This window comes from Lotus japonicus, chromosome 5 (genome assembly GCF_012489685.1).
Source record: "Lotus japonicus ecotype B-129 chromosome 5, LjGifu_v1.2".
NCBI lineage: Eukaryota > Viridiplantae > Streptophyta > Magnoliopsida > Fabales > Fabaceae > Lotus > Lotus japonicus.
In genome coordinates, this window is record NC_080045.1 from 17,525,540 (window position 1) to 17,596,298 (window position 70,759).

Sequence of the window (70,759 nt, forward strand, 5' to 3'; positions counted from 1 at the left end):
CGTTTTTGCTAATGAGGGTTAAATGATTTTTTAATACAACTGATTCACTTCAATTAAGAGACCAAGTCGAAACTCAACATACATGCAAAGTCTCGAAGGATCATAAGGGAAAATAGAGCCTGAAGTTTGGATCAGGGTGGAAAGAATTTTGCACATCGAATGGAGTCCGTGAAGGAAATACATGTTCAAGCTTCAACATATAGAATCAAATATTGTTGATGTATCTATAGTCTATCAAGTGGTTTAGGATTTTGAGTAGCTTTTCCATTTGGTTTTGATTGTTTTAGGTTGGTTTTAATCCAATACGTACTCTATTAAACTATGCAATATAAATTTTAAATTATAAAGAAAATTTTATATTATGCTACATTTTTTTTATAAAAAAGCCAAAAAAAAAAAAATAACATTAACTAGAAGCACAAGGGGTGCTACATCCAACAATACAATGATGTCCTCATGCCGAATGGTTGTAAACTCAAGCAACACATTAACACTCATATACATTAATTTAATTCTTAAAAATTAATTTATGTAAGTTAAAAATTACGATTTAAGAGTTTGTCTTTTAATTCACTCTAAATTTATATCTTTCAAATTTCAAAAATATTAATTTTTTTGTTTCTCTTTTATGATTAATTTTAATAAAAATAATATTATTTTATCAAATTTGAACAACCAATTTGATACGTTCAAAAATCATCTACTTGAGATCTTGGATGTAGATAACATGAAAATTCATGTCATATCTATAACTATTAAAAAAAGTAACTTTTAGAATATTTGTTTAATCTTTAACAAAATCCATCTCGGTTGGAATCAATAAAAAAGTCAAAATTAAGATAACATTATTAAGGTTGGTTCATGTTTTCCTCAAACTCATTAGTTTTGCATATACTCATGTTTTAGTATGCCAATTGGGTGACTTATCTTACTTTGCTCTATATATTTTCTTAAGTTCAATTTAAATTGATTGTTAGTATAAGTTTATTGGTGAAGTAACCACAATTATTTTGGGTGGGAGAATTATTTTGTTTTTTTCTCACATATATAGATAATTTGCTGGGGTGCGCACATATGGGGCAATACACCATTTTTTGTTTCTCTTGACTGAAATGTTCCTTTGATTTTTTGTTTCACAAGGGTTCCACCCCAAGATTCACAAATACACTAAATACAATTCTTTCACACAGTCCTTTCAAATTGGTGAAGGAGGGTATTTTGTTCTTCAAGACTTCATTTTGAGTTTCCATTTCAATCTTCTTCATGAATTGATTTTGTTCTTCAACTAATTGTAAGATGTCATTTGCTTCAAGGATTCCTGCTTTTCTCTTCTTAATCAAAAGCAAAAGGATTGAGGAAAAGAAAATCTTCTAGGGTGCAGAATATTCACTAATTGGAAAAAAAAATAACACGTGTCATTCTCAGATTAATTCTCATAAAAAAATACATTTTAAAATTTTAGAGTTGATTAGGATTTATGTTGTTTATTTCTTGATTTTATCTTAATTTATTTTTGATTTATTTTTAGAGTAAAAAAAATACATTTTTAAATTTTAGATTTGATTAGGATTTAGGTGGTTTATTTCTTGATTTTATCTTAATTTATTTATTATTTATTTTTAGAGTATTAATTAATATATCCCAAACTTTTTTTTAAAAAGAGTGAGTTTGAAAGCTATAGCTTAAGTTAATTTGGTAATATATTCCCAAATAATAATAATAATAATAATAATAATAATAATAATAATATGTGTGTGCGGATATGGGCTGGTTGGGTACTATAGTGCCGATACCCGCACCCATACCCGCACCCATACCCTCTATTTTTTGCGGGTAATTATCTATACTCAACCTCATACCCATTTAGCGGTTTTTTACCCTACCTATAGTGGGTATGGAGACGGGTACATGTAATTTTTAAAAACACGGATATTTTTTTATAATATAATTAACAAAAATTACGTCCACACTAACACTTTGTTTGGTAAAGGGAGGTTTGGATAGAGAGAGATGGAGAAGAGAGAGTTAGGGGGAAGTATGTGTGTTTGGTAGGTGAGAGGAGGGAAATAGAGGGGAGAAAAAGTGGTGGGTCCCACCACTTTTTTGGTCTATCTTCTCTATCTCTCTTCTCTTTAAATCTACTATATTTCTCACCTATTTCTCTCTACTCAACTTCTCTCTTCTCTACTCTCTCTTCTCTATCTCTCTCTTCTCTACCAAACAGAGTGTAACATTCATATAGTTTTTTGAGAAAATATATTCAAATAGTTAATTTTATTTATTACTATCAATTCTATATCTATAAAATTATAAATTTATTTTGCAATTAAATAAATTTGAGACAATTAAATTTGCAATTTAAAACAACATAATTATATTGCTCCAATTGAGATTTATACTCCAAATTATGGTAGCATTAGATAATTGACTTCCAAAATTTAAAAATCAAAATAAATGCACAATTATTTGTAAGAGATTGTCTTTCAATTCACTCTAAAAATAGAGCAGTGTTATTTGGTATGAAGGTCTAAAGCACGAGAGTGCACAAGGAGCAATTAGTGGCGGTTTGCGGTGCCAGGAAAAAATTCAAATTTAATGCATTTCTGGCGGTTTAAAACCGCCACTAAAATGCGGTGCTTTAATAACCGTATACGTTACACATTTCTGGCGGTTTGAAACCGCCAGAAACTGCCTCGTGCTTGGTGCACGAGACCCCACCTCATGCCCCACAACATTTTCCCTAAAATAATCTACTTTTTATGAAATCATGGACTTTTTTTGGAAATCATGCATATTGATACGTTGATTCTAGATTAAATATTTTTTTTGGATTTATTAAATAATTAGTAATTAATAATGAAAAAGGTATAAAATTTGAGAAATTTATATTTGGAAATTTTAAAAACGACTCGAATATAATAAACCTTTAGAATGTCATTTATATTTGATGGACTAAATTAAAATTTAGTTTTGGAAGTGGTGTGGAGAAGAGCTATGTCCCATAACGTGGGGTTTGAATGAGTTGCTTGATGATATATCAGTGTTTTGGGTCTGATTTGTATTGTTTACAACAACTTTATTTTCTTTAGGTTTGCAGAAGTGGTTTCCTTTGAGTTGTGTACTCTTTTTCCTTGTTTGATTTTTTCCCACTGAATTTTCCTAGCAAGGTTTTTAATGAGGCACTCTTTTAGGTTCTGTTTTGCCACTTTTGCGTAGTTTTCTTTGGAGACCTTGAGGATACAATTTGTATGGTGCTTTTCATGAGAGTTTTATCTCATGTTTTGGTTCTTTAATAATACTATTTTCTTTTCAAAAAAAAAACTTCAAATTTCAAACATAAGCATTAATTATAAAATTTTACCCCTCCAAAATTTAATAAAAAAAATTAAATTTAGAATTAATTTAATAAAGAACTATATTTCAGAAAATATTAATAAATAACTCATCATCAATATAATAAAAAGAAGCTTCGAATCATCATCAATATAATAAAAATAAGTTTTGAATCATCATCAATATTTTGGCACCTTCACATGTTGCTCCTCCTCCGACGATGGTGTTGTCGCAGTTAAATAGGGATGAGTTCGCAGATGTTGGAACGAAAGAAGGAAAGGTATTCATCGTGGTCGGAAGTCGTTGACTGCTAAAGTCCTTACGGTTGAGCGAGTTGGGGATCCACCACCGGGTCGGTACCATGTTCCTCCACAACACCTTGGTGCTGGATATACCTCATATGATATTTCATTCGGACAATCGTCTGGTACGTCGGGGTACCAGAACTTTGTACAAGCGACTAGCACCTAGGACTTTGTGCAGCTGACTAGCACCCATGACTTTGTGCAGCTCACTAGCACTCATCAGGCTGATCCCATAGGGTTGCAAGACTATGGTGTGCAGTCGACTCCGTCCATCTTAGAGATGGAAGATTTTGTCTCACAGCAGCAGCTGACGGAGCCCTCACAACAGACCTTTGGTCAGGGCATGTTTTACACGCCGAATTTGCCTATAGGCTAGATGCAGACGACCACTAGGACACCTGTTCGTCAAGGTGGCGAGTTGGATTCTTACCATGACTGGGCTATGGTTGGTGGTGCTAATCTATTTGCTGATTTTGGCGAGGGATCCAGCACTCACACACAGACTGCCACTGAGGTAGACTTGAATATGACATTGGCTTCAGGTGGAGATGATAACCCTGTGACGGAGACCTCCAGGAGGTATGACACTAGGCAGTCACGACAGTACCAGTAGCGTGGATTGATGTTGGAATGATTTGATGTTGTTGTGAATATATGTTGAAATGATGTGATGCTATAATTTAGAACTGTTTTAATGGAAAAGCAACTAAGATTGCATGTTTTCAAATTGAGGTCTTATTACAATTACAAATATGACCTTCAAAGAATACCACATCCTTAGAATAGTCAATTTTGCATCCCTTACAAAGTAATCAAAGCAATAAGTCGCCCCTTCCATCAACATCTTATCAACAATTTAATAAGAAATTCATAATAAATTGTTCAAATTTTAAATTTAACTACCCTATTTTCTTGGAAAGATAAAAAAAATACTAAATCTGATTTAAAACAAATTCTTTATTTATTAAAAAAATATATTAACAATATTTAGGTAGACCTTTGACCTTCATCACACCCTGGTCGGAATTGCGAGAATAATTTAACATAAAAAAAAATTTCTAACAAACATTTATATTTTTGTGCAATGAAAAATTATAAAAAGCTTTTTTGAACGAACAAACAAAAAACTATAAAAAATTACAAACATAAATTTTAGATATTAGGGTATATAATAACGGTCACCCGTGCATTGCACGAGTTATTCAACTAGTTATTTCCTTAAATAATGGTATAAATTGATACAAATCCATAATAATTGATCTATAATTTTACTTATAGAAAATTAATAAAAAAGTTAACCATCATATTAGTCCCTGTCTTTGTGTCGCCGTCTGATTTAGGTCCTTCCCCAGAAAAATTATTGTAAATGGTCCTTATGTTTGAAAATGATTTCGAACAGATCCTTGCCGGAGCTCCGAGCTCCGAGCTCCGGCGTGTGATGATTTGGATCGCTGATTGTGTTAATTATGTTTACGTGAATTTTAAAAAAATACACATCATAAAATTAAATTAACAAAAGTTAAATTAAATTGAAAGCCCAAATTAACCCCAATTCTAAATCCATAATTCATCTTCATAAACATGAATCTTCTTCAACATCATGAGTGTTCTTGATCGAAATTTTTTCACATTAATCTCATCTTCATTTTCTTATTCATCATCTTCATAAAATTAAGAACAATAAACAAATTGTCAAAAAAAAAAGAACAATAAACAAAATAAAATACCAAAACACCAAATTTAATTTCCCCTGGTCTTCACTTTCAAAAAAAAAAACCCTGATCTTCATCATCATAACAGAAACACATAATCAATTTCCAGAAAACTAAAAACCCCAATCCCCATCATGGAATCCTCCATCCAACTCCTACACCACAACCCGTTTGACGCCATGGAATCATCCATCCAACTCCACGACATCACCCCAAACCTCCTCACCCTAAACCTCCTCACCTCAAACCTCCTCACCCAAATTCTCCTCCACCTCCAACCAGAGCTCTATGAGCCCCAACCCCACCCCCACATGCAACCAGATCTGTGAATCGAAGGGCAGAGACTAAGAGTTTGTGTTTGGAACCACGTTATGATGAAGAGGAAGAATAAGAAGATGAAATCTCCTTCTCAAACCCTCTAACCCATGGCGACATAACCGAGAAAGGCATCAACTTCAACCTCAGAAACAACTTGAAGAAAAAGTACTTATCTTCAATCTCACCAAAATACCACAACCCCAAAAGCTGAGTCAATGCATCCCTCACAGCCCACCTCACCAGAATAAACCTTGAAAGCCTCTTGAGACCTAATTTTGAACCATCCCAAACTAACCCAGTAACCTCCCTACGAGAAAAGGGCGGCGAGAAGGGTGTCATTCCCCCAAATTGGTTTTCTTCTCGTTCTTCATCTCCTTGTTTTCTCGCTCCACCTTGTCATCGTCGCCGGAGAAAAAGTCATCATCTAAGGTTCTGACGCAGGTGAGAGGAATAGGAATGTGAGGAGGTTGGAGGAGAATGAAGAGGTGGCTTGTATGAGGAGGTGTGAAGTTGAACGCAGGTTGATGATGATTCTGGAGTTTTGATGATGATTCTAGATTATTCTTTTTTGGTTCAATTGTGGCAATGTTTATGAGTTAGGGATTTGGGTTAATTGAGGGCGAATTGAGATGTGTTTGGTGGGGAATTAATTTAGTTGATTAGATTAGGGTTATAATTAGGAAGAGGTTAATTTAGTTTAATAATCTAGCTTGTAATTTTTTTTATTCCACGTCACCTTACTAAACACAGTTAACATGTCGCTCCATATGACTTTCAAACATGAGGATTATTTACAATAATTTTTTTGGGAAGAGACCTAGATCAGACGGCGACACAAAGACTGGGACTAATATGATGGTTAACCCTTAATAAAATTTCATCCAAAATCTAGTGATTATTATTATTAACTTTAATATAAATGAAATTTAAAAAAGTCAAAGTATTTATGTATTGAACTGAGGAGTTTGCTCAATGTTAAACGAATCGTAATTTTTTCATTCAGTGGAGCATTTGTTCTAGGTTGGAATTTTTCAATCAAATTCAAGTTCCTGACAAAAAAAAAGTCAAACTTTTAAATTATAAACACTCATTTTACTAGTGTAAACATCTAATAGGTTTTCCTTTAGTTTTCGTTTCTTTGTTTCTTTCTTTTTCCAAAAAAAACCTAACCTTATGGCTTCTTTCTGTGAAAACATCAAAAGAATTAGACCTGGAAAAGATGTGAAACTATGATCTATTCCAAGTTTTAAAGTGTTTAGAATTCAAGTATGGAGTTAGAGTCCCACATTGGTTAAGTTTGGGTGTAGAGAAGACTTTATAAGGAGATGGACCCATAAACCTAATGCCTTAAGGTTTTAGGTTAAGATGTGGCGTCAAGATCTCTTGGTGTCTTGCTCATCGGCCCATGGGCTCCCATGTCTCCCCAACAAGTGGTATCAGAGCCGATGGTTGGTGTAGCCATGGTTACGGCTCCTTGTGTCGAAAGTCTTCCTAGCGGTGTGGCTAGGCGGCGGGTTCCGTTGACGCGGTGAAGCGAACGGCGGTGCAAGAGTGGATAAGCTTCAGCGGAGAGGTGCCATGACAATGTAGTGGTTACTCGCACTTGAGGGGGAGATTGTTGAGAATTCAAGTGCGGAGTTGGAGTCCCACATTGGTTAAGTGTGGGTGAGGAGAATAGTTTATAAGAGATGTGACTCATAAACCTAATGCCTTAAGGTTTTGGGTTCAGATGTGGTGTCCAAGATCTCTTGGTGTCTTGCTCCTCGGCCTATGAGCTCCCCTGTCTCCCCTAACAAGTGGTATTAGAGCCGATGGTTGGTGTAGCCATGGTTACGGCTCCTTGTGTCGAAAGTCTTCCTAGCTGTGTGGCTAGACGACGGGTTCCGTTGACGCGGTGAAGCTAACGGCGGTGCAAGAGTGGATAAGCTTCGGCGAAGAGGGGCCATGATAATGTGGAGGTGACTCGCACTTGAGGGAAATATTGTTGAGAATTCAAGTGCGGAGTTAGAGTCCCACATTGGTTAAGTTTGGGTGTAGAGAAGACTTTATAAGGAGATTGACCCATAAACCTAATGCCTTAAGGTTTTAGGTTAAGATGTGGCGTCGAAATCTCTTGGTGTCTTGCTCATCGGCCCATGGGCTCCCATGTCTCCCCAACAAGTGGTATCAGAGCCGATGATTGGTGTAGCCATGGTTACGACTCCTTGTGTCGAAAGTCTTCCTAGCGGTGTGGCTAGGCGGCGGGTTCCATTGACGCGGTGAAGCGAACGACGGTGCAAGGGTGGATATGCTTCCGCGGAGGGGGGTCATGATAATGTGGTGGTGACTCGCACTTGAGGGGAGATTGTTGAGAATTCAAGTGCGGAGTTGGAGTCCCACATTGGTTAAGTTTGGGTGTAGAGAAGACTTTATAAGGAGATTGACCCATAAACCTAATGCCTTAAGGTTTTAGGTTAAGATGTGGCGTCGAAATCTCTTGGTGTCTTGCTCATCGGCCCATGGGCTCCCATGTCTCCCCAACATAAAGATCTCAATGCCCAACATATTATGGAGATAGTTCTACTTGATGCAAAATTATTTCAAAAATTATTTACTTATTAAAACCACAAAATTAAATAATAATAATAATAATTATATCATTATAATACAAAATCTAATGGTTATCATTTTATCATTATTATTATTATTTTCAAAACTATCATTATTATAACATTATATTAAGTGTAGTATTAAGTTATTTAGTTTTAGTTACTTTGAAATCATATCATACATATTTTTTCCCCTCCTCTTGGGAAATATCATATCATTAACATAATACAATTTATATCATAATTTACATAATTAATATATTTTGATCTTATTTATTTTAAGGCTTAATATATCAGAAGGCCCCTGAAATTGTAAAGGGAATCAGTTCCAGGGCCTGTAAAATTTTCGCATCAAATTGGGTCCCTAAGAATTTTTTTTTAATTCAATTAAGGACAAAGTGTATCTGATGCTGAAGTGGCTTCAATTTTATCCTACTCAGCTTTTCCACGTGGCATTTGGAATTTTTTTTAATTAAAAAATTCTAAAACATAAATGGAGAATTAAAAAAATTAAAAAATTGAAATAATTTTAAATCTTTCATCATCAACATTTTCATCTTCCACTTTCATCCATCAAGAAGAAACCCAGCAACTCAACCCCTAAAAAACCCAGAACTCAACTCATGAAAAATCCACCACCACCACCCCCAATTCCCCTTCTTCCTTCTCCATCACCAACAAAACATCCCACACCATAACAAATTGGGGCAAGACATGAAGACCCATTGAAGCACCCTCTTTTTTTTATCAAACATTTAATCCATAGCATCAGTTCATAGAAAGTCATGTACCATCATCAAACTAATTCCATACACAAATCGAGCAGATCCGAATTCTTGATATATTAAAAAGGGCTGGAGTTAAAAACCCATACTGAAGATACAAATCCAGGAAGGAAAGAAAACTAACAAGCTATAAAGCAATGGAAATTGAAAATACTAAAGACTGATAAAGAAACAAAACAGCAAGAAGAGAAATAAAACGAAGACAAGCATTCCCAACGACAGCACCGCATAGAATGCAACACAAATTTAAAATTCCCAGATCCAAATTCTTCACTTACAACTTCCAAAGAAAAATCTAAAAATCTCAGATCTAACATAGTTCTTAACGCCTAATGCAGATACCTAGATCAACCAACGAAATTCAACACACGCACACACCAGAAAGCAAGAAATCCACAGGATTGTTGTTCGCAGGGGCAACTTCTGCTATGTTCCTCCTCGACATCAAAGGTCGCGTCCTCATCTGACGTGACTACCGCGGCGACGTCTCCGCCCTCGACGCCGAACGCTTCTTCACCAAGCTCATCGAAAAACAGGTTCCACTCCTTCATCTTCTTCACTTCCATCCATTCATTCCGATCCCGTTTTTCACAGAATCTAACTTTCGATTTTCCCTTTCTCATTGCACAGGCTGATGCGCAATCTCAAGATCCGGTTGTGCACGATGTATCAGCTACATTTTCGTGCAGCACAACAATGTTTACCTCATGATAGCCACCAGATAGAACTGGGTTTTGTGGATCAGAGTGTGGTGTTGTTGAATTTGTGGGTTGTTAGATGAGGATGAGTTTCTAGGTCAAGAGATCAGTTTTTTTTTTTAACTCAAGAGATTAGTTAATTAGGACTGAGATTAGTTAATAAGATTAATTGAGTTTAATTTTGATTTTCAATTAATTATATGAGTTGGAATTAGTTGGTATTAAAAAAAAAAGATAAAAGCCACGTGGAAATGCCATCTGTGTTAAAATTAAGCCACATTAGACCCAGACACACTTTGACCTTAATTAGATTAAAAAATATTTTTTAGGGACCCAATTTGATGCGAAAATTTTCTAGGCCCTGGATTTGATTCCCTTTATAATTACAGGGGCCTTCTGATGTATTAAGCCTTATTTTAATTATTTGAATTTGTATGTAGCACTTTTAAGAGTTACAAGCAAATAAGGGTTAAATATTATTGTCATTGATGTTGAATAAAATGCATGTTCAACAAGAATAATGTTACCTACAAAGAGAGGTGTGTAGAGGTGGAAGGAAGAGAGAGATAGGAAGAAAAGAAAAAGTAAGAGAGAGAAAGTATGAGATGTGATAGATGATAAGAGGAGAGAGATAGAAATAAAAATAGGTGGAAATGAAGTGTTTAAAAAGGGAGGTGTGTATATATCATTACTCGTTCAACAACAACAAATATTCTTTATAAGATGTTTTTAATAAGATTTCACTAACACATAATAATTTTTTATGACGTACATGTGTGTTCATTTTAGCTTTTTATTATAAATATTATACATTTGAATCTTTGATTATACCATTCATGCATGACACGAGTATAATAGTAGTATTGATTATAAGAAACAACATGAGAACACCCTTCTCAAGTAGGAATAAATAGTTAACCTGAACCTACTAATACTCATAGGTGATCCCCATATTTCATCCCTATTTTGCCAAATTGTCAGCTAAAAAATTAGAATCCCTATAGATATCAACAGCATCAATGCAATCTACCTCTACCAAGAGAAAATCAATAAAGCTCAAATCGTTAAGAAACTTCCAAGGTCTATTCACCAACTAACTCAACCTACCGCAAGTGAAGAATCACATTCAATCACTAATCACTATATGCCTCAAATGAAACTGTTGACAAAATAATAGAGCGTTCAATATCGCCTTCATTTTCGTTTCAAAATCCCACATCTCACCAATGCTTTAGAAAAGAAAGCAATAACTTGTCTCCTACAATTTCTTACTACCCTTCCAATACCACTCGAGCACAAATTCCCTTGAGAGGACCCAACCACAATAAATCCAACACCTCCGCAGACGGATGACTCCATACACTTGTCTAACATCGCATAAAAGAATTGTTCACTTGATGTCCACAAATTTTTGAGAAAATGCATAAACACTACATGGGCATTCCCTCTAACCACGAAAATATTCGTATGCAAATTCCTCACCATTTCAAAGAAACTTAGTGTTTTGAAATACCACAACATTACAAGCAATAGACAATGGCCAATAAACAAAATAAGGGATTAACTCCCAAAGTTCCTGATTTGAGTAAGCCTAAACAGAAGGCCACCTCAACAACAAGCCTTGCAATTGATTCGGACAACACCATAAGAGTACTTCTCGCGAGAAATGGAAAACAAGAATCAAATGTTTGTTTGATTACAATTTTTGAAAACTGTTTTCTATTTTTAAAAATTTCTTTGTTATAATTTTTTAAAACAATTCACATTTTTAATTTTTAAAACTAAAATATGAGGACTCATCAGAAGTGTTTTTTGTTTATGTTTTTAGTTTTCAAATTGCAACTTCTTAATGTTGGGAAACATCTCATACAAACAATTTTTTTCTTATTTTATTTTGAAAAAAAATGTTTCTGAAAAACGTTTTCAAAACAGAAAACTAAAATTGTAATCAAACATGCCTTTCAAATAGTATCATCCTACCTTATGGGAGGATGTAAATTATGTCCATGATAACCACAAGTCGGTTGACTAGCTAGAGTCCTTGAAGTAGGAAAAGGGGATCAATCGTCACCCTAGCTGCATGAAATTTCTTCATTAGTTGCTTCAATAGTCCTACAATTTGATCTTTGAAACTATGCTAGGTTGTCAGTGTTTCATAAATGCTTTTTCTCCTTGATAATCTTGTTTGAGGAATTCATGCCGTAGGTGCAAATCAAGAATTTCCTTGTCCAGTGTTGTGCTTCGGGTGTAAATCCTAGTCTTTCCGAGGGTGTAAGCATTAGCCCAAGCAACCAAAGTACATTGTTTCAATTAGAGGATGCTAATCTCAATTTGGATCTGCGCTAGCTCTCCATTCAGTTGTTTCAAGCGAGTGGCCACCTACTCCTACTCTCGGAGGTCAGCAAGTTGTTTATTTTCAATACCCTCAATTTCAAGTTTCAGGGTATCCTGGTAAGGTGTTAGGCCGATCCCGAAGGTTTTTTGAGAAATTAGGGTGGGAAAGCGAGAGATGGTGATCACCCTTCGTCATGAACTTCCTAAGATGTTATGAGAAACCAATAACGAGCTTCAAAAGAGAGCCTAGGAGAAACTGTCGGTTGCCTTGTTTGTAATGAGTCAGGGTAGTAGAATGTTGAAAGGAAGAAGTGGCACCCTTTCAGGATCTCGGTTGCTTTCTTGCTCGGCCGCATGAGTTTCTGCGACATTCCTTGAAGTTGTGGGACCACTAGGTTGGCAAAATGATGAGAGATCATAGGAGGAGTCGCCATAAGAGTGATCGCAGTCTGGGAGTCATTGTTGTCTAACATGACGATTGGAACGAAGAGCAAGAGAAAGGTCCAAGGAAGTAGGTTTCTACGGCGGATTGTTACCGAAAAGAAAAAAGTTGCTCGAGAAGGGTTGCGACAATAAGGGCAATAAACTGATAAGAGATTCGAAATCCTGGGGTAACATAAATTTAAAAGTGACTATTGAATCCGTTTTTACATTCTGATTCACCAGGTAACCACTAAATTGAGAATGCATAGGGGTAATGTATTGGCTCCTAAAAAATTGCAACAACTACTTTGACAATAAAAAAGACATACTAGCCACAGTATAGGAACTATTCATTAAACGAATAGCTGAGGGCCGCTAGATTGGTCGTTGATACGCACAACGGGTTGAGATTGCTGAATGAATAATCATGTACATGGACAAGACTTGTGGAAAAATTTAGAAGTTTGGTCATAACGGAAAAGATATTTCAGAGCTTCTATAATATTTTCACGTGCATAATAGCAACATGTTAAGTTCCTTAATAATAAGAAGAATGATTTTCCTACTATTGAACCAACCGATATAAGGAAGATTGATTTATAATAGACTTACATGGTGAATGGGAGAAATAAAACACTAACACGGTAGGATTTATGATGATTTGCAAGAGGCTGGACGTGGGTTTGTGGTTGGTTGTTGATCAATCGCTATAGTTAGCCGATCATTACTCCTTTTAAATAAGGGAATGGTCATTTGTAAACACACAATACAAACAATCAATACAATCTACAAGTTTTCCGTATTTTCTTTAGTCATTTACGTTTCTCCCTTTACTTTTCCAGAACTTTACCTTATTTTAGCCTTTTACTTTCAGCCTTTATTTACAACCCTTAAGTCTTTTATTTATCCATTTTAATCGTTTTCTTAGTGGCATAGACTTACTTCCTCTTTTCAACCTCTCAATAGCAATCACTAAGAACTATTTCAAGTGTCTTAGAAACCTGCATTAAGGAACAAAGTCTCTTATTCAAACAATCACTTGATTAGGTACGTTGATTTCTCAACCGACTCACATCCCTAAACCCAAATCTATTTGAAACAAACAGATCTACCGATTTGTGATGGCACGTCCGAAAGCTGTACCGAACAAGCACTGGAGTTCAAATAGAGACCGAAATAATATTTATCAAGTAGAAGACAAGAACAAAAATATTCTAAATACTAAAGTAATAATAGTAATGAAACTGGTCAACCAATTATGATTCAACCCACACAAACATGGCAGGCACTTCATTCAAACATGTAACTACAACATGGTTTTATAAATTATAAGTGGCTTGCACGTAAAAATGGCGTCGCGTGCTACCAAACACCTACATTTTGCTGTATATATATTAGTTCATTGACAAGCTTGTTACAGTTCCTAGTATTCCAACCAGCTTGAAAAATAAACACACAGACTAGTGTACCTTAAGCATGTCTTCTCCCTATGGCAAAGTTGATGAACACGAGCAAATATTGTTAGAAGCCAAGAGGAAAACCAGGAAGAGAATCACAATCATAAGCTTGTCCTCAATAGTCTTGGTTGGTGTTGTGTTTGCTTCTGTTTTTGGAACACTTAACAACAACTCCAAAAGTGGCAATAATGCTAATTCTTCTGAATCAGTAACGAGTTCGGTGAAGGCGGTGTGTGATGTGACGCTGTACAAGGACTCGTGCTATAGAAGCCTTGGCTCTGCTGTGGATTCAGGGGATGTTCAGCCTGAGGAGCTGTTCAAGGTGTCCATTGAAGTGGCCTTAGCTGAAGTGTCTAGAGCTGTTGGGCATTTCAATGAAGATGGGGGTGTTTTCAAAGGGTTGAATGATGCAAAGATCAAAGAAGCTGTGAGGATTTGCAGGGATGTTTTGGATCTTGCTGTTGATCATTTGAATAGCTCTTTGAGTACTTCAGGGGAAAGTTCTTCCCTTCTTAAGGTTTTTGAGGATCTTCAAACATGGTTAAGTGCTGCAGGTACTACTAAATTTGCATGTCCCTTTCCTTCTGTTCTAATGAAATAGACATCATTAAAAAGACACTTTTCTGGAAGAAAGGAAAAAAACTTAATTCCTTCTAAGCCAATTTTCTTTTTCTAACATTCTTTCCATCAGTAAAACATAGGAGAATAATTTATAAACATCTTCATAGTGATGACACTCAATGTAAAAAGGAAAAAGTGATAAGAGAAATAGTTGATGTGTTATATAATGTATGTGATTAGAAGTAGACATAGAAATAAAAATGGGATGCCTTTCGATCACTATTTGATCGGAGTGTTGCAAAGTGTAGCTAGCTTGCTAAGGAAAATGATTCGTAGAAATTCTTCTAGTGCATACATCTAAAAGACACTTGGAAAGAGAAAGGAAAGAGAAGAGAGAAAAGTAATGAATGTGATATATGATAAAAGAGAGATAGAGAAAAAATGAAATGTGTATTGTATGTCTGCACCATTTGTATGTTTTAGTATTATTATTGACTAGCTAATTTGTTTGCGACTCAAACATGCAAACACTGCAGACATGTAAACAGACACCTCATTTTACTCTGTTTCTTTCTCTTCTACTATATATCACATCCATTATTTCTCTCTTTTCTATTTCTTTCTAACTTCAGGTGTCTATATGATGTTATTGCACTGTGTGGAACTCTACAAATCAATCAATTAGAATTCTTACTTGCATGTGCCCTACAATGGGGAACTTTTGTGAGCCTTTTGCTTCATAACGACATAATACTTTTTTGGCCTACTTTTTTCCTTGTCTGCTGAAACAGGTACATACCAGCAGACATGCATTGAAGGCTTTGAAGATGCAAAAGAACCATTGAAGGAAAAGGCAGAAACCTATCTCAAAAACGCTACAGAACTCACCAGCAACAGTCTTGCCATCATTACCTGGATCAACAAGGCCGCAAGCACCGTGAACTTGAGGCGCTTACTGAGTTCACTACCTCATCAGAACGAAGCACCGAAATGGCTTCATTCAAATGACAGGAAGCTGCTTCAAACACAGGATTTGAGATCAAAAGCTCATATTGTTGTGGCCAAAGATGGAAGTGGGAAATACAAAACTATTTCTGCTGCACTTAAGCATGTCCCTGATAAGAGCACCAAGAGGACTGTGATCTATGTGAAGAAAGGGCTTTACTATGAAAATGTCAGGGTGGAGAAGACCAAATGGAATGTGATGATCATTGGAGATGGCATGACTGCTACAATTGTGTCTGGAAGGCTTAACGTTGTTGATGGCACACCAACATTTTCAAGTGCAACATTTGGTATGTGATTCTCTTCATTAACTTTGACTTAATAAGGTTTTAGTATGTTTTGCTTAATCACATTTTTTGTTCCTCTAGTTTCAGAAATGCATGATTTTGATCCCTAGAGTTTCAATTGCTCAAATTAAGTCCCTCTAATTTCAAAATTGACATGTATCACAACTTTTTTTTTCTTTAATTAATTGATGACTAGTTAAAATCAAGACCAAATTTGTTTGATTTTGAAATTATAGGGGCCTAATTCGAGCAATTGAAATAATAAGAACCAAAATCACGCATTTCTGAAATCATACAGACAAAAAGTGTAATTAACCCAATATGTTTTCAGTCCCAATTATTGGAAATATTTATTTTAATCCTTCTTTGTTTTTGTTTGACTTTAGTCCCTGCATTTTCTAAATTGTCATGTTTCAGATACTCAAGGGACTAATAAGTCTTCGAAATTGTCTTTTTCTTTTGATATTTGTCATCTCAGGACTAAAACATGGCTAGTTAAAAAATACAGGAATGTAGTCAATAAATAAAAAAACAAAGTGACTAAAACGGTAATTTCCAATAATGCATGAACCAAGAACATATTTAAGGCTTCTAATAAAATGCAGTGTATCTTTTCAGTTTTCATAAACACAAATGGGATGATAGAGTAACATTTTGTTTTTGTTTTCTTGGGATGCAAATAGCTGTGTTTGGAAGGAATTTCATAGCTAGAGACATGGGTTTTCGCAATACAGCTGGTCCTCAAAAGCACCAAGCAGTAGCACTGATGACAAGTGCTGATCAAGCAGTTTTCTACAAGTGTCACATTGATGCATATCAGGACACACTCTATGTTCATGCCAATCGTCAATTCTATAGAGAATGCTACATTTATGGCACAGTGGACTTCATTTTTGGAAATTCAGCAGCAGTGATCCAAAACTGCAACATTTTGCCAAAGGTACCAATGCATGGGCAGCAGATCACAATCACAGCACAAGGCAAAACTGACCCTAACATGAACACAGGAATCTCAATTCAGTATTGCAATATTGCACCCTTTGGGAACTTGAGTTCTGTCCAAACTTACCTAGGAAGACCCTGGAAGAATTACTCAACCACAGTTTACGTAAGGTCCAGAATGGACAGCTTTGTTAACCCAAAGGGATGGTTACCATGGGTAGGGAACTCAGCACCAGACACCATCTTTTATTCAGAATTTCGGAATGTTGGACCAGGTGCTTCAACAAAGAATAGAGTGAAGTGGAAGGGTTTGAGAACCATTACTAGTAAACAAGCCAGCAAGTTTTCAATCAAGTCTTTTCTTCAAGGAGATAGATGGATTCCTTCATCAGGTGCCCCTTTTAAGTCTGATCTGTGAGTGCAGCCACAAGATGCAAATTCTCCCTTTTGTCATTACAGTAATGATATATAGATATCCAAACACTGCAGACATTCCACAGACACCTCATTTTCTCTATATATCTCTCTTATCACATTCATCATGTATCTATCTTCTCTCCATTTCTCACCCTGGGTGTCTGCATTATGCGGGTGTCTACGGATGATTATCCTTGTCAGAATTGTCTCCACTTCTGTTATTTTTTCCCTTTCCCATGATCTTCTTGATTTTGTATATTTTGAGACTGTAAGTTGATTCTTTTGATTAATATTTCTTTAAAACTCTATTGAACCAAAATAAAGGCTGCACTGAGATAGCAGAGTAATTGTGGATTAGTACGAATTGCTTTGCAATATATTCCATTACTTCAACATGGATCCTCTGCACTCATTTTCTCCACAGCTCTCTGCTGCAAATTCTTGGCTCTTAATTCTTTAATTAAATGACTCACAATGATTAGTAAAATGTTAAATTGGTCAAAAGTTTTAAACACTTGCCATTTTGCTGCTGCAGAGACTGCAGGGCAGAGAATCCAACTTCAGATTATTTCTGCAAACTTGTCCATGATTTTATTAAGACTTGAGTTTTCATCAGAACATCCATGATTCTTGCCATTTATGGATGCTCCTTCCTCTAAGACTAAAACCATTCAGTAACATCACATCTAACAAGTACTGAATCAAAATCTTAAAAGTATACAGTTTCAGCTATCTAATTTTGTAATCCTTCAGCATAGGGTATATCTGTATCAGGAAGCCATGTATTTCCCAAAGTAAAATTAAGCACTGTGAAGTTCCAAGCTTGAGTAGCATTCAACAGAGAGTAACCTGGCCATTGTACCCTATTGCTAGTCTTTGAACCAGGTCCATAGTTGTTGAACTCTCCATAAAAGAGGGTGTCCAACCCAACTGTGCCATTCCACTCTAACCACCCAGAAGGATGAATTAGATCTCCAATATATGACTGAAGATAAACAGTCCTTGAATAAACCTTCCATGGCCTTCCTAAGTAACTCAAGGTGGAATTCAACTCTGCAGCCAAGTCTGGTGCAGCATCAATTGTGCAGTTTTGGATTGAAATTCCAGTGTTCTGATTCGGATCGGTTCTGCCTTGTGCTGTGACAGCATTCTTCTGGAATGGCAGCGGTTTTCTGGCGTAGATGTTGCAGTTCTGGAAGACCACTGCAGCATTGCCAAAAATGAAGTCCACAGTGCCATAGATATCACATTCTCTGTAGAATTGCCTCAGAGAGTGGACATAGAGTGTGTCTTGATACCCTTCGAAGCTGCAACGGTAGAAAGTGGACAGGTCGGCGTTGTTCCTCACTGCTACTGCTTGGTGTTTTGCAGGACCTGCTGTGTTTCTGAATGTTACATCCACTGCTGTAAATCTTTCTCCAGAAACAGCTGCATTCAAAAGGAAATGTGGTACTGAATCAGAATTTTTCAAAAAAAAAATATAGCAATGATTAATATAAACTGACTAATTATACTCTTAATTCGTCCCTGAAAGATAAAGCGTTGGGCAGGAAAGTCCCAAACGATTGACACATTCAAGGATATTTTTTTTTAGATATTTCCTTCTTTCAAGGACGAACAAGTGTTTTATCTTTCCGGACAAATTTGAGGGTTCACTTGATAAATAAAGTTTTGTACAAGAAGTGTATATGCTAAAGTGATGATTTTTAGTCATATTTATCACATTGCAAAATAAATAGTTTAGCAGAGAATCTGCCATATAATGACTGATGCAGAAACTTTTGGTGTTAAGTGAAGTCTCAAGAATTGTTTAATATTGTTTTTGTGATTAAGACAAGTAAATTTTTTGTCAAGGAAAATGAGGAGAGTGTAGAATGAATGAAGTTATAAAGCACTTACCAAAGGTGGAAGAATTGAAAGTTGTCCATCCATCTATGACACTATGGTTCCCTGTGATTATAGTCTTGTTAATACCATCTCCAACTAGCAGAATATTCTTCTTTTCTTTGGGAACAATTACATATTCCTCATAGTATCCTTCTCTGACATAGATAAGGAAATATCCATCTTGTGGCTTAGTGTGATTTGGTGCAGCAGCAATAGCATCTCCAATAGAAGTGTAGTTGTCTGTCCCATTATAGGGACTCACAATCACAAAGTCGTTTAATAGAACTCCTTGGTTTTCACTTTCTTTCAGAATCCTTTCAGTTCTAGTGCAATTGAATGATTTCTTGCAACTGTACTTTGTGCGAAGAAGCTGCAACAAAGTAATGTTTCAAAATTGTAGCCTTTCAATAACACCAAAGCAAAATTCAGTCATGCATAAATGAATATTTAACAACATTTTCTTGTCTAATTACCAAGTACTATATATGGTGATATGACTAAAATATATGCCTGCTTTTGTGTATGTATGTAGTAAAATTGATAATTGTTTTGACAAAGTGAAAAGTCACTTTGATCCCAGAAATATATTGTGTAGATCAATTTCATGCCCCTACTAAAAAAAATAGAGGGTAAATGGTCCTAGAAGGCTAAGGTATGAATAACTCTCAACCGATTCTCACTATCCTATAAACTGCTCACAAACATTTTCAGTTTAGTCCTTCCAAGGACTAGAATGGATCACTTTTTCATCTATCAAGTATTATATTGATGTTGATTTCCATCTTTCAGAGACTAAGTGGATTGATCGACCACTTACTATTTTAAGAAAAATTAAAAGTGACTATTCACTCATTGTTAGGCACACGAAAATGAATATTTGAGCTGTTGCCGTTTCTTTCTTTGTCTCCATTCTTGAAAAATATTATTGAATATATCTGAGAATAATTTTGTTTTCAAGTCTATTATTCATGCACCTAGCTTAAGTAATGAAGGCAAAGACAAATTGAAAAGAACCCCACCCTTTTTATTACTCAAAAATTTGCAAGTATGATGTAACATTGTAACTATATATATGCACAATTTTTTTCTCATTTATAAAACTTAAATTAAGAACCTTTGCAAAGAATTGACCAAGATTTGGTTATTATATGGAAGTATAAAATGGCATGTAGTAAGAGAAATCATATATGTCGGTGACATACACAGGTAAGATCCCACGTGACATTCAACGTTTAAAACAGAGGAAAGCAGATCTTACTAGTTTGATCTGTGGAGGTGTGGGCAACCCATTCAACTGTGTTGACTTGACCAATTCATTGTTTTTAAAACTATAGTACATCTTGGAAGTTAAAATCAGCCATATCGGCAGATATTTGATGTATATAAAGAACCGTTCATAAAAAGATAAGTATATATCTGAAGTCCAATATGCCATGAGTGTTATTTTTAATATTGTTAGTTTTAAGATGGGATTGTCTATATATACCATGATAAACTAGACAACAAAGTCGTCTATTAAGATTTTGTCTTACGCTAGTTAAGAATAGGTAATAGGTATGTTTTGACTGAGGCTCATCAGAGCACGTGGACGTGTTAATTTAAAATGGGCAAAAGGATGTTTTGTTAAACGTCAAGTGACACATAAGAAGATTTGAAGAAATTATTGTTTACTATGAAAGTAGTAAAGAAACGATTATGATTCTGCATTAAATAAACATCGACATATTTTATGTGATTTGCTTTTTAAGTCAAATTAAGGAAATTACATTGATGAGTGACATCTTAGTTGATCAATCTAAACCGTAGGAACTAATTTATCTGATGTTTTACATATTCAAAGATTCAACGTATTAACTGCAAAAAATTTCAGATGCAAAGCTTGACCATTCACTTCATTTAAAAATAGTAATGCACACCAATAAAGTTGTTGGAAATTTAATGTTTGAGATGCAAAACAAAGTTATGATTATGGCTCTTGTACTTTGTTATTAAAATCCACCCCTCACTTCATCATATATAGACTAGGACCCAAATCATGAGTAGTAAACAACACTTCAATGCAGAAACTATAGCTGAATCAATCACACAGAACTTTCAATGTATATGGACTTGTTTAAATAACCTCACGGAAAACTTGGGTTAAATTACTCTAGTCTCAGGTAAACCAATGATATTTTAGATAAGTGAAATTTCTCACATATCATTGATCTACCTAGAATGAACTATAGTCACTTAACATGAGTTTTTTTTAGGGTCATTTAGACAACTCCTCAATGGACGGACGCATAAGTATTAGTTAATTACCTTGATAAGCTTCTCAAGTGGCTGCCTGACCTTAAACACCTTAGTAGGAAGCCCATGTTTCCTGGTCTTGCTCCTCTTCAGATTTTTATCAAGTGCCTGAGTGACCAACCCAAGTGAAATACTATACAACTGCGTCACATCCTTCAATGGAACAGCAAGAGCATTGGCAATGCCGCTCTTGGTCACCACCAAACCATCATAGCAAGTGTACTGGTTCGTCGACACCGCGCTTAAATAGCTCTCAATCTTCTCAACAAGCTCTAAGTCTGTTGCATTAGCTGTTGATGATTTGAGCTCCTCGGAGACGGAGCTCAAGTAGTCCACGTTGAGATGGTTCAGGTCACTGCAGTCGCCAAGTGCAGCGATCTCTGCGCGGTTGAGAGATGAAGAAGAAGAAGATTGGTGGCGTTTGAGGAAGTCATCGAAGACTTTGGATAGTTTTCTGGCTTGTTTGAGGCTTTGTTTGATGGAGAATTTGCCGAAATTGTATGGATCAGAGGGTGAGGAACGGATTGCTGAGAGGATTGATCGGCATAGTTTTGGATACAATGTGGATTTGCAGGCAGAGGCAGAAGAAGGAGAAGAAGAATTAGAAGATGGAGATTGAGCTAGGAGTGATGGTGCAAATAGGAAGAGGAAGAGGAAGAAGAGAGAAAAGGAAAGTGTTGGGGGTGACATTTTTATGTTTTTGTTAATTTGTGAATGTGATGTGTGTGTTGGACTTGGAGTGATGGAGATTTATAGGCTCTGATATAACACGGCTCGAGAAGAGAGATAAATGAGTGATATGATAGGTGATTGAATAAGAACTGCAAAGACAAATAGTGAGGAAAATAAGTAGAATGAAATGAAAGCAGAGAAACTGAAGTGCGAATGTATCAAAACTCGAGTGAATGCATGTGATATGTGTTGGAATGGTGGATGGAGATTTATAGAGTGAGAGTGAGAGAGGTGAATCAGTTGAGATGAAGCTAGCGTGAATGCGCGTACAGAATTATTAAAGGAGAATGAGGAATGGTACAAGTGTTTAGTATGGTGTGGGGTGTGTCGGTGTGAGTACAACACAGTGGGTGTACAATGAATGCATTGTTAGCAGAGCAGAGGAACGTGCAAGGGAAGACTTCAACTAAAGTTAATTGTTAGTTTGTTACTATTGAGATGACTAAAATTGATGAGTAGATGCTTTATGGGTGTAAACATTGTGAGAAATGAAAATTAGAGAGAAATAATAAATGTGAAATATGATATAAGAAGATAGAAATATAATGGAGAAGAAAATGGTGTATGTGGGGTGACTGTGTGCTGAAATTGGTGTTTATGTATCATAATTGTTTTGTTGAGTTGTGGTGATGAGTTACATGCTTTCTAGACTGGAGAATTGCAATTATGAGCTATTCGGTGTAACTAAACAATGAGTATCTTCCAACAACCTTTTTTTAGTTTCTTGAATTCTTTTTTTTTTTTCTCTTTCCTCTGTTCCTCTCTTGATTTTGTCTGTTTCAATAATGAATATTTAAAAAAGAGCATTTGAGTTTGGTTCTCACATAATACATGCAGATTAGTGTTAAGTGTGAACTATATGATTGTGGTTGTGGACATTACATAATAATGGTGCTTAATTAGCAGTAGGGGAAATTAAGAACCCATCTAACAGATTTAGCAGTTGCTTTCAAGATTTTCGCCAATTGGACTAAGATTCAATGATTAATGGATGGAGATAATGTATTACAGTTCAAGGGCCAGTAGAATGAAAAAGACAACCATTAGCTATTTTTTTCCTTTAGATGAAGTATTTACCGCCGAAAATACTAGCTAACTTTTTTTTTTATTATGAGTGCTCACACTAAGTAGTAAATAGTTAGTTATAATATGTGCTTCATTTCTCCTAAATAATAATTGAACTCCTAATATAATGATTAAAAGACAAGATAAGCAACCACGATACAACTTCATAAAGCAGCTAGAGCTAGTGGCACTATATACTGCCCACAATGCAATGCCATGCCAGCACAAATTCCATAAACTCCCAAACCAGTCAATGTGACAATGATAGAACAGTGGGCACTACGATGTAGAATTTAGTAGTAGCAAGAAGCTTCATTGTTCACATTACACATTCCCCAACGGCATAGTCCAAAATTAGGAACTCGTCCTCTCCATTTATTTTGCTACTGAAAAGAAGTTCAAATTCGATCTTACAGTCAAAACCAATTAGCTGCACTCCTGTATCTCCCAAGTCAACCTCATAACAAATAATTTTTATCAATGTCGAAGCAAGATAACCTCAACATGTCATGAACATTTGGTGTGAGAATTGACTTATATTTTTGTTAAAATAGAAGATATATTAATATTATGTTGTCATATTTAAGCTCAACATTCTATGCATAGATATGAACTGAATTATATTGAAGCAAAAGCTACTTGTTTTTATAGAACTGGTGCCCATGAAGCACTTGATGTGAACTATATATATGGTAATTAACTTCAGTTTAAGTCATCTACAATAATCAAATTTTTAATAATAAAAAGAGTGTCTCGCCATTTTTGTTAATTTGTTGCTTTGTGCACAATTTTGGTCCAACAACAAGACAATTTGGTGTATATTATTACATTATATATGTTTGCAGTTGCAAACTTATAGATTGAGAGATGAACCAAGCAAAGCCATGTGGGTTTAGGCTTACAAGTGACGTACTCAGGGCCACGAGAAAAGAGATAACCTACCCACTTGGCACCTAGGTTTGTTTTCAACCTTCTCAATTATATCAAATGCTCGTGGAGTGTCGTCAGCAATGGGCATCAAATCATCAATACTGGTTTAGGGAGGGAAAATCTACATTAATTCATGACATTATTTTTCTGACGACACTTATAATTTGTGGCGATTTTTAATTGTTACCGTCACCGCCACAAACTGTAGAGTTGATACAAGTTGTAGGTGTTGTCAGAAAAGCGTGGTAGTGGATTTTGTTTTTGGAAAATTTAAGCTATGCCCATATATCTAAAATTTAGATACAAGATTTAATTTGCATGGGATGAGTTCTGATGATATAGTTAAATATATAAGGGATTGATGTCAGAATAACTCACTGGTCTGACCAGCACTCTAATTTTTTTATGCATATGCTGTTTGGTCTTTCTTGTGTTCACTTTTAATAATTGCCATTGATTAAAACACGCTTAGCCGTATGCAGTTAGGTTGGCAAGTGAGTAAATAAAGGTGTGGAAATCGGTTGGAGAGCCTGAAGGTTGAGCAACAATAATGATCTACATTCAGAGTAAAGCATGTGATTCGCCTACAAGGGGTGATTTAAATTTTTTTCAATAGAATTTAAGATAAGTAATTACAAAATATTTTTTTATAGATAATTTTATTGATTGCTAGGATGAGGTTAAATCAACTTCATAATTGATTTAGACAAATCCTTTGTAGCCCGGATCAGTATTAATGAGTCAATTCCTATTTTATCAAAGCCATGTTACTATATGAATTTGGATTCTCTCAAGTAATTGACAATGTCAATCGAAATTTTGTATTTATCTCTCTATTTGTAAATATTCAAAGAGCCTACATATTTGAATTTTAAATCACATGAAAAGAGTGACAGACACAAAATTTTAACATGTTAAAACCTAGAATTTAGAAAGAAAGAAAAAAACATTGAAAGCAGAAATGGGATGATTATCAAAAATACACACCCATATAGACAAAATTTCTCAAGTAATACATCTTATAAGCTTCTAGATTTTTATATTACTTCTATCTATCTCTTTTTCCAGTAAAACCTCATTTTAGTCAAATTTAAAACATATGAAGGAGCAAGTTACCTGATAATTTAATTACATGACATTGCCCTTAACTTTAAAACAAACAACGCCCTTAGTAGCAAGTCAAATTTGAACTATCAAAAAGAGCTCAGTTTTCAAACGAGTTAAGCAAGAACTGAAAGGAATTTGACATCCTCCTAGTCTTGTTTTTCCTCTTTTTATCTCTCTACTTTTAATTTTTCCACAAAAAAGATCAACTGAGAGGAACGACAGGAAACTGAAATTATAAATGAATGAGTTCCACTCTTCATTTGAACTAATATGAATAAGAAAAAGCAAACGAATACTTCCTGACAAATACTTTATACTTACAATTTACCCGGTTTCCTAAAGAATAAGCTTATATAATACAACAATCTCTACAAAAGGTTGAACGCTAAAACCTTAAATTACACCATCTATTAATATTTTATAATACATCCTATATTTATCGATATAACAGCATTATCTTACAAACAATGGATGTTGAGGCTTTCCGTTTTGACCTCAATCGGGCTTTTAGATATTCCATTTTCTACACCAGATGAGCACTGCTTACAGTCCTCGTTTCCCCAACCTACATTTGAATCATGTGAGTCACTGCTTCAACTATTCATAAACAACAAATACTCATTTAATCATAAAAGAACATTAGGGTTGACTCAAAATATCAACTACCTTAATTTAAAGGATAGTGGCACTCACGCATGTCTTGATGGATCCTCATGCAACTGTCCTGGTCTCACATTAGGATCATCCTGCCACAGGGGAAGAAGCAATTACTACAAAAGTGTTCTTCAGAAAGAAAGAAGTTAAGAGTTTTATAACTATGAATTTGATCACCTAATATGTTTTATGCAGACATCCAATTAGGTTTCACCGTCTTGCCACATTCAAATAGTAACATAATCTAAAAGAGTTTAAATTACAACACTAACCCGAATTCCATAGGTGAAACTAGTGCGCAAAAAATCCAGCTGTGCCTGCAAGTTTCAACCGTGTCAGATTTATGAAACATTAAGAAGGACAGAATACTATCCTTAGCTTTTGTGAACTATACCAAACCAGGCATGTTCTGGTGTGCACCATAATAACCATCATGGCTGTTTGCTATGGAACTCATTGGTCCCTACATACATATAACACTCTATATTAATTATTTCACAGCCAAGACATATTTAACAAAATGTAATCACAATTTCTTCTACTCACCAGCCCCTGTAGAGTCTGTTGATTTCCGTAGTAATCATCACGTGTTGGCCCCATTAAGTTCAACTAAACAAACCATCAAATAAAATGTTCACTTACTGAACGTGACTAAGAAAATATTAGAACTAAGTGTATCATATCATACCATCCCCTGCACACTCTGTTGCGTCCCATAATAACCTTCAAGGGTTACTGCAGCTCTTGTACTGAATTTGTCCTACAAAAAAAATTCCTTTCAAACGAAATGAAGTTGAATTCAAGCAAGCAGACACATATCTATTTAACGACGTTGACATTCCCACTAAAATGTTCCATAACTTTTTTTCCTCTATGCTCACAAAAATTGAAAATCCCAACATGAACCCTGAGACTAGAATATCAAACACTCTTTGAACGGGGTTAACTAAAAGAAGGGGGCAAACCATTGGTTGCAAGTTGTCTAGTGCCCCAACAGTCATCACTTCTGCCTCAGAGTTCATCTGCAATTCAAAAGGGAGGTCATGATAGCAAAAACATAAAAATGTAGAAGTCAAGTTAATAGAAACAACAAACCTTTTTCTTTTTAGTTGGATTCTTCTTTTTGTTTGACTTGCCCACATTTCTACTCTGTGTATCTTCTTCAGTAGAAAGCTGACCATGAGCCCCTGACATACCAGCTTCTGCGGGACTCTTACTAGAATTGTTAAAACCCACACAAGCTTTGTGTGCTTCATTCAGCGCATGGAATGCAAGACTATAACTCTCTTGAGATAATGATCCCTCTTCACTCAGTTTTAGTGCTCGCTGACATAAATCATTGTATCGTTGCACCCTTGCCAGCATATGATCAGATTCTTCTCCCATTATATTCCTGACCTTTGCATCTTTTGTCCACCGTTTCAAAATATATTGAGATGGGAACACTGATTGGCCTGAGTATTGAAGAACCACCAATGCATGTCGACAAAGATAACCTTTATATTCAAATAAGCGACATATACAAGACACCTCTGATTTTACTTCATTCACCACAACAAAGAAGTCTTTATTTGTTTCCATATCATGAACCCTGTGAACAATGATTGTCTCATCCTGCCTGTCAATTTTAGGATGGCAAGCAACTGCACCAATAACCTCAGCTTGAATCTTTTTGAATATAGCATGTGTGCAAATACCAGCAACACTCTTCTCTAAAGGTGAAGGAGTTTTTAATGTCGCCACTTTATTCCAAGTATCAGAATCAGCTTTTGCTTCCTCTTCATACCTGTCTTGCAAGATTGCTTCATACAGTTTGACAAAATCTTGCACAGAGGTCTTCTTATGAACATATTTGTCAAAGAAGGAATTTACACTTTCAGATCGATGTGCAGTAGACATACCACCTAAGAAAACATCCCTCATGAATGTTGGTGCCCATAACTTACGATCTTCAAACAATGACTGCATGCATTCATCCTCTTGAAGTTCAAATCTATCAACAATTTTTCTCCATCTCTTTTCAAAGTCATCACCGGTCAATGACCTAAATATGCACTTTTCAAACTTTGCCATAAAATTATCTTGTTTTTTAATTACAGGAGCTAAATTTTCAGATACCTTCCCCAATACATGCCATAAGCAAACACAATGGCAAGCATTAGGAAAGATCTCTGAAATAACTGACTTTAAAGTCTGGTCATGGTCAGTAATTATCACTTTCGGAGCTTGACCACCAACTCCTTTCAGCCACGTCCGGAACAGCCAGGAAAAAGTTGTGGCACTTTCATCTGATATCAAGGCACACCCAAGTAATATAAATTGGTAGTGCTGGTTCACTCCAACAAAAAGACCAAGAGGCATCTTATACTTGTTCCTAATATAGGTGGTATCAAACGACACTACATCGCAAAAGTTGGTATAGTCATGCCTACTTTTAGCATCGATCCATACAAAACTTTTCAGACGCTGATCCTCACCAAGATCTACTGCATAAAAGAAGTTAGAATTCATATTTTGCATCTGTATAAAAAAATCGAGCATAAGTTTAGCCTCTCCCAACTCCAGGCCCAAATTGCGACCTTTATCAAATGGATTCTTCTCATTCTTGAGACCAACCACAGTTTTGTATTCAGCAAACTGCCTAGCCATCGCAGCATACATTCTTCTTGTTTGTTCACTGACTGCTTGGGCTGGTAAGAGCTCATGATTATGCTCCTTCACGAAGCTATGTATAACCCATTTTCCATCTGGTTTTCTTTTTACATGCATGCTGGCTTTACAATCAGTCTTAGAACAGGATCTTCGACCAGTTGAATTTTCAGAATCTTGCTTGTTCTGTCGTGCACGTGGTCGATTGAATGATTTGTCATACTCCCGTTTTGTTCCATATCTGGAACAAGCGAACTTTGCATCTATAAATTCTCTTGATGTTTTTGAACGGCGACTATTTTGTATTGCAGTGTTGAATCCCATTGACCGTGCATATTCTTGGTAGAAAGAATATGCCTCCCCATGAGACTCAAATTCCATGCCAGAAAGTGGCTCAAGATTTGTATCTTCCTTAAACATTACCATATCAACTGAGGGTGAATTCAAATCTCCACCATTTAGAGCATGTACCTCAATACCAGCATCAACCATATTTCTGCTGTCTATGCCTCCATTATGCAACTTTTCTTCGCCCTCCAACATGTTATCAATTGTAGTTGTTTCTTCATCCTCTTTATCATGTTCACCAGAGGGTAACCTGAGATCTATATCCATGATGAGAACAGCTTTCTGCTTGATGATTTTAAGGGTACTGAAAATGATAAACAGAAAATATGAGGAGTCATTAAGTAGATCAGTTACATCTAATTAATGTATATATTGCAGCCCTATGTGATTATGGGCTTTCAAGCGAGCAAAATAAAAACAACATAGACCATGACAAGAAAATTTAACTCACAATAACAGTATAACTTTATTATATCCAGCAGACAATTACTATAAATTTGTAAAGAATTTGCGACAACAATCATACAAAAGGTCCATAACTTAGAGAAGAGTAGGGGCAAGACAAATTGTAGACACGGTCCATGATTCTCCAATATGATCTAGAAAACAAGCCAATAATCCAAAGAAATAAGTCATTTTTTTCTCTGTTCAATTTGGGAAAGTTGCACAAAACAAAGACCTGATAGTTAATCAACTAACTGGAGGATAAGGAAATCTCAGAAAATGAGAAAAAGGAAAAATAACAAAAAGTAGAAAACATGAATGGAACAAAGCTGTCCAACTCTCTACATATCTTTCAGGGAAATTCTTAAAAAGACTGTGCACTTTATATCAAACTTATGCTAATCACCAGAATCTATTCCAAATTAACAGCTGAGACAAATAAAGCAGCTTTAAAATATGTATTACACTCCAACCAAATTCACCAAATAGAAGCATGGATGGGGCATGTCAAAAGGAAGATTATTCTAGTTGTCAGGTGACATAGAAAATCCAGAAGAAATAGAGAGGGTTTAAAACCCAGATCTAGAGTACTTCAGCTTCATAATAGAAGTGTCCTTTCTGAATGTTCAATAGACAAGATCTGAACATCCACAGAAATTACTTGCTAAACAAGACACAGGCTAGCACTAGCTTGGAGGTAAAACATTGAAGGTCATGCAAAATAAAACAATTTAGGCATCTTGGATCTATCATATTAAGTGAAGGAGAAATAGAGGGAAATGTAAATCATAGGAATCAAACTGATTGTATGAATGAAGGAATGTTTTAAGTATAATTTGTAATTCTAATGTGGGGTTTATAAGGCCTTGGGCTCTCCAGCTAAAACAGCTAGCTTTTGTCAGTTTGTGGTATGGTTCTCCCAAGGTTCTTATCAATTGGTGACGCCGGCATTGCACTGTGCGCCCGGGACTAGTCAAAGGGTTAGTGCACAGCCAGCCTGCATGGGCGGCGGGGTTGCGGTGCGTGGTGGGATGTTAGGGACCCCAATTGCGGGCATGGGACTTGCCTCCCACATTTGAAGTATGGGATTCTAATGTGGGGTTTAAAAGGCCTTGGGCTCTCCAACTACAACAGCTAACTTTTGTGGTATGGTTCTCCCGAGGTTCTTATCGGTTAACGTATGTGACTAAGAGGTCACTCATGGATTCAAGTCATGGAATCAGCCTCTTGCAAATGTAAAGTAAGGTTGCTTCAAAAAGACCCACAATAGATCTGACCCCTTCCCTGGACCCCGGCATATAGCACCAGGTTGTCCTTTAGAAAAATAACTATAAGATAGAGGACAATTAGAAGAACAAGAAACCCTCTTTAAAGAAACAAGGAAGAATGAAAAACAATACGAAAAAATCATCAATGAAGTAAAGCCATTAAATTGCTTTCACTAACAAAGAAAACCTATAAAACAACTAGCTAAACACCATAGAGAGGCTTGTGCCACAGAGACAACGTTAGTGTTTCTTTTCCACCATAAAATAGGAAACTAAGAACTTTTCAGATCTACTTAAAAAGCATTGCCCTCCTTACTCTTCTCAAAGGCTCAATAGTCCATAATTAGTGGTACAAACAAGTTTCAAGATAACAGCACAATTCTAGCATTCACTGAAAGCATACAAAAATTTACACCGTGTAACTTCAACAGGAGCACAATAGTGTAGGAAAAGATGATAACTAGAACCAGCATTAGCAGAGACAACATAAACTATCGGAGAAAGATCTAATGGACCGGTGAATTCGAGTAACAGGAAATATTGAGCACTGTTGTCCAAATGAAGGAATGTTAGTCTTTATTTTCCAAAGAACTCTTATAACAGAAAATATCTCTATCTTTGTAGAGTAAGAACCTGAAAAATAGATTTACTATAATGCACTTATAAAGTCAAAGTTTCTACTCATGCTCTCTTCAGGGTGTGTCTTTACCTGATATGCAGGCATTGAAGAGATCCTTTACAATAGTGTTTCATATAGTGTACCTTTTATTGCCTAAGAAAATTTGTTATCCTCCTAATGTAAAGCAGTTTACCATAAGGTGGACAAAAACATAACTAGATACAACATGGTGTAGGTTTGTAGCATAGCATAGAAACCCCAGAAATAGCTATAAGAGAAATTGTGCCAATAATTATATAGTTATCAATCCCACATAGCAGCGCATAGCGGCCGGACCCAAGACTGCTATAGCAGTATAGCACATAGCAGGATGACCACTACACTGAATTTTTTTATATAATTTAACTATATACATATAGATGCTAAAAAACATCAGCTAGAATTGGCAATTATCTCATTTCTTTGAGTTAGTATCACTTCAGAAAACCTCAAAAAGGGTTCAATCTCCAACCAAAGAACAATTGATCTTGCAGATTCACAACAGATCTCAAACCAAAAATGGCAACTCCAATTTCTAAACATAACGCAATTCCATTTTCTCCCGACACATAAATTCTTCCACACATTATCAAATCCATCTCTCATAGAGTGCATAAAATTCGATAGAGCCGTAGTAACTTACTCATTCCACCCTTTTAATTTCAAAATTTTGTTAAATTAAACCCCAATAAAATAAACTAACCCATCATTCCAATTCAAGCTAACTCGCGACGACTCCGCTCACTCACTAACTAATGATTCTAAGCTAACATTTCCAACTCACCAAACAAGGTTGAATAATGAATAAACTGCCATCTCACACACAGTACCCAACTCACAAGTCACAACAAAGCACACATCATAAAAAATTAAAAAAAAAATCAAAAAAATTGTAAGTAATTAAGTAACAATCGAACAAGAACAAGAACAAGAACAAGAACAACACATCGAAATAGAGAAAAGAAGAACGCGCTTTCTGGAGCGTGCGTGAATTGAAGAGTATAGTAATAGTATATACCTGGGAAGGGAAAAAGAAGGAGAAGATTGAAGATTGGTGATGATCAGAAATAGAGATAGAGATGGGAAGGAAAAGTCACGCTCGGAGCATGAGCGTGTGATGCCTAGGGTTTCCAAACGCACTCTATTCCCTTGGTTTACCAATCCCCTTTCACTCGATGCTTCTCTATCTCACCGCCACGCTCGCACGTGTCGCCTACCTTCGCTTTTATATAATATTTCTTTTTTATTTTCCTTTTCTTTTGCCACGTCATTTCCCGCTCTCCAGATTTTAATACATGCTCAACATGGATAGCCATTGCCCGCACTTTATGGATGTTTGGGTCTTTTTAAAACTTTGTTACCTGCAATTCCTGGGAATATTGAGTTTTCAACTAGGGATGACTTCTAGGTGCGAACAAGATTAGTGCGGGCGGAGCCCTTCATGATCAGAATGGGAGATGAATTTCAAGTTTCTCGGGCATTTTTGGTGTGAGGAGTTCATTTCTTACAGAGTTACTAGTTGGCTTCTATGCATGAGCACTAAGGAGTATCAAGCTCTTATGCGCAATGGTACATGGTCTCTTGTAAAGTTATCACCCAAACGTGAAGCCATTGGTTGTAAATGGGTCTTTGGCACCAAATACAATTTTGATGGTTCCCCAATAAGCAAAAGGAAATACTAGTTGCCAAAATGTTTTATAAAAAAAAAAACTAGATTTGGTTATAATGAATCATTTGGTTTTATTGTCAAGCCAACAACAATCAAAATTGTCCATACATCGGCTCTTATGCAGTAGTGGCCTATTAGGCAATCTGATTTTAACAATGTATTTCGAAATGAAAATCTCACTAAGGATGTGTTGATGCAACAACCACCTGAATTTATAAAAAGAGTCTTCTCACCTAGTGTGCAAACTTGAAAAGTCACTCTATGGTTTGAAACAAACACCACGTGCTTAGTTTGACAAGCTCAACCATACCTTTTATCTCTTTGGTTTCACTACTTCATTAGCATTGGAGCTACTCGCACACCATATGGTGGTCTTTTAAGTCAAACGTCTGCTCAAGAAAGCTCGAATCAATATGTAAGCCTTTTGTTACTCCAATTACTTCTGGCCTAAAGCTATTTGTTTTTTCTGGTTCAACATTTGAGGATCCTTCTCTCTTTATAGGTTGAAGCATAACAATATGTGTTGGGATGTCAAGTGTGAGTAAAGAAGTCTCACATTGGATGATTAGAGGAATGATGATCACTTTATAAGTGAGAGGACTCATACACCTAATGTCTTAAGGTTTTGGGTGAAGTGTGGTGTCTAATCCACTTGTGATTTGCTCATGTTAGCCCGATGTGGATGATCCCCCAAAGTTTTATCCTCTTGCGGCCTGACAATATGTTACCATCACTCGTCCTCAGATAGCCTATGGATTTATTAGTGCCAATTTAGGAATATCCTTTCGAACCTCATTGGAAGATAGTAAAGTGCATCTTCCACCCATGGCCTTCATATCTTGCTCTACATTGCCTATAAATTATTGATACAAAAAATTTAAGTCATAAATAGAATAATAAACTAACAAATCATATAGATATACTTCAAAATAATTAAAATTTCATGCCATTAATAAAACTAAATTTAAAATGTAAAAGGTTATAATAGTAAAAATATATTAGTTATTTTATATTATTAAATATTATTTTAAAAGTAAGTATGTAAAATATAAACACAAATTTATAATTTTTGAGAGTGAGATAATCATAAATAAAAAATTGAAACTGAAACATGGTGAAAACGACAAGACTTTGGACGTCAAAGTATTATTCAATTTGGCATAGTGCATAGTAGCTTCTAGATAAAAATGTACAGCTCAGCTTTGATTTTTTGTTCATACCATAACCTCTTTCCGTAACGGAAACATCTTTCCTTTTTCTTCTTTCTTCGTTCGCTAGAAATTCAACCGACGGTGACGCAAGCGGAAAATAGTGTAGTGACGACGCAAGGTAGCTTAGAGGATGAGGACACCATCGGAGAAGCGTTTAGGCGACGACACAAGAAGACGAGGATAAAGGATGGTCTTGCACTCACGTTAGTTGCAGAAAACCGAGTCACGAAATAGGTTCGAAACGAAAAATAAGTCAAAAGCACCCTGGACGTTGCGACTTCCTATCTTGTATGATTCACAAAACCAATTCGATACCTATGATTTGTGAGCGATTTTTACGATTCACAAGTGATCATAGCCAAAATGATAGAAGCATGTGATATGCATCACTTGGGGAAAATTTCGGACCGTATTCGGAGACTTATCGTGCGATATGTTCAATACTAACTACAATTCTATCAATGCTTTTGATGACTATGATTGAGGTTCAGACCCTGATGATTATCACTCTTCCTATGGCATGTGTGTTTAAGTTGGAGGTAATATTATCTCTTGAGCGACTAAGAAACAATTAGTTGTAGCATGTTCTAGCATAGAGGAAAAATATCGTTGTTTGGCACTTGCTATTACTATTTACTAAGATTTTGTGAATTTGTTCCATCTTAAGTGATCCCCGGGACACTCTTTCTTCTCCTCCAACCATTCATTGTGACAATGTTAGTGTTGTTTACCTTACATCCAATCCCATATTGTATTCTTGAATGAAACAATTTGCTCTTGAAGTTGCTCAAAAGTATGTTATTGTGGTTCACATTCCTACTTCCTTTCAAGTGGCTGATATATTTACCATGGCAGTTTCCTTAATACTTTCTCATTATTTTAGAACCAAACTCAGGGTTCACGCCAAGCCCTCACTTGCGAGGGCATGTAAAGATAACTGACTTAGTAAAAGTTCGTTATGTCGGTTAACTTTTTCTATGTGCATTTGATTACTTAGTTGAGAAGTTGTTATTAGTAGCTGCATGTAAACCAATTGTATATATGTCATCGTTCTCGAAATGTTTACATTTTCTTTCTATTAGAAGTTTTCTCTTTTTCCCTCTTTCTCATGTAACTTTCAGGTTACCTTACCCGCAAGTTATTATTTTTCAATTATCATCATTTGACGGGCTAACCCGTCAACTCAACCAGATATAAGACGGGTTAGAGATTCCAACCCATACTAAAGAAAACGAGCCACCCCACCTCACCAGTTTTTTAACAAGTTGAAGGTAAGACGAGACAGATTGACCCACATTGCCACCTCTATAATTAGATCATGATTAAAATAGATAGGTTCTCAATTTTTGTTATCTACATGTAAATGTAGATGGAGTTCATGGTTACTATATGAGACTGCCCACATGCTACAACTTCCCCTTACTTGTTCCCAAACAAAAAGTACTAATAAAAAATGAGAAAAAGTATTAAATAGCATCTCAATATAAATAAAATGAGAACTCATTAGAAGGAAAGTTTGCCATGTGTCACTAGAGGAACCCACCCCCATTTTGCGCCACGTTAGCAGAAACATTAAAAAAAATTCTAAATGAAATTCGTAATACTATTTTTGACAAGGTTTGAATTTTAACACGTGGTAGATAGGTTGATCTTCAGCAGGTCTGACTCTGATTTCGAGACTGTATTTGAAAAATTATTAAAAAGTAAACAAATTTTTAAACCTAGGTTTAGGTTATCATTCCCTACTTTATCTCTAACCGTCCAAGGCAGCCAATCAACATGTGTTGTTTCAAATTTTTTAATTTCATCATTCATCTGCAGGGGCAAACGTGTGTATTTGGTTATGGAGTTATTAATTTATCTTTATTGGTTTATCCAAACCACCCACAACAACCAATTATGAGAGAGTAAAAATAGAGAAAGCTTTACGTATACTCTCAGGAGCCCTATCCCTTCTAGCCGCCTACTCTATCCATGTGCTCTGAAAGCTTGAAATCTCATAGCACGCTGCCATTAATTGAGTGCTTAGATTTGAATCTCGCGCTTCATGTGTGATGGTAAGGATTATTTATTCAATTTGATTTGCATCTACCCACCTTCATTATACTTTGAAATTTAAATGTCTCTTATATCTTTCACTTTTCTCCCTGTAGCGCATAAAATTTGTTCATCAATATATTTTCTTCATCATCCCTGTGATCTCTTTCTTCTCTGAACTCGTCCTTTTCCTCTGCCTTCTCTTAACCATTTGTTTTCATCTCATCTTTTCGTTGATTAAATCTTATTTTTGGATGGATCGCAGGCTGGATTTCTTGAAGACAAAGTTGGAGGAGGCGATGAAGGTGGCGGAAGGGAGCTTCTCTTGGAAAGATTGGGGGTGGGGCGGTGGGCTTGATTTCTGTTATAAAAGTATCATCTTCTTTATTTTGCATGCAACCTTTTCTTGGTGTACTATTAATGGAGATGATCCGATGGAGTTGTTTTGCAACTGAATCCATCAACTAATCCTAGCATCTAAGATTTTCCTCAGTAACAATTACAAAAACTATGTCCAGATTGGAGTGATAGTTCTAATTGCATCAGGTATGAATTCTTTAATCTCTCTGTGCTTCTCTACTATATAATTGCAAGGCCGTCTTCACCATTCTTACTCCACCTTTTAATTCATGATTTTTTTTTCACAAGGTGAGGATTTAGCGATTAAGGGTGAGGCAGCGATGGTTTGTGAGAAAGAGTAAAGTTAGTAGATAATGAATTTGACTCTATAAACATGAAGAGGAGACTTTGGGACACTACACTATGTTGAAAGGATGTATTCGTTTTTTCTTGCTTCTAAAAGTATGTGTTACTCCTTTTTATTCTTATCATATGGACGAGTTAGGGGGTTTCCTTTACTGATAACTGTTTTTTGTCCAATTAAGCTGTAATGCTGTCCAATTTGCATTTCCTTCTCAGAAGATCATTTCTACATTGAATGTAATCTATTTCCATGAACTTTAGGGGGCTTTTTGGAGAACACTTTCATTTCAAAATTATTTGGTCTTTGCCTATACAGTTCCATATGGAATCATACATAGATAATTAAGATGTATGTGCTGCAAGAGTTTACTGCTAGATAGTACTCATCTAGGTGAGTTTGATGTGTTTCATGTTAGGTGCCTATTAGTTTAACTAAAGCTCTATATACATTCTTTTTTCTTGCTCGAGTGAAGCTCTAATTGTTGTGAAGAGCTCAGTTTCTCATGCGTTGAGACTTGAGAGTGACTTTTATAAATCTGATGCTTAGTCTTTTCCTTTGATATATTATGATTACTTATATATTAATTATTCTTGGGTTTGGATTACAGATTAGAAAAATTGGAACAATTTTCTATATTTCTTAGGCATAATTAATATAATAGGGTGTTTGGTTACTCTTTCGTTGTTTTCTCTTTTATTTAAAACAGATTGGGATGGAAAACATGTTTAGCATTTTTTACCTTTATAATTTTACTTTTTATAATATGGTCAAGTTTGATAGTAGCAAGTAATAGTTTTTTCATTTCTCAAATTTATGAAGTTGGACATGGCATTAATGATCACATTGGGTTTTTGACTTGGAGGGGGGAGTTTTTTTTTTTAATCAGTAAAGTATATATGTATATTATAATAAATAGGGAATACTAGGAGTATTCCAATCCAGTACAAAAAATAGCAAGCCAGGAACACACAGAAGCAGGGGAAAACAGAAAAGAGACCCTGCAACTACGGAACCAAAGCAAACAACACTACCCAGTCCACCCGATACATAACCAAGAGACAACACTCTGCATAGACCTATATTAATTGACATATTAAGGTTCTCAATTAGTAGATTGGATGTTTACATCCTCAAAGCTTATTGATAACTTGGTTTATCATCTTCTTTCCTTGACTTATTAAAAATTTCTATTTAATTGTATACCTTCTTTCCTTTGATTACAGATTTGCTTCTTAAATTGCTACTAAGGATTTCATGAGGCATAGTCTCCTTTTTCTTATGTATACCTTTATATTTGATGGTTCATTTTAAGTAAATGGGGATAACAATGATACTTTAAAGGAAACAGAAGCACCATTTGCTTTATTCCAGAATCCATGTTATTAAAATATGTGTTGCACTATAAAATGCACTGCACTATTACACTGCACCTACCCCATAAATTTTCACCGTTGTGGCACATGTGAAACTTTCAATGAAGTCGGCAAAGGTGTTCATCACATAGTGATCATTGTTTCATTTTAGTATTCCAAAACCTGAAGTTGCAATAACAGTGTTAGAGGATTTGTGGAGCTTCTGTAATTAGTAAGAGATGAGATTGTTGGTATCCATGGATGACATGGTGCCTCACATGATTTTATTTTTAAGAGGTGTTGAACTGCTGCCTTTTCAGTTCTATATACTGACTCACATAGCTCTTTAATATCTACTGCTCTTGAAATAGAGCTAAAAATAATGTGATTCTGATGTTGAACTACGTGAACACTTTGGTTCAGATTGTGTTGATGCTATTTACGGGAGTGGAAAAAGAGTCATTCACATTGAGTATGATACTGCTAGGCCTTATAAGTGGCTTGGTGAGAATTGGTCTATATGATATGAGCTATGATGATTTAAATATGGAATGTTACTATGGTTGTTATGTGGATTGTTATTTCATCAAATATGTTTCAATTTTTGGCTTTTGGGTCTTAAGTGTTGCCAAGATTTTTTTTTTGTTTTTCTTTTGTGTCATGTTGCCTAGACCCTTATGTTTTTGGGTTATGCTTATGGTTTTCTTTTAATTGGGCGTCTAAAGTTATTATCTAATTGCTGTTGTGTGTTTGTTTTTGTTTGGAATGTAGGCAAAGCTACATAAGCTTTCAGAGGATTGAAGAGCTCCTAAAGGCTATGGATGAGCTACTGGAATAGTAGGAGGATGATCTCAAAATTTGTGGCCATCAGTAGGATAAGCTTCCCTCTGAAGGAGAACAAAGTTGATTTCGGTTGAATGATCTTACAATTTTCCAGTGAAATAAAATACAGTTTGTCATGTCTAAAAGTATGCACTTCAATGTACTTTCTTTGTTTGATTTTATACGCTCTTCATCTGATTGAAAACATCTCAGTATCCTATAGCAAGCTCTCAAAGAGCTTCTAGGTGATTCTAAAAATTATGGAGTTTCTTGGTGATTCTAAAATTGTAACCCTTTTTAATAACACATATAGTAATCTAATGATTGTAACATGGATGTAGTGTAACATGTTCTTAGAGTGTCAATTTGTAACTAACTAATTTTTTACTGTGTTTCTTCACTTTTAGGTGAGATATAGAAAGAGATCAGATGATGGCACCTCATGAATGCTTGAGTACTCTAAGTTTAAAAATTTGAAGGCAAAGCTGGAAATGACCTGGTTATTAGTATAGATTGTAATTTTATAAGTAGTTTTCCATGCCAGGATATAGTCACTTTGATTTCTTAAACCAAATAACATTGTAATAGTATAATGCAGACTGCTGTGTTTTCTGAACACGTTGCTTCTACAATTAGCTTAACTGATTATAGTTAATGCAGTAATATGAATCTATTCAATTTTATATGTTGAGCACATACTGGATTCAGCTTTTCTTGATTTTTTCATCCTCTTCTCGCTTGGACTTTAACAGCTAGAATTAGGTATGAGTATATAACTTAGATTTGTCCAAGAAAAAATCAGTTAGGACATAAGACATCTAATATGAATGAGCTGTTGCATTTCAAATAAACATTCTTTCACATCCTATTACACTAATCACACCAAGTGAGAGATAAGAAGAGAAGAGAAAAAATGAGATGTATAGTAGGAAAAAAAAATACGAATTGTATATAAATGAAATAAAAAAGGAATTGGGTTTGAATTAATCAAAACTCTTCTATTTCTGGCTTCCTTTGCAGCAACTTTTATTGGGTGTTTAGAATCAGAAATTTGATATAGCTTAACTAATGAGGTTGCAATATTTTAATCAAAGTGTCATTTAAGTTTCAAAATTAAATATCAAATTCGAGTGAGTATAATAATTTAGGAGTAAATGTACAAATTAAAGTCAGTGGTACAGAGTTTTGATAACATTAATATAATTACAGTTTACATTTCTATAATTATTTATGTTAAAATTATAGGGTAATTTATCATTATAAATTCTTTTCCTAATTTAATTTTTATAATTTTGAAGAATTATACTCAGCTTTTTTTAAAAAATGAATTATATATATGATACAATGATCAAATTTCTGATTCTTAACACCCCATAAAAGTTGAAGGAGTTGAAGCAATACCATTATTTCATAAACATTGCTCTCACGCGATACGCCCCTATATATATATATCAATACAATAAAAAAAAAACATAAGGAAAAATGTGGCAACTACTTCATTTTTTGATAGAGAATCACCGGTAAAATGTCTGTTTATATCACCATTCTCAAATATGAAATGGTTATCATTTTATTGTATTTAAGATATTATTTTTATAATCTAAATTTTTATTTTTATTGTCGTCAGGTTAATATGATTTTGGAAATTAATTGTACTATATTACTTAGCCACATAACAAGCACAAGAGAGTTTAAAGATTAGAAAAATATCTTTTCAAAAAAAAGATTAGAAATATTTAATAATTAATTCAAATATAATTTTACCACAATTATTTTAAATATAATAATTTTAAAAATTTTCAGAAAAAAAACCTACCCGTGCATCATGGCACGGGTCGATATACTAGTTTCCAATAAAAGGAAACAATACTAATAAAACTTTATTTCCTTGTAAGGAAACTGGGCCTTTCTCATTTGGATTCTCTCTCTCTCTCTCTCTCTCCACTGAATACATTGTACATGCACAACACAAACACAGACACAGTTGTGGAGGTTTGTTCATCGACTTGTTCCTTAATCCCATTGCTCTGTTCCCTCATTCTCTGTCTCAGATCGGTGTCTATCTCTAACAAGGTACCCTTGAGTTTTGATTATTCTCTTTCTCAAAAAATCAGAGCATGCTATATCATCTTGATTTTTTCCTCATTCTGGTTTTGAAAAATTGAACTTTGTCACTGCATTTGAAAAAAACTGTATTGGGTCTGATTTCACCTTTTTTTGAGGTATTTTCTTGTGTTTTTCAACAGTGTCACTGAAACTGGTTGCATGCAAATGGGCCTTCTTTCTGTTTTCCTCCTCTGTTCTCCAATTTGTATTGAAAGTTTTTTTTTTTGAATTCTGGGCATGCATTTTTTATTCCTCTTCTTTCCACTTTTCAATTTCCCTTTTTTTAATTTTTATGGGGAAATGGGCTTTTGGAGTGAACAATTTCCAATTTCCAAAGGACCTGTTGTGGTTTTGAATGGAAATTTAGTTGAGGTATCTGTTTGTGCAGGGTTTTGAGCCTGCATGCAAGGGATCAGTGTTCTTATATGGAGAGAAATGGAAGAATCTCTTTTTGTTTTCTGTCTTTGAGAATGACTATCATTTCATTTGCTCAAATTTCTGACCATTTATATTTCTATAATATCCTGTTGAATTTGTGTTCTGTTTCACCCTTGAAGATTCTCAGTTTTGAAGTTGATTATCTTACTGTCTCTGGGCTGTAATTTTTTTATTCCTTTGTTTTAAAGAGATTTAAAATAAAAACTGTGAGGAAAAGGATATTTACCCTGCAGTTAACATGTTAAGTAAATCAATAATAACCTCATTTTATTGTATAGGTTGTTTCATCCCTCCATGCTAGGCTTGTCGTTACTTAGAATAATGTGAACTATAAGTTGATCACCACTTAATTGCTAATTTCAAAATTTGTATTTGTCAGGTTTTGATCGTGTGGGCAATGAGCGTAGATTTGAATCTGTTGCATTTAGTCTTTTGGTGGTAAAAGGGTATGAAATATGAAGTGAGTTGTTAATACTAATGACTGGTTACTGGGGATCCAAACTATGGTGTCTCAAAGTGGTGCTGACAATAATGGAAAACATTCACAACTCCAGCCTTTGGTGAGGCAAAACTCGATGTACAGTCTTACGCTTGATGAAGTTCAGAATCAATTAGGCGAGCCGTTAAGTTGTATGAACCTTGATGAGCTTCTTAAAAATGTATCAAATGCCGAGGCAAATCAATCCATCGGCATGGACAATGAGGACACGGCTCAAGCCGGTCAAGCTGACGCGCGGCCGCGTCACGCTAGTCTGCCGTTAACTGGTGCACTGAGCAAGAAGACAGTTGATGAGGTTTGGAGGGATATCCAACAGAGCAAAGATAATAACGAGAAGAAGTCTCAAGAGAGACAGCCGACTTTGGGAGAGATGACATTGGAGGATTTCTTGGTGAAAGCCGGGGTAGTTTCTGAAGCATCTTCTAATAGAAAGAATACCGGTCCTTTGGTCGGTATTGATTCAAATGTTGCTGCATCTCAGTTTCCTCCACCTGGTCCATGGATACAGTATCCGCAACCGCAATATCTGCATCCACAACAAAATTTAATTGGGATTTATATGCCTGGCCAGAGTATACCACAGCCATTACACATGGGGGCAGGTGCTCAGATGGATGTTCCATTTGTGGATGGTCAGGTGGCATTGCCTTCACCTGGGACAGGAGCCTTGTCAGATACAAAGAAACCGGGGAGAAAACGGAGCACGCCGGAAGACATGGTGGAGAAGACTGTTGAGAGGAGGCAGAAGAGGATGATCAAGAATCGGGAATCTGCTGCCCGTTCAAGAGCAAGAAAACAAGTGAGGTTTCTCTCTTTCTATTGAATGCCATGTTATCAGGTTCTTATTCGTTTTAAAGCATTTCCCCTCAGTGGAAATCCTTGACCTCAATGTTAATTATACACAGGCTTACACAACTGAATTGGAGAACAAAGTCTCGCGTCTGGAAGAGGAAAATGAAAAGCTGAGGAAACAGAAGGTTAGATTTCTCTTTGAATTTCTAGTTTTGTTCCATTCAAATTTTTTTTGCTTAATTCTAAGTGCTGAATGTACCTTAAGCAATATCTCTTTTTCACTGAGTTCATCTACAGAATAGACATGGACGATCCGCGCTTCTATTCTTATGATTATATTACTTCTTTACAATTTTGCATCTTATGGTGTTACTGTGATACTGTCAGGAGACTGCACATTTTTTGCTGGTTTTAAGTCAAGAGTTATCAATAAATACGTAGAATTTTCTCCTTGACTGTGGAATGTGCGTTCCTTTACTGTCTTGTCCATACTTTTGTTCACTGTTATTTGAACCAATTAGCATGTTACATGTAGCTAAATTGGCACCAACCCAAGTCGTTAAGACTTTGGCTGCGTTGATGATGTTGGAGGTTCATTGATAGGAACTCAAGGTTAGGGGTTAGTTAGTTAGTTAGTTATACTTAGTGAGTTAGTTAGAATGTTATTGAGGTATGTAGCCTATAAATAACAGACATTAGAGAGTTAGGGGTATCTTTTAGTTCATTTTGGGTTTTGGGGCCTAGGAAGAGGGTGTGGACTCTCTTGAGATTGAGTGTGGACTCTTTCTCTTGTACTCTGCCGTGATTCTCAGTTTGGGAATTAGGGTTTATCATCAATAAAACATCTGGTTCTAACATTCATCCTCCATCAAACCACCCAACTCACTCCCTTATCCCGTTGAATATGTATAATATATTTTGCAGCAACTCATAAATCACTTCTCAGAGCCCTGTGGTTAAATTAAAATCCAATATACACCGATAGTTCTTTAATTTTGGCTTGGAGAAATTATAAGTTGAGAAAATACAAACTGCAAAGTGAGGGGAAAAAGAGTTATTTTTACCTTAATAAATGTCCTTTATCTTTTGGGGCAGTGCTGAGGGAATTGGATTTCTCTTTTTTTCATCATCCAAGTCTTGAATAATGTCACAGGGGCATACTTGAATTAGCGAGCTTGCTTATGTTTATGACAAAACTATTCTGTGATGCTTTGCTTAATTGCACCTCTGCTGCAAATTAAGTTGGGATTGCAAATCACTGAAATAACCCTTTAAGGGTTTTTGTGACATATTGTTGGAGTTAGGAATTCCTTTGGGCTCTCAAAGTTAATTGTAGTAAACTAAAATGAAGTAGGAATGGAGCATTAGTAACATGATATCCTTGATATATTTAGTAAAAATTCATGCATTTTAGAACTTCAAATCTGGAGTTATATTCTTTCCCTCTTTCCTCTACTTTTCTTTCGTTTTCCCCCCCTTTTATTTGGCTAACTATGAATTTTATAATATCTGAGCTATTCAAATGAGTATTTGTTTCTCAATAAAGATAATGATACTTTGGAATTCTTTTAAGTTTGAGAATTCTTTTACTCCTTCTTTTTTTTGGTGTAGCCATATACCTCATCTTCAGTGGCTAATTACTTCATTAACATGAAAAAAATAAAAAAACTGCTTCCTTTAGGAGCAGAAACTGGAGCATTGGTAAGGTTTGAGAAAGCTGGTTTTCTTTAGCTTGATCTTGAGTAGGGAGCACAAGCAAGTCTTATCACATTGATGAACTTTTTAAAATAATTACAAAGTCAGCACTACTATCCTGATGTCATGTATCCATGCATCTCTTCTATTGTCACTTTAGTACTACAGAAGTACTGATTCAGTACATCCACTCTCACAATGTGAGAGTTACTCTCCTCTTTTAATTTTATAAAACAAAATAAAAAATTGGGAATAACTAATAAATATAACTTACCATACATGCCAGGTGTCTTGCTTTAAGATTAGGGAGTATGTACTAGAGTAGAGCTACAGAAGTACTGGAAAAATTTCCCTCATGCAGATATATTAACAGAACTTGTTCAGAAAAATATTTGAGTCAGGAGTTCGATTAAGTAAAAAAAAAAATTGAGTTCCAGTGGTGGGAAGCCCAATGGGCACTTGTGTGAGGGAATGTCACAAAACCATTTGAGATTTTGCCCAACAACCTAAACTTATTGGAGGGTTGGTCATTGACAGTTTGGATTATTTCAAAGAAATTATTCAAAGATACTTAAGTGTATCTGATACAACCCAGACCCAAACTAAGAGCCCTCCAATCCTGCAAGTGTACAGGAGGAGGAGGACGTATAGGTGCGATGTGATGCACCCAATCAGAACCAGTAGCAGAATTAGGGAAGCTGGCAGTGGTGTGTGGCATGCCACACGTGAGACCATTTGAGAGGGGACTAATAGTTGGGAGAGTGGAAGAGAGGGGTAGGCTGGAATTAGACTGGACTAGGCCTTGAGGGAGCAGAGCACTCTCGAATTGTTCATTTGTTCTTTCTTTTGTTGTTTCTGTTTTCATACAGACTTAATAAACTGCAGGTTTCCTTAATTTTTTTCTCCATTTATTAGTTGAATCCTATCAGTATCTCACTTGGGAGAGTTTTACAAGTTACAGAATTTGTCTATCGTACTAATGTCCTCTACCTTATGACAATTTCGCTTCTTAGAGTACCATGAGTTGCCATCTGACATAGTTAATACTCAGTAGGTTGGTTGATATGATTGTTTTCTTCCATTTGTTTGTACTGCATTCCAGACTCCTCTCCTGCAATGTAAGTCTTGAAAGTTGAAAGGGTTTACTTATAGATTATAAATCCTTCATGCAGCTATCGTACTCTACTAAAACCTTGTTTGTTAAGTTTTGTTGCACGTAGTTTGATGTTATCCATCTCTGATGCATGCTTACTTGTTACATATTTTAGACTAGTTTACTAAGTTTTCTCCTTAACTTGCAGGAGCTAGAGACCATGTTCTCCAGTGCTCCACCTCCTGAACCTCGATATCAGATTCGACGAACTTCATCAGCTTTATTCTGACATCTGTAACTATAAGTTAGAGTTTTGTAGATATGAGCATCAGGGGATGTTTCTTCTAGTTTAAGTTGAGTTGACAACTACCTTGTGGTCTCAGGAATAGCTATTTGATGCATTTGCATTTAGTGGCTTATTTGTTTTTATTTTTTGGTTTGTTTAATCATAACACCTCAGTGAATTCCTTGTGGTCAAAATTTCCTGGGGAACATTGTAGTTTTACCATTCATATTATACTGCCTTTTTAATCATGGGTTGAGTTTATTATGAAATCTTGGGGATACCACCATGCTTGTTGCCTTTCAATTTTTTTAAGCTACTGGAAAATGAGGTTGTTCTTAAAGAATATGAATTCGGTCTAATGCATACTATTAAAGCTCCCAATAGACTAAGTGGCGGAGCCAGCATTTTAACCTTAGGGGCTCAAGACCAAAAGGAGAATGGTTGCTAACATGGATTTTTTTTTACTATAGATGTATATATAGATATAGTGCTTGGATATACGGTGAAAAAACCACGACGTGGTCAAAATCATGATGGACAGTCGCAAAAGTTAAGGGAAGTTGCTTTTATCCACTGTGATTTTAGCTTCAAGGTGGAAAACCACTGTGTATCCAAACATTAACATGGTACTTCTTAAGTTTTCTTTTTCCGCAAGCTGTTTGGAGGGCTACTAATAGATCAGACATTCCTTTCCCCTTCATGTTCCCTGATTCCAGTTTGAACTTAAGCACTCAGGTATCCCATTGAGGCATAGAGACAGTGAGTGACCCTCTGAATTAGTGGAGTTTTAGAGCTGAAGCAGTCACACTGATTAGTTTCTTTATCATTTCGGCTGCTATATCCCAACATTTGACTGTTTCTTAGACTTTGTAATTGGTGCGGCTTGTTTGACAAGGACATAGATTTCTCTTGTGTGAACTTATATGAGAGAACTTCATATTTTGTGCCTTAGTGTAAGCCTGAATTGGCCATTGCCACTTAATTCGTTAGACTTATGTAGCCTTGATGTCTCTTCTTCAATAATATGTAGGTCGGGAGTTAATTCCCGTCAGACACTCTAAAATATAAACAATTTTCCCCTCTTTTGTAAATATTATTATAAAATACGAAAAATAAAATCTTCTCCTTGTAGGTAAAGTGAATGTTTTTAAAGTTATTGGAATTAACATAACTAATCGAAGGTAACCGTTTTCACGGACGTCATGGCGTGTTATAACTTCCCCACTCGTATATGACTCTCTAATCGAGAACTCTATTGCTGACCAGTCTTTCTATCTATTTTGAGGGTTTGAATTTTCCTTAATAAATTAGTGGCGACTCTATACTTATACCCGTACGATACATATACCATATTCTTTTATACTATAATATACTCTATTTCATTTATTTATTTTGTTTATTCTCATCGTCCCACCACGATTCTAGTTGGGATAAAAATAATCAAACCTTTTTTTTCCAGCGATGGACGATTTAAATCAACTTAACATGGACCCTTAAGTGAACAATTATAAAAGAGGTATTAAATCTAATCATAACTTCAACTTTATTCAAATATATTTTTATTAATTAATTTCATAACTGTTTTGAGGTACGATATACATCATTTTTTAACACAACAACAAGGCCCATCAAGAGGAGGCAATGTAGCAAGACATTCACCCCTAAGATATCCTCTAGAAATGCATTTTTCATTGCATGTTTTGAGGTTGATGATGCAAAGGCCTAAATATACGCAGTCGTGCAATTCTGCTTTTGTTACTAGACCTACAACAAAAAGAAATTTCACAAATTTCAGCACATGATCTCTTATTTTTTGTATGTGAACTTTAAATTTAATCATAATATGGTGAATATCCATATTAAATACCAAGATATTATGAAAAATAAAATAAAAAGAAGTATTGAAAATTCTAAAAGCTATTGTTACAAATCTCACTTACATAAAACTCATGGATTGACTTTGAATTATGACCACAAATTTCATTCTTCAATTTACTTGTTGATTATATATTCAAAATAGAACGTACAACATGAAAATCACTTTATTCTTCTTACCTGAAGATAGAACCAAAACAATGAATAAAATCCCAAATAGAAAATGTTGAGGAGTTCGAAAAGACATTTTGTAAGAGTTTCACTTTTGAACTCTATTTTGTAATGTGAAACTAGTGGCAAAAACTACTTCATTATATAGTATTCACCAGACAACAAGTAAGAAAGAAATTATAAATAATGAAATATATGTCCTCGTAGGATAGCTTAAGTGGTAGGAGCTGATGACATATGAGTTGGGTAGGGGGAGGTCCAGGGATCGATAATATCAATCATGCAACCAATAATTACTAGAATGTAGTCCATTTAATATATTATAATGGAATTAGAAAATTATAACTTAATAATATTTTGATATTTACAAATATTTCTAGTTTAATTACAAATGTTATAACTAAATTTAATTACAAATTTTGATATTTAATATATTTTTAAATGTATTTCTAGTTGTACATTAATGATTTTATTGAAAATTAATAACTAATTAGTATTGTTATTAATGCATAATTCAAGTCAATAATGCTTATATATACATTTAGGGCTCGTTTAGCGGACATGATAAGCAAACATGATAGAATAACATCAATTATATCCTTTTGTAATATATTGTTTGTTGCGTCAGCATGATATGATAACACTATCTTGTCCCTTATCCTTTCATGTCTATCATGTGTAAAAGTTATCATGAAGGTGTAGTTAGGATAGAAATTATCCTGACAGGATAAGATATCAACTTTTTTTGCTACATCGGAAAATGGATAAGATATCAACTTATGAATTTTTTGAATTTTTTATTTCAAAGGAAAATTTGAAACATTTTTCATTGTTTTTATCATATCCTATCAATATCATGTTCACCTCAAACGCAGGATAGGATAAAAGTCTATCATGCTCTTATCATATCATGTTCTTTTCCAATCATTTATCATATCATGTTCTTATCAAATCATTTATTATATCATGTTCTTACAAAAAATTTTAAGTGTATTTAAATTATAATTTTAATAAATAATATAAATAATAATATCAATAAAAATTTAATAAATAATTAATACTGTTTTTTTTTTGAAATTATGATTGTTATTAGTGCTTAGTTGAAGATAATTTTACTTGTTTATACAACTAAAATAATAAACTAATTAACATTTCAATTAATGCATAATTTGTAACATCTCGTTATTGGTGCCCACTAGGGTGGCCACTTATTTTCTTGGTCCACCAATGCACCATTGTTATATGTCGTTAAATTTAAGAAGCACCATTGTTATATATCGTTAGATTTAAGAATTTTGAAATATTCTTTTTAAGGTAACGGCATATAACACTGCAAATCCTAATATTCCAAGAAACACCTTAGCCACAATTTTTATGTGACTTTGAAGAAGCAAAGCAACTTGTTGAAGGCTTGAAGCCGGTAATTAAATAGAATATTTTAAAGCCAAAACGTATTAGACAACATATACCAGTGGACTGGGCGAGGGCCCCAATGGCGCTTGCCTCAGGGCGGTGAGTGAGTTAGGGAATTTGGGCCTCCCCCGAGAGGTCCAATTGGCCCACCAAGGGCGGTTACGGGCACAAGGCCCAACCCCGACCCTATAAATATGGAGCGGTTACCAATTGTAAGGGACTCTTAGCACATTTGAGAAATAACAAATTTGAAATTCAGTTACATTCTCTCTCTAGGTGGTTACACGCTCTCTCTGTCTCTCTCAATTCTCACATTGCGATCCCTTTACTCTAGGTACCATACCGCACATCTATGTTCTCGGTTCGAACAACCAGTAAACGCATATGGTTTCCAAAACCTGCTAAATTCCTCCCGAAGCATTCACCATCAGAATAGAAAAACACCATGCCACCAACCTCGACCCAACTCTCCAAACCTCTAGCCCTTCCATGGTTTTAATCTCTTGTGGAAACAGTCTGTCCAACTTTTTTGGGCCCGACCGAAACCGACCGGCCCGCTACCAAAAAAGGCCTTCTCGGTTCGGTCGGGTCGGGTGGCGGGTTGAGTAATGGAGAAAAACCGGCTCCATTTGGGTTGGTTCGGTCGGTTACGGTTTGGAGCCTGGTCCGACCGAACCGACCGAACCCAATATAAAAAAAAAAATTTCACCCGGCCCAAACCCAACCCAAACTAAACCTATAAAAAAAAAAATTCACCCGGCCCAAACCCAACCCAAACTAAACCTAATAATCCGGCTCCTCTCTCTTTCTCTTCACTTCTTCCTCTTCTTCTTCTTCTCTCAAACCCGCCGCCGTCCCCACCCTTCTCCTCTTCTTCTTCTTCTCTCAAACCCAGAAACCCTACCTCTCAAACCCGCCACCACCACCCTTCTCCCCTTCTTCTTCTCCAAACTCCAAACCCTAGCCGTCCGGCTCCTCTCTCTTTCTCTTCACTTCTTCCTCTTCTTCTTCTTCTCTCAAACCCGCCGTCGTCCCCACCCTTCTCCTCTTCTTCTTCTTCTTCTCTCAAACCCAGAAACCCTACCTCTCAAACCCGTCACCACCACCCTTCTCCCCTTCTTCTTCTCTCCAAACTCCAAACCCTAGCCGCCACCACCCTTCTCCTTATCCTCTGCGCCGCCATCCTCTGCACCCTCACACATCTCAAACCCTAGCGGTCTAGCCACTCCACCACCACACTCCACAGTGCAACAGCATCTGCATGAGCTTCTTGCCTTCTTCCCTCACAGTCTCACGCATCTCAAAGACTCAAACCCTAAGCCTCTGAAATCGGTTCATCCTCCGTGGCTCCATGCTTCTCTGATCCGAAATAGCCTGTTCATCTTCATCAATCGATTCTGATGTGAAATCGCAAGGATGAAGTGAACATGCTCTTTCGCATGAGAAAAGCAATGGAAAACATTCTTGACTTCTTGGTAAGTTGATACTTGGTAGTATCTCTGGAATCTGGATCTGATCTGAAATTGCTCAAATTGAAATTTTTCATCTACTTGATCTCTGCGAAACCGACCCAACCCGCCCATTACCCGAGAAACCCGAAACCGACCCAAACCGAAAGATGTCACGGTCGGTTATGGGCCAAGTTTTGTGACATGCGGGTTCGGTCGGTGGAGCTTTTTGGGCCCGAAACCGGCCGAACCCGACCGGTGGACAGCCCTAGGCAACACCACCTCTAGTTTCAATGATTTCCCTAACCCCCTAATGTTCCACACCACCCCCAAACCTTGCCGGTTCCCATAATTAATTTTTACATCGAGCGCCAAACTGCTCCGCCAAGCCTTGGATTGCATGCAATTTCCTCGGGGCAGTATTTTACTCTAGACAAGTAGGAATTTTGCAGCATTCTTTACATGTTTTTTTCTTTATTTTCCATAATATTTTATTTAGTTTCTTAAAGAAGTTAGTTTAGGTTATTGTCTGGAAGAGGAGGGAATTTCACCCATTTTGGTGGTGTCCTTACTGTAAGATCAAGTTTTGATCTAGTAGTACAACTCTATGTTTTGATGATTACAAGTTAACCGTTTGATATGAACAATTGTGGTACTCTAACGTGTTTTTCTGAGTGTGCTATTTACAGGCTCTGACCTCAACTCAATCTCACACAAATCAGAAGCACTGTGTATAAAGAGTGACCCAAGCAACGCTTTCGCATTCACCATGTTTAGTATGAACAGTGGAAAAGCTTCAGAAGTTCTGAAGCTATACAAACTCTGATGTGGACTCAGTCGCTAGAAGCTCTGAAGATCCAGAAGTTCTGATAACCAAGAAACACTGAAGGTTCAGATGTTCTGATGGTGTAGAAGACTCTGAAGATCCAGAAGCTGAATAGTGGAAACTCTGAAGTCCAGAAGCAAGAAACTCTGAAGACCATGTTCTTCCCTCTGAGTTCAGAATCAGAAGATACAATGGTCAGAGGATCTGTGCTTTCCCTCTGACTCTGATCAACCGGCTTCACAAGTTCCAATATGAAGTATTCCCCTGATCAGAAGTCTCCTAGGTTAAAAGGTCAAGTCGCTATCCAAGTACAAAAGCAAGTGTACCTTCCTGACGACCTACCTAACGTTCTCAGCCACAGCAGAAGCTGGATTTTCCAGAACTGCCCTCCAACGGTAGCATTTCCCATGCAACGCTCAACCCTAATCCTTGGAGTATATATAAAGGCTGAAGATTGAAAGAAGCGGCGAAGAAACTAAGAAGAAGCAATACACACGCGCAAGACATATTCAAAATATTCTAAGCTTTCTTTCATCTGAAATTCATTGTGTTTACTATAAGCTTTTTAGAAGCAATTTCTTTGTAAACAAGAACTTCATATACAGTTGTATAGTTTGCCTTTAGGAGATCAAGGTTGATCGGATCCTAGAGAAGACTAAGAGAGTGAATCTTAGTGTGAGCTAAGTCAGTGTAATTGTTAGTCACTTGTAGGTTTCAAGTGCAGTTGTAACTCTTACCTGATTAGTGGATTGCCTTCATTCTAAGAAGGAAGAAATCACCTTAACGGGTGGACTGGAGTAGCTTGAGTGATTTATCAAGTGAACCAGGATAAAATCCTTGTGTGCTTTTCTATCTCTTATCTTTAGCACTTAAGTTCTCGAAAGATTTGTAAAATCTTTAAGGTGGAAGTTTTGTTCTGAAAACGTTATTCAAACCCCCCCTTTCTACCGTTTTTCATACCTTCAATTGGTATCAGAGCGCAAGTTCTGATTACCACACCTAACAGTGTTCAGTGATCCGGGCCGGTGTGAAAAACAATGGCTGCCACCACCAGTGAAACTCAAAGAGATGGTTACAACGCAAAGCCTCCTATGTTCGATGGTCAAAGGTTCGAATATTGGAAAGATAGACTGGAAAGTTTCTTTCTGGGTTTCGATGCAGATCTCTGGGATATTATTGTGGATGGCTATGAGCGTCCAGTTGATGCAGATGGCAAGAAGATCCCAAGGTCAGAGATGACTGCAGATCAAAAGAAGCTGTACTCACAACATCACAAAGCAAGAGCAATTCTTCTAAGTGCTATTTTCTATGAGGAGTACCAGAAGATTACAGATCGTGAGTTTGCTAAAGGCATTTTTGATTCTCTGAAGATGTCTCATGAAGGAAACAAGAAAGTCAAAGAATCAAAGGCATTGTCTTTGATCCAAAAGTATGAATCCTTCATCATGGAGCCAAATGAGTCCATTGAAGAAATGTTCTCCAGATTTCAATTGCTTGTAGCTGGCATACGACCTCTCAACAAGAGCTACACAACAAAAGATCATGTCATAAGGGTCATCAGGTGTCTACCTGAAAGTTGGATGCCTTTGGTGACTTCAATAGAGCTCACGAGAGACGTTGAGAATATGAGTTTAGAAGAACTCATCAGCATTTTGAAATGCCATGAGCTGAAACGCTCAGAGATGCAAGATCTGAGGAAAAAGTCCATAGCCTTGAAATCCAAATCTGAAAAGGCTAAGTTGAGAAGTCAAAGGCTCTTCAAGCTGAAGAAGAAGAATCTGAAGAAGCATCAGAAGATTCTGATGAAGATGAGCTGACTCTGATCTCCAAGAGACTCAACCGCATCTGGAAGCACAGGCAGAGCAAGTTCAAAGGCTCTGGAAAGGCAAAAGGCAAGTATGAGTCCTCAGGCCAGAAGAAGTCTTCAATCAAGGAAGTCACATGTTTTGAGTGCAAAGAATCTGGACACTACAAAAGTGATTGTCCAAAGTTGAAGAAAGACAAGAAGCCAAAGAAGCACTTCAAGACCAAGAAGAGTCTGATGGTGACATTCGATGAATTAGAGTCAGAGGATGTTGACTCTGATGGTGAAGTCCAAGGACTCATGGCCATTGTCAAAGACAAAGGAGCAGAGTCAAAGGAAGCTGTTGACTCTGACTCAGAATCAGAAGGAGATCTTAACTCAGACGATGAAAATGAGGTATTCGCTTCCTTCTCTACCTCTGAACTGAAACATGCTTTGTCTGATATCATGGATAAGTATAACTCTTTATTGTCTAAGCATAAAAAGTTGAAAAAGAACTTATCTGCTGTCTCTAAGACTCCTTCTGAACATGAGAAAATTATTTCTGATTTGAAAAATGAAAATCATGCTTTGGTAAATTCTAACTCTGTGCTTAAGAACCAGATTGCTAAGTTAGAAGAAATTGTTGCCTGTGATGCCTCTGATTGTAGAAATGAATCTAAGTATGAAAAGTCTTTTCAAAGATTCCTAGCTAAAAGCGTGGATAGAAGCTTAATGGCTTCAATGATCTATGGCGTAAGCAGAAATGGAATGCATGGCATTGGCTATTCTAAACCAATTAGAAATGAGCCTTCTGTGTCTAAAGCTAAATCCTTGTATGAATGCTTTGTTCCCTCTGGTACCATATTGCCTGATCCTGTACCTGCTAAAATTGCTAAAAACCCTCTTAAAAAGGGATCTTTCTCTATGACTAAATATCATGCAAATATTCCTTTAAAATATTATGTTGAGACACCCAAGGTGATCAGAACCTCTGGGGTAACTAACAAAAGAGGACCCAGAAAGTGGGTACCTAAGGACAAGATTATCTATGTTGCAGATATCCTTGATAGCTCCACTGAAACACCAATCATGGTATCTGGACAGTGGATGCTCGCGTCACATGACGGGAGAAAAGCGTATGTTCCGAGAGCTGAAACTTAAGCCTGGAGGCGAAGTTGGCTTCGGAGGAAATGAAAAGGGTAAAATTGTTGGTACTGGTACTATTTGTGTAGATAGTAGTCCATGCATTGATAATGTTTTATTGGTAGACGGCTTAACACATAACTTATTGTCTATAAGTCAATTAGCTGACAAGGGTTATGATGTTATATTCAATCAAAAGTCCTGCCGGGCTGTAAGTCAGATCGATGGCTCTGTTCTGTTTAACAGCAAGAGGAAGAACAACATTTATAAGATCAGATTATCTGAGTTGGAGGCTCAGAATGTGAAGTGCCTTCTGTCTGTTAATGAAGAGCAGTGGGTATGGCATAGACGGTTAGGGCATGCCAGTATGAGAAAGATTTCTCAGCTGAGCAAGCTAAACCTTGTCAGGGGCTTACCCAATCTGAAGTTCGCTTCAGACGCTCTTTGTGAAGCATGTCAGAAAGGCAAATTCACAAAAGTCCCTTTCAAGGCAAAGAATGTTGTCTCAACCTTAAGGCCGTTGGAACTTCTGCATATCGACCTTTTTGGACCAGTGAAAACTGAGTCTATAGGTGGCAAGAGATATGGGATGGTTATCGTTGATGACTATAGCCGCTGGACATGGGTAAAGTTTCTAACCCGCAAGGATGAGTCTCATGCTGTGTTCTCTACCTTCATTGCTCAAGTGCAAAACGAGAAGGCTTGTAGGATTGTGCGTGTCAGAAGTGACCATGGTGGAGAGTTTGAGAATGACAAGTTTGAGAGTCTGTTTGATTCCTATGGAATTGCACATGATTTCTCTTGTCCCAGAACTCCTCAACAAAATGGTGTTGTTGAGAGGAAGAACAGAACTCTTCAGGAGATGGCTAGAACCATGCTCCAAGAAACTGGCATGGCTAAGCACTTTTGGGCAGAGGCAGTAAATACAGCATGTTACATTCAGAACAGAATCTCTGTGAGACCAATTCTGAATAAGACTCCTTATGAATTGTGGAAGAACATAAAACCCAACATTTCTTATTTTCATCCTTTTGGCTGTGTTTGTTATGTTCTCAATACTAAGGATAGATTGCATAAATTTGATGCTAAGTCTTCTAAGTGTCTATTACTTGGTTATTCTGATAGATCTAAAGGTTTTAGATTTTATAATACTGATGCTAAGACTATTGAAGAATCTATTCATGTTAGATTTGATGATAAGCTTGACTCTGACCAGTCAAAGCTAGTTGAAAAGTTTGCAGATTTAAGCATTAATGTTTCTGACAAAGGCAAAGCTCCAGAGGAAGTTGAACCAGAGGAAGAAGCTGGTCCCTCTAACTCACAAACTCTGAAGAAGAGCAGAATCACTGCAGCTCATCCTAAGGAATTGATTCTAGGCAACAAAGATGAACCAATCAGAACCAGATCTGCCTTCAGACCCTCTGAAGAGACCTTGCTGAGTCTGAAAGGATTGGTGTCCTTAATTGAACCCAAGTCCATAGATGAAGCTCTTCAGGACAAGGATTGGATTCTGGCCATGGAAGAAGAATTGAATCAATTTTCCAAGAACGATGTTTGGAGCTTAGTGAAGAAGCCTGAGAATGTCCATGTTATTGGAACGAAATGGGTATTCAGAAACAAGCTAAATGAGAAAGGAGATGTAGTCAGAAACAAGGCAAGGCTAGTTGCTCAAGGCTACAGCCAGCAAGAAGGAATAGACTACACTGAAACATTTGCTCCGGTAGCAAGACTGGAGGCAATCAGACTGTTGATCTCTTTCTCAGTAAATCACAACATAGTTCTACATCAGATGGACGTAAAGAGTGCCTTCCTAAATGGTTATATCTCAGAGGAAGTCTATGTTCATCAACCCCCAGGTTTTGAAGATGAAAAGAAACCAGACCATGTGTTCAAATTGAAGAAATCACTCTACGGTCTGATGCAAGCTCCCAGAGCATGGTATGAGAGACTTAGCTGAGACAACAACACGTGCGTCAGAATTTCTGATTCATAGTTCCTTGTGCCCGTGTGACAGTCTGTTATGATTGCGTGTAGATATGCTTATCTCCTGTGTGTGATTGTGTATTTTACTGTTACTATCAATCTTTAATTTTCAACCGTTGATCTTAAAGTGCTTTTTGAATCAACAACGGTTATTTGATAAAACCCACTATACACACACGTTCTCGTTCACTTCCGGTTTTCACTCTCGCACTCTCTGCTTTTCAAAACCGCCTCTTTCTTGATTTCTCTCTCGATCTCTCTTCATCCTTCAAACTTCATCTTCTACCTCAAACCTTCAACCTCTTCAAAATGGTGAGACAAACCAGAAGATCTACTGCAGATGCACCTCAGTTCCCTCACATGAAAGTTGGTTTGGCAACGGGTCAAAGGGGCTCTGAGAACCCGGCACAAGAACAAGTTCAAGTTCAAGAGCAGATTGTTCCTATTGCAGAACGGGGCTGTGCCGTTCACTGCGTATTTGCTCCTGAGGAACTCCAAGTCCTGGCAGAATGGAGATTCAACCTCGATAACTTGGCTGCAAATGGGTATGATCTTCGTCCTGAAGTCCAAGCTCAAGGTTGGGGAAACTATTTCAATCGACTTCGAGGACCGGTGTATGAGAAATTGGTAAAGGAATTCTGGAAGCACGCAGACTGCGATGACACTCAGGTGGTCTCTCACATTCTTGGCAGGAAGATCATTATCACTGAGAAGTCATTCGTGAATCTGCTAGGAGCAGAAACTGCTTATGGGTATCGGTTCCAACTGACGGAATCCAAGCTGAAACCCATCACCAAAGACAAAGTCAACAAGGCCCTGTACACCACCTTCAAACCGGGCAAGACGAGTTACAAGGTGATGGATCTTCACCCCAAACTCAGAATCTGGCACAAGATCCTGCTCAACTGCATAAATCAGAGACCGAAGGGCAGTTCCCCAGATTACATCAACTTCAACCAGAAGGCGATGCTGTTCTTCATTCAAGATCAGGAGAAGATCTGCCTTCCCTACTTCCTGTTCTCCTACTTGAAGGAATGCATCCGGAAGTCTCGCACCACCGCCTCCATCAAGTCTGCAATCAAATACATCCCTTTTGGGAGGCTGCTCTCAGACTTTCTCATTGAAAGCAACTTGGTGCAAGATTTGATCGATGCTGGTTGCACAGAGGATTTGAGCACAATTGTCAGTGATGTCTTCACTGCAAACTCCTTGAAGAAGATGAGCTTAATCCAGAAGAAGATTGCTCCTGCTCATGAAGACTCATCTTCTGAGATCAGAGGAAGAAGAATGCCTCTGAATGACTACCCTCTGTGGACTCAAGCAGACCATCCTGAAGCCATCAGATGCTATGTTGAAGACCTCAGGGCTCAAGGATTCGAGATTGACCTTGATGATTTCATCAGCAGACTACCGCCAGCTCCAGAGTTTCCTTCTCCTCCAAAGAAGAAAGCTCAGAGGAAGATGGTTCTGGAAGAATCCTCTGAAGAATCTGATGTCCCTCTGGTCAAGAAGACAAAGAGAAAGCCTGATGATGGTGATGATGATGATAGTGAGGATGGTCCTCCAAAGAAGAAGCAGAAGAAGGTCAGAATCGTGGTGAAGCCAGCTGCTGCAGTGGTCAGAAGGACTGAACCTCCTGCCAGAGTGACTCGATCATCAGCACATACAAGTAAGCCTGCACTTGCTTCTGATGATGATTTGAATTTATTTGATGCACTCCCTATTTCTGCCTTGCTTCAACACTCCTCAAATCCCCTAACTCCTATTCCTGAATCCCAGCCAGCTGAACAAACCACCTCTCCACCACATTCCCCAAGATCTTCCTTCTTTCAACCTTCTCCTACTGAAGCATCACTCTGGAATCTGCTTCAGAACCCAACCTCTAGGTCAGAAGAACCAACATCTCTCCTTACGATTCCATACGACCCATTATCTTCTGAACCAATCGTCCAAGACCAACCCGAGCCCAACCAAACAGAACCACAACCCAGAACGTCTGATCACTCTGCTCCCAGAGCATCAGCACGTCCTGCTGTCAGAACCACGGATACAGACTCTTCAACAGCCTTCACACCTGTATCCTTCCCAACCAATGTTATTGACTCTCCTCCCTCCAATACCTCTGAATCAATTACAAAATTCATGGAGGTTAGAAAAGAAAAGGTATCTGCCTTGGAAGAGTATTACCTTACCTGTCCAAGCCCTAGGAGATATCCTGGCCCTAGACCTGAACGTCTAGTTAACCCAAATGAACCTATCTTGGCCAATCCTATCCAAGAGGCAGACCCCTTAGTTCAACAAGCTCACCCTGTCCCTGACCAACAAGAGCCCATTCAACCAGACCCTGAACCTGAACAATCAGTGTCTAACCAATCCTCGGTTAGATCACCTCACCCTCTGGTTAAAACTTCAGACCCTCACCTTGGAACCTCTGAAGCCCATAGCAGCAATCACCCAGCCTCTCCTGAACCCAACCTCTCAACCCACATCTCTCTCTGAGTGCATCAATATCTTCTATCATGAAGCCTCTTTGAGGCTCCGCAATGTGCACGGTCAGACTGATCTCAGTGAGAATGCTGAAAATGTGGCTGATGAGTGGAACAATCTGAGCACTTGGCTAGTGGCTCAAGTTCCAATTATGATGTAGCTCCTGCATGCAGAGGGCAGTCAGAGCATTGAGGCTGCAAAGCAAAGGCTTGCTAGGAGGGTGGCTCTTCACGAACTCGAACAGAGAAATAAGCTTCTTGAAGCTATTGAAGAAGCCCAGAGAAAGAAAGAACAAGCAGACGAAGCTGCACGTGAAGCAGCAGCTCAGGCTGAACAAGCCAGACTTGAGGCAGAGCGTCTTGAAGCTGAGGCTGAGGCAGAGCGACTTGCACCAGTTGTGTTTACTCCTGCTGCTTCTGCTTCCATTCCAGAACCTCAAGCTGCTCAGAATGTTCCTTCCAGCTCTACTCAGACAAGCTCATCCAGACTCGACATCATGGAACAACGTCTTGACACTCATGAATCCATGCTGATTGAGATGAAGCAAATGATGATGGAACTTCTGAGACGCACTGACAAACCTTAGTTTTTAGGATCTCTTCTTTTTCTTCTTTTTCGTTAACTTTGTTTTCCTTTTGTTAAACTCTGTTTCTTTTTCTTTATTTATTCTCTTTTGTTCGTTTGTGATTATATATGCATATATATCTATATACTTATGTCACATATGTTTGCAAAAGTCTTTTTTATTCATTGTTCTATGTTTACATCATATTTCTTTACATTATATAATCTAGAATGGAGGATCCCTCCTCATTCTTCTGCACTCCTGGCGCTGCTCTGACCTATCCTTCTCCAGACGCTCCAGTACATGCTGGATGTTGTTGAGTCTGACCTTTAGCTCATCTTTCTCCAGAATCTCTTCTGAAGTCCTGAGCTTCTTTTCCAAGATTTCTTTTTCTTCCAGCAGCTTGAGTTCAAGCCGGCTGAGTTTTTGCACCTCCTCCACGAAGGCAAGAAATTCCTTCAGGTCTCTCTCCAACTCTGGACGCAGGTCCTCTTCCAGCAGTGTCCGTGTCAGCTCCGCGATGGTTGTTGCACCCTCTGGATGCCTGATGTTCAGGAACAAGTCCTCTTCAAAGGCCTTCTTCCTCAGCTCTTCTAGTGCTACGTTGTATGATACCATTTTTTTCTTACTGAAAATTATTCGAGGTGTGAAGCTTACCTTTCTCTCCAACGCTTTTTATAGGCTTCACTTTCTCTCTGAAAGTTAATGCTATTACAGTTTCTCGAGGTTAAGTTCTTGGTAACTGACCCTTCTATTTACTCACTTGACCGGTGGTAAACGTTCATCCCTTGCATTAACTCTTCTATTTATTTTCGCCTAACTCTGATTCTTACATCGTTTTCATTTTCTTTAAACTTAGACCTTCTCTAAGGGGGAGTACCTTGTACTTCAAGCTAAGTTTTTCACACCCCAAGCTTTTTGCTTATGACAAAAAGGGGGAGTAAACCCAGTTTTTGATGTGTAAGATGTGTTAGTGTGATTTATTTTTCTTTTGGAGAATTTAAGAGTTCCACCTTCATGACCATAGATGTGTTACTGGGCAAATACAAGGAATACATTTCACTTCTTCTGAAGTGATTCTAAGTTGACTCTGATACCCAAGACTCTGATACCTTGTCCCTGACTCTGATCACTTATGCGCTCTGATTATTCGTTCTTCATCTATGTCATAAGTTTTTCACTCTGAACTCTTACATCATTTAGCTCAGAATCTAGACTTTACTAACGTTTTCATCAAGTATTAGATTCAGGGGGAGCTAAGCTCAGAATCAAGCAGTGACTTGAATTCAGAATGAGCAAGATAGACTATTTACATCAGGATAAGTATTATTCTATATCTCTAAACTCTGAGTGAATTCAGTTTAATGTTTAAGAATTGTTCATCAAAAATCTTAGTTTTGTCATCATCAAAAAGGGGGAGATTGTAAGATCAAGTTTTGATCTAGTAGTACAAATCTATGTTTTGATGATTACAAGTTAACCGTTTGATATGAACAATTGTGGTACTCTAACGTGTTTTTCTGAGTGTGCTATTTACAGGCTCTAACCTCAACTCAATCTCACACAAATCAGAAGCACTGTGTATAAAGAGTGACCCAAGCAACGCTTTCGCATTCACCATGTTCAGTATGAACAGTGGAAAAGCTTCAGAAGTTCTGAAGCTATACAAACTCTGATGTGGACTCAGTCGCTAGAAGCTCTGAAGATCCAGAAGTTCTGATAACCAAGAAACACTGAAGGTTCAGATGTTCTGATGGTGTAGAAGACTCTGAAGATCCAGAAGCTGAATAGTGGAAACTCTGAAGTCCAGAAGCAAGAAACTCTGAAGGCCATGTTCTTCCCTCTGAGTTCAGAATCAGAAGATACAATGGTCAGAGGATCTGTGCTTTCCCTCTGACTCTGATCAACCGGCTTCACAAGTTCCAATATGAAGTATTCCCCTGATCAGAAGTCTCCTAGGTTAAAAGGTCAAGTCGCTATCCAAGTACAAAAGCAAGTGTACCTTCCTGACGACCTACCTAACGTTCTCAGCCACAGCAGAAGCTGGATTTTCCAGAACTGCCCTCCAACGGTAGCATTTCCCATGCAACGCTCAACCCTAATCCTTGGAGTATATATAAAGGCTGAAGATTGAAAGAAGCGGCGAAGAAACTAAGAAGAAGCAATACACACGCGCAAGACATATTCAAAATATTCTAAGCTTTCTTTCATCTGAAATTCATTGTGTTTACTATAAGCTTTTTAGAAGCAATTTCTTTGTAAACAAGAACTTCATATACAGTTGTATAGTTTGCCTTTAGGAGATCAAGGTTGATCGGATCCTAGAGAAGACTAAGAGAGTGAATCTTAGTGTGAGCTAAGTCAGTGTAATTGTTAGTCACTTGTAGGTTTCAAGTGCAGTTGTAACTCTTACCTGATTAGTGGATTGCCTTCATTCTAAGAAGGAAGAAATCACCTTAACGGGTGGACTGGAGTAGCTTGAGTGATTTATCAAGTGAACCAGGATAAAATCCTTGTGTGCTTTTCTATCTCTTATCTTTAGCACTTAAGTTCTCGAAAGATTTGTCAAAATCTTTAAGGTGGAAGTTTTGTTCTAAAAACGTTATTCAAACCCCCCCCCTTTCTACCGTTTTTCATACCTTCACTTACAAGGTAGGTAGTTTAATGCTCCGGCTCTGAAGACAACCACCGTTGCAACTCTGGAACGTAGCAGCCATGCGGATCATATAGAGGAAATTTCAAGTGACAAAAAAAAGTATTTGTGTCATTGTGTGACAAGATCTCCAAGAGGCATATTTGTCTCAACAATATTCTTTTCCGAAAAGAAATACATGCTAGATTAACGGCCAAACTGACTTATTTGTCTCACATCACCACCCATACATTTCTTGCAGTACAAGAGTGGTAGCTAAAGGGCTCCGTGGACTTCTATTGCTTCAAGGTTGATGACATAGATTAGTTTTTACTTTTAAGCCTTCGTTCAGAAAGAAAGCTCTTGTGTGGTAATAAAATTGCAATTGCTTCAAGGTTGATGACATAGATTACCATTTTTCATTATCATCATCTTCAAAAACAATGTTATTGCCAGTTCACTTTTCTGATATTTCAGATTTCATATCTCGATAGCATATCACAATACACATGTGTAAATGACGCGCAGGTATTGAACAAGATACTGAAATAGTGGAATGCAAAGAAATTGTTCCAAGGAGTTAAAAAAGATCAAATACTGTCAAGATGCTAACAGAAGAACATAGAATTGGCCACAGCTTTGTGAAGCCTGGGTAGTTGGGGGACAGGAATTGGACCAGCAGATGTAAGACTTCCATGGCTGGAAGAAGTCTCAGAGAACTCATCAAACTTCATGAATTGTCCCATCTGAGCCGCTGCCAGGTGTGCATAGCATATGGGGGCAACTGCAATAATGCACAAGAGTAGGATCTTAATCAGGAACATTTTGAGAATTCAAACCATAAATTGCAAACAGAGATCATTTGAATATAACAGAACTATGCAGCATCTACTAGACATTAGTTAGTTGGATGCTGTGGAAAGCTTAATAACCAAGAAAACATAGGCTAGAAAAAGATGTAAGTTGAAGGTAATAGAAATTATACCAACAGATATGGCAGTTGTGCTCCTTTGATACCTGCAACAATTGAAAATAAAATAAAATAACCTATTAGTCTAAGATTCTCAAAAAAATTGTTAATTTGAAGGCAAATTTTGAAGAATTTTAGGCAAGAAATTGAAGGCACATTTCATTTATAAAGAAAACTGAGATGATTACTATGTAAACTTACACATAAGATAGTGAGTGTACAAGTTCTTGCAAATCATCTGCTGTAAATCCAATTTCATCATGTAATACATGATAATGAGTTGGCCGACTTGTCCCCTGTCAACAAAACAAAAACATTTGTCAAAAAATTGCAGGCTTTAAGGAGGCCAGTGTCATCTTAATAAATATTCATATGAACTTAAAAACTGAGGATAAATAAATCAGCGATTCTTTAACGTTCTTAATTAAGGCTGACTTAAAAACTTATGAAATATTGTGCAATAAAAGTTGGCAAACATATTGGAATTCTATTTTAACAATGGTACTTACAATCGCCCCAGCATGAGCACACATATAAAAGTCATTGTTCTTTGGATGACATATATTGTTGTCAATGACAGTTCCTACACACAAACAAGTAATGGATTAGAACAAAAAATTAGAAGTGTCATTTTGTTAAATCTTTTGCTGTTTAAGTGACAAACCAGGTTGAACATTGTCTGGAGCGTTGTTAGCATGGAAGAACCTAGTGTGATGATTCTTCTGTGCAATAATCAGAGTGAATTTGGGATCCCATTTCTCGTCCAGATGATTACATGCCTGAAAATGCATTTTTAATAAAACTCATTGAATTCATTCATTTAGTACTATAAGCAGATCTTAAATTTACATTGGTGAACATGAATACCTTAATAATTTCACCCAGTTCATTGTTCAGGACCTGGTTGAACTGCGATTCACTCACTCCATCCCTAACAAAACACATTAATGGACCGATAATTAGAATATAAATTTAAACCAGATTTATATTAGGGCGCCACAGTGGAAACTCAACGAGTTTTCTATTTTACGAAATTCATTTATAACAGAAACAGGACAAACTCATCCCAACCAGGAAACTAAATTCATCAGTAGTCAGCTCAGTAGTTAAGTCAAAATATTTCAAACAATCAGTACTGTCATCATGCCTAAACATGAAGAATGAACTAGTGGATAATGTGCTAAAGATGATCAAGTTAGAGTGAAGTGCATTGAAAAACAGAAAATAACAGATTGGATTCATATGATTGATCAAATCAATATATATGATGGTCCTTCATACTATAAAAATCTGGGGTAACTAAGCAAAGCATTAATCGTCAGCTCAGTAGTTAAGTCAAAATATTTCAAACAATCAGTACTGTCATCATGCCTAAACATGAAGAATGAACTAGTGGATAATGTGCTAATGATGATCAAGTTAGAGTGAAGTGCATTGAAAAACAGAAATAACAGATTGGATTCATATCATTGATTAAATTAATTCATATGATAGTTCATACTATAAAAATCTGGGGTAACTAAGCAAAGCATTAATCGCCCAGCTTCAAATAATACTTGTCAAGCTAAAACTGAAATATATCAAAATTTGATCTAAAAATACCTAAAAATTATAATTTGTTGAGGCTTCATTCCTGAAGAACTGTGGAAGTCCATAATCAGCTCCCTGCAAAGTGAAACAATCAAATGAATAAGTATGATAGAAAGATAGAGGATAATCATAAACTTGCTACTACACTAGCCAACCAGCATTTCTCTTAAACTCTGCAAAAATAAACACCCTCATTGGAGAATATACGCACCTCATGATACCATCATCCTCAGTATCAGAAACAGGCTTGAACAAAGATGAAATCATCTCAACTTTAGATGACTGAGTACGAACAGAAGCTCTATATCGAGAAATTTCAGGCCAGCATCTGGAGCTCACAACCTGGAATATTTAACAAGTAAATTTAACTAAGAATGTAAGACTAGAGCAAACATCTTATAAAAGGATGCTGCAATGATAAATATCATACGGCTGCAATAGATGGCACATCAGAACGACCAGGAGACCCATGTGAAACGTCCATCCCAAGAATCAAGGTAGGTTTCTGAGAGACTAAGGGTATTGAACGTGCGTCCTCAACTGTTAGGAAGGAGTTCATCCCACCAAGCTGCATGGAAAGCAATTGAATGAGAACAAGACATAGACATGCAAACAAGTGCAGCTGTTTTTATTCCTTATTTTCAATGTCATATGTACCTTTGCATTAATCTTCAAGAGTACATTTGTAATGTACTGATCATTAATTCTTGTAGGTGCAATACACTGGGTTGCAACCCCTTCATTAGCAAGGTTTTTCTTTTTCCAAGGACCTACAATATAGTAAGTAATATCAGGAATGTTGACTGAACAGTATAGAAAAGTAATAAAAATAACAGAATTAATTGAAGAATGTTGATCCTACCATAAAGCTCAGAATTCTTCCTCTCTGGAAGAATACATAACAGAAGCTGAGGGGGCCCAGGCAGGTTGGCCTTTACATGTTCATACAATCTCTCAACCCTGACAACTGGTGGCTCACGCGTATTACATCTATCCTCTTCAAATACCCTGAAGGGTGGACGCAAGTTCTACAAAAGAAACCAGAATGTAAAACATAAGTGGATTAGAACATCAAAGAAGTGGATTGGCCGCATAATTGCTGAAGAAAACATTACCATCCCTTTCCTTTGAGCACAAGTCTTGATGACATTGCACAGGTGTTGTGTGTCACAGCGAGCTGAGAAGTTTACAATGGCCCAACGCTCGAGCGTCACAGGTCTAACTAGTTTCTGCTAGATGAAGCTTATTGTTAGAAAAAGCAACTCTAAATTTGGTTCAACTACAATATTTTTAAATGATAAGAATAACAAGGGTAACCTTGTCATTGAAATTCCAGCGCCCATTCCTGGGACAAAAGATCAGTCCACCTCCAACTGTAAGCTGCAAAAACAGTGCATAACAAACAAAGTCAGCACTAAGCAGTGTCTTAAAAAGCCAGAAATTAGAATCAAACAAGGCAAACTGGATAAGATACAGAGCATAGTAAACACATACCCTTGGAGCTTGCAGAACACGGGCTTCAACTTGAATAAAGTTAGGTTCAATGGTAATGCCAGAAGAGTGAAGCATAGGCTCATTACCATATTTGCTGGTTCTTAAAGACTAAAAGAGACAATCATGTAAACATATCAAAATGCAATTTTTCTTAATCAAATCATTTGAAAGTTAACTACATACATCTTGCAAAGACGCTTTCCTTTCTTGGGGCTTTTGCCTTGACTTCTCCACTAGCTGAGCCCTTTGTAAATTTGTCAGTGCCTTGGTGTACCGCTGCAATGAGACCAACGAGCATAGCTGCAAAGCAAGAGCATTTAAGTCCAATGTTTTTTCATATAATGTTTGAAATATGTGTGGTTTGTTTTGTCACCTCTACAGGAAAGTAAGATGGACGCTTGGGTTTCCCAACATTGATGCATGGCATATCAGCAGAATACCGCAGTTCAATCTTTTTGTTGTGTTTAAAGTAGTCATAAACTGTGATTTCACTTGACTGCACTTCACCATTCGCATCCTTTCCATGTCTTAATGAAAATCTGAAAGTCACATGAAAATGATTACTGATTCAGAGAATACAGTTGTGAGTAAAACTCAAGTTCCATACTTAAAAGAGAGTGAATATTCTAGTACAGTTAAGCAGTTTATGAAGAAATTCAAATAATTACACAAGTCATAAGTTTAATTTAACCATAAACATGACCTTTGCCATTACATTAAAATACACTAAACAATTTATGGAAATTTCATAAAATGCCTAATAATTTGGACATTTTCATAAATTGCTTGTGCATTTTTATAGAAATTGCAACAAGTCTCTAATAGATTATTTTGTTTGTTTCTACTCATGAAGCATAAGAAAACTTACGTTTGTGTCCTGCAGGGCTTTTCACTCAGTCCAATGATTTTATACTCCATATTATTTGCCTTCACTCTCAGGTTCTTGAGCATCCTTTTAGCCTGAATTCAATCATATATCAAACAACTGACAATTCATAAATACGAAAACATAAATACACTACTTCTAGAGAGGAGGATAACAATATTACCTTTAACCAATCAATCAAGTTTGGGTTTTGAACATTTTGATTCAGGCAGAGGAAGTCAATAACAGGGCCAGGCTTTACAACCATGGTAGTTGAAACATCTTTAAGGAAACAAACAAAACAATCAATCATAACAAAGGAACAACATATATTTAATTTGAAAGAATTTCATCACTTAAGAACCTTACCAACATTCAGAGATAAACCCCCTTGTGTGGCTCGGAAGCTGGAATGGAAGCCACGGCAACCTTGAACACCACCTCCAATGTCAGTAAAATTCCGGGGGCTGTCATGAAAGAAGGACTGTCTAACAAGGAGACATCCCCTGGTGAAAAACAAACACAAAAAGGTAAACAAACATGAATTCAAGCAATGAAAACAAATGAAATGAATTTTTCTTTGTTTAGACATACTGTCTTGCAGCATGCTGCCTCAGTATAATGTCCAAAACCCTCACTGCTTCTTGAAAGTGCTCAGAATCCTGACCACGCAATGCATTTGCTATTGCTTGAATTGGGATTTTTGCTGCATAATTTATGTCCACCTTAATAGTTTTGGACCGAGTTTGACGCTTCATTCTCTTGCTGTCTCCATCATCAAAGCTATTAGGGCTTCCATTCCTTCCAACCCTGAAAAGCAATGACAAGGTTGTGCTCAAAGTCAGTGCTTGTGTAACAACAACAACAACAACAACAACAACAAATGTGAATACAGCACTCCTCCATATTTACCTCTTAGCTGAAAATTCCTCCAACACAACAACAAATTCCTGCTTGTTGTGTGGTAAAGAACCAACAGTGAACAAGCTTTTCTCACCATCATATGCAAAACTCTGTAAAACCCCATAAGTTTCAGAGAGCTTATCTATCACCTTTCTCCCAATACCTTTAACTTCAACAGGGTGACCATCCTCATAAGACATAGCAACCTAACCAACCAACAGCATTTGATAATATAAAGCAAATCAGTAATCATTCATGCACAAACCCAATAAACAAAGGGACATGGCAAGAAAAAGGGCATAACATACACTGTAATGGTAGAAGTGGCCTTCAGTCTTGCTCACTCCAACCTTAAAATGGTTAGCTAAAAGGGTCACTTTCTGCCCCTTGGTTCCTAGGCCTCTCCTTGCCAGAGGCAAACGTGTTGTTAGATTTTTCATTGGTTCAACTGTCAGAGGAGTAACATTGTGAGGAATGGTGTCTGGTGGTGGTGGTAGTGATTCCATTGCTTAGATCCTGCTAAAAAAAATGCAGATTAGTAAAACTACTCAGCAATGTGTGCTACTGCAAGAAGGTATATCACAACATTTGGGTGACTGTTGATTTGATATGAAGGCATATATTTCAATAAAATAACACAATAGCTTAAAAATAATATACTGTGAGTGACATTAAATGCAGGAGAATATATACAATATGATAAATAGGATTTTCCTTATTAAATGCTAGCTGCAACATGAAACAACAAAGCACACCATGGTGCTATGGAAGCAGAATAGAGCATTCAAGCACAAGAATGAAAAAAAAAATACAAAAAAAAGGAACCATGGATAAGCAAAAAAAACAAGAACAGAGCATTATTCATGGGTTAGATTAGAGAGAAGAAAATAAAAACCTTAAAAAAAGGAAAAACAACGATTTCACCGCCATTGCAAAGCAAAAAAAATCTCAGAACGTTAAAACAGAAGAAATCTCGACGTAAATAACACAAAAAGGCTTCACCATTGAAGAGAGTGAAGAATCATAACAATGTAGAAACAAAAATTGCAGAAAAAAAAACAAAAAACATCACAGCACAAAAAATCAACAAAAAAGCGAGAAATCGAAAAACAAAACGTGCAGAAGAGGTAATGTTGAAGCTACCTATGGAGTACGGAGAAGAGTAATGGTTACTGGTTAGGGTTTGTGAGATATGAGAGAAGAAGAAGAAGAAGAAGAAGAAGAGAATGAAACGGAAAAATCAAAGGTCAGTGAGTGAGAGTGTTACTATATATAGTGAGGGAGCGGAATACAGAGAGACTCTAACTTTTTTTCGTTGACGGCAACTTCCACCTTATATCATATCAATATAATAGTAATTTATTTATTTATTTCACTGATAACCGTTTGAAATTACCATCTATTATTATTAATTAGGATTCATATATAGTAAGATAAGATAAAATTATATCATAGATAGATTGATTAAGCTTTGAGTTTAACTGTTCGATATCTTATAATATCTTTTTCATATATTAAGATTATTCTTTGCTTAATTAGATTTCTATATGCAAAAGATGTATATCTTAATTAGATTTTTCCTTATTTAGTTAAATGAAGAATCTATCGATTACTATAAATATGGGTAAGTATTTTATCTTTTAACTAAGTCAATTATTCACAATGTTATTCTTAGTGCATTCCGCTTCTTTTCTCTTTTGTTCATCTCTTCTTTACATTGCTTCTATTTACATGGTATCGAAGCTTTTACATGCTATCACAACATTTACATTACCTTATTTATTGCATAATGATAAATTTCACTTTTCATGTTTATTCATCATACGATTTTGATAACATTTGGTAAATATATTATCTCAAAAAGAAATATTGTCATAATATTTTCAAGAAGTTTTAAAGAGAGCACAATTTTATCTTCATTCTTGTCTCAAGCATAGATAATCTCTTCGCCGTTCGCACGATGCATCATCAACCTCCGTTGAAATTTGGGCAAAACATTTAATGAAATGACTCAATTTTCACAAGTTAAAAATTCATAGACCAAATCACTCATTTTAACTGAGATAAAAAAGCATATAGTCCTTTCATGAACCACTTATATTGCTTTATCTCTTTATAACCTCAAATTAAATTATGAATTTAAATATCTTCTTGATTTACTCAGATTAAATAGTTTTCTCTAAGTATCAAATTAAATAGTTAATAATAACTTGTGTGCACAAATTTTATTTTGCCCCACCAATTTTTAGTTTTAGAAGCAATGATAATAAGTGTTACCACCAAATAACAAATAATGCATACACATTTTTATTAATTTATCTCTCAATTGTTGCTTGATCTCCACTCATTGGCCATGGGTATTTGGGTGTACTCATCTATACGGATTAAAGAAATTAAGTTCAATATTTGAGCTCAAGACAATCATAAATTGGGATCTGTGTATACTAATCAAGTTTATTTGTTTTGTGTCAAAAAAGGTTACGTACTAGACACAGCCTAGCCTGCTGATTAAGGTAGCTTCACCTCCTCCTGTCACTATTTCATTGCCATATGGATACCGATACGTGTACTGCAAAGTGCAAGCCCTGCGTCTGCAACATTCCATTTTGCGCAATGCATTCTTGGTTTTGCACTGCACACTGCGCACCCCCATGCACCCACGACAACAGTCAACAGCTGTTACCCTATATATACCCTGCATGCTTT

At 36.6% G+C, this 70,759-nt stretch overlaps 5 protein-coding genes and 1 long non-coding RNA gene across 12 annotated transcripts; 3 read left to right on the forward strand and 3 right to left on the reverse strand.

Moving 5' to 3' along the window:
* The first annotated feature begins 13,907 nt into the window (after positions 1 to 13,907).
* On the forward strand, positions 13,908 to 17,560 carry LOC130716761 (putative pectinesterase/pectinesterase inhibitor 24). Its single transcript, XM_057566768.1, has 3 exons — positions 13,908 to 14,507; positions 15,306 to 15,809; positions 16,490 to 17,560. The coding sequence occupies exons 1-3, from the start codon at positions 13,973 to 13,975 to the stop codon at positions 17,164 to 17,166; spliced, it is 1,716 nt and encodes a 571-aa protein (XP_057422751.1). The 5' UTR covers positions 13,908 to 13,972; the 3' UTR covers positions 17,167 to 17,560.
* A 126-nt stretch (positions 17,561 to 17,686) lies between these two features.
* LOC130716760 (probable pectinesterase/pectinesterase inhibitor 47) lies at positions 17,687 to 22,296 on the reverse strand. The gene is made up of 3 exons (XM_057566767.1): positions 21,357 to 22,296; positions 19,065 to 19,422; positions 17,687 to 18,593 (listed from the first exon to the last, which is right to left on the reverse strand). The coding sequence occupies exons 1-3, from the start codon at positions 22,032 to 22,034 to the stop codon at positions 17,899 to 17,901; spliced, it is 1,731 nt and encodes a 576-aa protein (XP_057422750.1). The 5' UTR covers positions 22,035 to 22,296; the 3' UTR covers positions 17,687 to 17,898.
* Positions 22,297 to 25,385: 3,089 nt separating this feature from the next.
* On the reverse strand, positions 25,386 to 32,409 carry LOC130717249 (protein FAR-RED ELONGATED HYPOCOTYL 3). Of its 2 annotated transcripts, none has more exons than XM_057567413.1 (9): positions 32,218 to 32,409; positions 26,928 to 29,133; positions 26,798 to 26,854; positions 26,521 to 26,592; positions 26,379 to 26,441; positions 26,227 to 26,295; positions 26,105 to 26,149; positions 25,872 to 25,924; positions 25,386 to 25,743 (listed from the first exon to the last, which is right to left on the reverse strand). In XM_057567413.1, exons 2-9 carry the CDS (start codon positions 29,094 to 29,096, stop codon positions 25,722 to 25,724), a joined length of 2,550 nt encoding a protein of 849 aa, XP_057423396.1. In that variant the 5' UTR covers positions 29,097 to 29,133; positions 32,218 to 32,409; the 3' UTR covers positions 25,386 to 25,721. The 2 variants fall into 2 exon arrangements, with proteins under 2 accessions (XP_057423396.1, XP_057423397.1); XM_057567414.1 differs by having other exon boundaries at positions 25,845 to 25,924; positions 32,218 to 32,408.
* A 3,504-nt stretch (positions 32,410 to 35,913) lies between these two features.
* Positions 35,914 to 39,696, forward strand: LOC130721487 (uncharacterized). Of its 5 annotated transcripts, none has more exons than XR_009013474.1 (4): positions 35,914 to 36,136; positions 36,382 to 36,662; positions 36,765 to 38,675; positions 38,943 to 39,394. It is a non-coding gene; the product is annotated as an uncharacterized LOC130721487 (long non-coding RNA). The 5 variants fall into 5 exon arrangements; XR_009013471.1 differs by adding an exon at positions 39,401 to 39,696 and having other exon boundaries at positions 35,915 to 36,136; positions 36,765 to 39,139; XR_009013473.1 differs by having other exon boundaries at positions 35,927 to 36,136; positions 36,765 to 36,917; positions 38,595 to 39,394.
* A 1,196-nt stretch (positions 39,697 to 40,892) lies between these two features.
* Positions 40,893 to 46,150, forward strand: LOC130716636 (ABSCISIC ACID-INSENSITIVE 5-like protein 2). Its single transcript, XM_057566617.1, has 4 exons — positions 40,893 to 41,066; positions 41,917 to 42,835; positions 42,942 to 43,013; positions 45,825 to 46,150. The coding sequence occupies exons 2-4, from the start codon at positions 42,041 to 42,043 to the stop codon at positions 45,903 to 45,905; spliced, it is 948 nt and encodes a 315-aa protein (XP_057422600.1). The 5' UTR covers positions 40,893 to 41,066; positions 41,917 to 42,040; the 3' UTR covers positions 45,906 to 46,150.
* Positions 46,151 to 62,636: 16,486 nt separating this feature from the next.
* On the reverse strand, positions 62,637 to 69,341 carry LOC130716689 (protein argonaute 4-like). Of its 2 annotated transcripts, none has more exons than XM_057566690.1 (23): positions 69,197 to 69,340; positions 68,362 to 68,569; positions 68,063 to 68,259; positions 67,745 to 67,960; positions 67,520 to 67,656; positions 67,335 to 67,432; positions 67,154 to 67,245; positions 66,659 to 66,824; positions 66,469 to 66,585; positions 66,286 to 66,393; positions 66,109 to 66,171; positions 65,907 to 66,020; positions 65,654 to 65,819; positions 65,449 to 65,561; positions 65,222 to 65,359; positions 65,003 to 65,133; positions 64,804 to 64,866; positions 64,069 to 64,132; positions 63,866 to 63,980; positions 63,711 to 63,784; positions 63,403 to 63,497; positions 63,217 to 63,248; positions 62,637 to 63,015 (listed from the first exon to the last, which is right to left on the reverse strand). In XM_057566690.1, the coding sequence occupies exons 2-23, from the start codon at positions 68,557 to 68,559 to the stop codon at positions 62,840 to 62,842; spliced, it is 2,673 nt and encodes an 890-aa protein (XP_057422673.1). In that variant the 5' UTR covers positions 68,560 to 68,569; positions 69,197 to 69,340; the 3' UTR covers positions 62,637 to 62,839. The 2 variants fall into 2 exon arrangements, with proteins under 2 accessions (XP_057422673.1, XP_057422674.1); XM_057566691.1 differs by having other exon boundaries at positions 62,643 to 63,015; positions 68,362 to 68,572; positions 69,197 to 69,341.
* Between the last annotated feature and the right edge of the window lie 1,418 nt (positions 69,342 to 70,759).

Bases quoted from the DNA above. Each gene is read 5' to 3' on its own strand.
- LOC130716760 (XM_057566767.1), bottom strand. From the start codon at position 22,034: ATGTCACCCCCAACACTTTCCTTTTCTCTCTTCTTCCTCTTCCTCTTC. The intron at 19,423-21,356 runs GTAATTAACTAA...ACTTTGTTGCAG, and splicing joins CACTTGAGAAGCTTATCAAG to CTTCTTCGCACAAAGTACAG. The intron at 18,594-19,064 runs GTAAGTGCTTTA...TTTTGAATGCAG, and splicing joins TTTCAATTCTTCCACCTTTG to CTGTTTCTGGAGAAAGATTT.
- LOC130716636 (XM_057566617.1), top strand. From the start codon at position 42,041: ATGGTGTCTCAAAGTGGTGCTGACAATAATGGAAAACATTCACAACTC. The intron at 42,836-42,941 runs GTGAGGTTTCTC...AATTATACACAG, and splicing joins GTTCAAGAGCAAGAAAACAA to GCTTACACAACTGAATTGGA. The intron at 43,014-45,824 runs GTTAGATTTCTC...CTTAACTTGCAG, and splicing joins AAAAGCTGAGGAAACAGAAG to GAGCTAGAGACCATGTTCTC.
- LOC130716689 (XM_057566690.1), bottom strand. From the start codon at position 68,559: ATGGAATCACTACCACCACCACCAGACACCATTCCTCACAATGTTACT. The intron at 67,246-67,334 runs GTAATATTGTTA...GATTGAATTCAG, and splicing joins ACTTGATTGATTGGTTAAAG to GCTAAAAGGATGCTCAAGAA. The intron at 65,360-65,448 runs GTACATATGACA...CTTTCCATGCAG, and splicing joins TCTTGAAGATTAATGCAAAG to CTTGGTGGGATGAACTCCTT.
- LOC130716761 (XM_057566768.1), top strand. From the start codon at position 13,973: ATGTCTTCTCCCTATGGCAAAGTTGATGAACACGAGCAAATATTGTTA. The intron at 14,508-15,305 runs GTACTACTAAAT...CTGCTGAAACAG, and splicing joins AACATGGTTAAGTGCTGCAG to GTACATACCAGCAGACATGC. The intron at 15,810-16,489 runs GTATGTGATTCT...GGATGCAAATAG, and splicing joins ATTTTCAAGTGCAACATTTG to CTGTGTTTGGAAGGAATTTC.
- LOC130717249 (XM_057567413.1), bottom strand. From the start codon at position 29,096: ATGGATATAGATCTCAGGTTACCCTCTGGTGAACATGATAAAGAGGAT. The intron at 26,442-26,520 runs GTATGATATGAT...TGGTTTGTTTAG, and splicing joins AACAGAGTGTGCAGGGGATG to TTGAACTTAATGGGGCCAAC. The intron at 25,925-26,104 runs GTTAGTGTTGTA...CCCCTGTGGCAG, and splicing joins GTTTCACCTATGGAATTCGG to GATGATCCTAATGTGAGACC.